Source organism: Pipra filicauda, unplaced genomic scaffold (assembly GCF_003945595.2).
Source record: "Pipra filicauda isolate LSUMZ 115617 unplaced genomic scaffold, ASM394559v2 scaffold762_size105520_pilon, whole genome shotgun sequence".
NCBI lineage: Eukaryota > Metazoa > Chordata > Aves > Passeriformes > Pipridae > Pipra > Pipra filicauda.
The window spans coordinates 29690-100432 of record NW_024104934.1 but is presented as its reverse complement, the minus strand read 5'-3'; the positions used below and the strand labels follow the sequence as shown (position 1 = coordinate 100432).

General features: G+C 48.6%; 1 protein-coding gene across 1 annotated transcript; it reads left to right on the top strand.

The window, feature by feature from the left end:
- Positions 1-27854: 27854 nt before the first annotated feature.
- LOC113997864 (exocyst complex component 6B-like) lies at positions 27855-50648 on the top strand (the record flags this gene model as incomplete). Its single annotated transcript, XM_039389738.1, has 6 exons — positions 27855-28020; positions 35538-35585; positions 36110-36200; positions 36298-36343; positions 40835-41039; positions 50332-50648. Coding segments are annotated over 6 exons (616 nt in total), but the record flags the coding sequence as incomplete, so codon positions are not given.
- Between the last annotated feature and the right edge of the window lie 20095 nt (positions 50649-70743).

The window sequence follows — 70743 nt, the reverse complement described above, 5'->3', positions numbered from 1 at the left end:
CCCTCCTGGCCTGGAAACGCCTGGATCTTGTGATAAGGGGCAACTCCACAGCCCAGGGGCTGAGGGACAGCTTTAGGAGCTCAGCATTCCACGTGCTCCGTGTGGACGGATCCGGATCGGAGCCGGAGGGGAAAGCGAAACGCAAAAAACCTTGTGCAGAATTTCTTTGTTTTCTACGTGTCTGTTGCTTTTTTTTTTCTTTTTTCCTTCTCCTTCTCAATTTTCCCTCTGGGGACACCGAGGTCTTTTGAAGCAAATTGGCTCCGGGCCTGAGACATGACATGTTGCCTTTTTAAAATTCCTTTTGCACTATCAGTTGGACACAGAATCCTTGGCTTCCTGTCCTAAAGAACGGCCCAGAATCCCTTTGTTCTGCCTCAGTGGGGACTGTTTTGAGGAGCACACAAAGTCTGACAACTCTCTAGGAACCCCTGAGAGGTGTTTTCCATCATTTGGGGCCATTACTCTGCTAAATACACTTGGGTTTTTTTTTAAGTTATTCCATTAAATGCACTTAAAAATGACCTGTTTGCATTTTGGAATAGCTGGGGGGTTTTGGAATCTTGCAGGCTCAGAGCAGTGATGAGCAAACGGTGCTTCTACATCCGTGGATTTGTTGGGATGTTTTGTAAAGTCTGAGCAGGAGGTTCCAGGATCCCGTGTGGGGAGTGCTGAGGAAAGGGAGCCGGAGCCTGGGAGCTGTTTGGGATTGGGAGAGAGGTAGAAGTGATGACTATGGAGATGGAGGTGGAAGGGTGAGACTCTGCTTGGACTGAGACACTTGAACGATCCCTTTATTTAAAGGTATCACAGGAGCAGCCCTGGGAGAAGGATTTGGGGGTGTTGGTGGGGGAGAGGCTGGAGATGCCCCAGCTCGGACCCCCTGTGCCCTGGGCTGATCCCCCAGTGTGGGCAGCAGGGCAGGGGGGGATTCTGCCCCTCTGGCCCTGTCTGAGGTGAGACCCCCCTGCAGAGCTGCTCCAGCCCTGGGAACAACAGCACAAGGACGTGGAGCTGCTGGAGAGAGTCCAGAGGAGGCCCCGGAGCTGCTGCCAGGGCTGGAGCCCCTCTGCTCTGGAGCCAGGCTGGGAGAGCTGGGGGGGTTCCCCCGGAGAAGAGAAGGCTCCAGGGAGAGCTGAGAGCCCCTGGCAGGGCCTGAAGGGGCTCCAGGAGAGCTGAGGAGGGACTGGGGACAAGGCATGGAGGGACAGCACACAGGGAATGGCTTCCCAGTGCCAGAGGGCAGGGATAGATGGGATATTGGGAAGGAATTCCTGGCTGTGAGGGTGGGGAGGCCCTGGAATGAATTTCCCAGAGAAGCTGTGGCTGCCCCTGGATCCCTGGAAGTGTCCAAGACCAGATTGGGTGGGGCTTGGAGCAACCTGGTCTAGTGGAAGGTGTCCCTGCCCATGGCAGAAGTTGGAACCAGATGGTCTTGAAAGTCCCTTCCAGCCCAAACCATTCCACGATTCCATGAAAACAGGTGCCTGTTTTTGGTCAGCTCTGCATATGTTCCCTGTCAGTCTGGTGCCACTCATTACTGTGGTTGTGCCCATAATTTTTGAGCTGGATTTTTCCCAATGGATACAGAAAACAAGCTCGGGCAGCTCCGGTTGCTGACGGATGCGCCGAAGTCGCTGTCTCGGTTCTTGGGTATCAAAGCACAGTTTTCAGGCCCATTATTCTTTGCAAGCTTCAGCTGAAAACTGCTTAATTATCCTACAGAACCATGGAAATGAAATCTTTTCCCTCTTTTGTCGCCAGCACTTGGTGGATGAGGGTGGATTTCCATCCTTTCCTTCGGAGCCGGAGTCGTTCCTCTTCGGTGCCGGCAGCAACGAGAGGTGGTTGCTCCATAAAGAGGCTTTTTCTGAGCTGTGCAGGCAGAGTTTTCCTCCTTTCTTGCCTTTTCTGGGGTAAATTTTTACAAGTTCAGTTTTTAAAAGCTTTTGCAGGTCTGGAAAAAATTCACCTGCCGAGTGTGTGTTGTCTTTGTGGTTCATTTAATGCTCGTTGGAGTTGCTGCTTTTCAAGCCCTCCTGTTTCACGATCTGTAGTAGATGCAGGAAATGAAGTATTTTCTCTTCTCTTTCCCCTCCATCTCTTGGATTTCTCATCAGGGTTTTTTTTATTAACCCATCAGAGCTGGATGCATTCTAAAAATATAAATATCCCTGTAGTAGACATTAAGGGATGTGAAGGGGGGATGTTTTTAACCAGCTCTTGAGTCAGTTCAAAATGCTTTTAATCCGTGGGTTTTGTTGTTGCTGAAGGTGCTTGATTTCCCTGAGGGTTGGTGATAGTCAGACAAACCTGAGGGTAAACATGGATTTTTAAACTGTGTTTTATTGTCCTGGATGGATATCCAATCCATCCCTGTTTGCCTCCATTCCCTGGAAAACTGTGCTGCAGCACTGAGAGGTGCCCGTGGTGTGGTGGTTGATTATAAATCCCCCTTTTTTCCTCCTCTCCTGGAAATGCCTTGGAGTTTTCTCCTTCCCTAAAATGCTGTTTCAGCTCAGAGGTGGATTTCCCTGCAGGTTGTTGTTTGTGGGAGCTCGTCCTGCTTCACATGGCTCCTAAATCCACGGAGAAGAGGGAAGCTTGTGGGGTTTTTTGGGAATGGTGCCGTGTTGTGGCTGTGTTGAGCCTCCCATCCGAGTGGCTTTGTGTTCACTGACAGTGTCATAAGCTTGTTTTATTGTTTATTTTTTTTAAAGGGCGAATTAATTTATCTCCTCTGCCCTTTGCACAATGGGGATCATAAATTCCTGAGTCAAGGCTGTGACCTTTGCTCGAGCTCTGAGATGGGATCAGAGCCTTTCACCAAGACACCCACGATGGAAAGTTTGTCTTTCTCCCTTCTTTATTGCCCAGGGATTACCCTCAGCGCTGCCAAACCCCTGCCTTGTTCCCTGTGGGAATTTGCCTGGCTTTGCTTCTTGGGTGGACCAAGTCCTGCTGCTGAGGGCTCTCCCATTAATTACTATTAGTGATTAAGTAGTAAATAATATTAACAGATCAAGTTACTCTGCACAGGGACCGCTTTATTTCTCTCTTTAAGGCAGAGAAATGGCACTTTGGTCCCTCAGAGGGTGGTTTGGCTGAGCCTTAAATCAGTATTTTGGAATCCGTATCAACTCCCCCTTTCTCTTCCAGTTTCTCAAATAAACGTTGCTTCCATGAGCATAACGGTGGGATTTTGGGGAAGAAATTCCTGGCTGGGAGGGTGGGGAGGCCCTGGAATGGATTTCCCAGAGAAGCTGTGGCTGCCCCTGGATCCCTGGAAGTGTCCAAGGCCAGGTTGGAGCAGCCTGGGCTGGTGGAAGGTGTCCCATGTCATGGACGTGGAATGAGATGATCTTTGAGGTCTCTTCCAACCCAACCCATTCCATGATTCCATGAGTCAAATCCAATGTTTCATTAATGACTTCATTAATTATAATATTAGCTGGAGCAGCACATAAGCACTTCAGTGTTTAAACTCAACCTTCCCTGCCTGTGCATGCAGCAAAATGTTTCCTACTTATAAAATGTCAGTGTTATTTTTAAATAATTTATTGTTAATAATATTTTAATTATTATTTTAGTGTTAGGTTTATTATTAGGTTTATTATTATTTTTGTATTATTATTATTTCTAGTGTTATTTTTAGCATTATTTTTGTATTATTTTTATTATTAGCTTTATTGTTAGTTTTATGATGTTTATATTATTTTTATTATTAGCTTCATTATTACTTTTATTATTATGTTTGTAGTATTTTTATTATTAGCTTTATTATTAGTTTAGTATTAATTTTATTATTAATTTTACTATTAGTTTAGTACTGTTTTATTATTACTTTTATTATTTTTATTATTATTTTATTATTTTTATTAATAGTTTTATTATTTTTGTAGTATTTGTATTATTTTTATTATTAGTTTTATTATTTTATTATTAGTCTTATTATTAATTATGTTTTTATTTTATTATAATTTTTGTATTATTTTTGTATTATTTTTGTATTATTTGTAGTATTATTTGTAGTATTATTAGTTTTATTATTATTGTATTATTATCTTTACATTATTTTATTATTATTTTAATGATTATTTCACTATGATTTATATCATAATCTTATTATTATTTTATTACAATTTTCTTAATTTATCATTATTATTTTAATTTTTGCTATTATTTTTAAATAAATTCATTATTCCCAAACCATTCCTGAGCCCTGACACCGACCCACATTCCCAATTCCTGGATGAGCAGAGGCTGTTAAAGCAAATCCTCATTGACCAACCCTGAGCTCAGTCTCTCTCGTGGGGCAATTCCTTTGTCCAAGGGGTTTTCTTTCCCCTTCCACAAGAGCTTTGGTTGCCCACTGATGTTTGGGCTCCCAGGATGGATTTCTGTGGGATTTCCACCCTGGGAACAAAAACTCCCTTTGTATTTTTGGTCTGAACTTTCAGCACAGGCTTTTAATTAAGATTTCCTGCAGCTCCAATTTAGAAGTGTAAGAACAACAGAGAGAAATTCCAGTTAAAATCCTCTTGAATCTGGTTGGGACTCATATTTCCTTGCAGGGCCTTTAAACCAACTGGGAAATTTCTTGGGTACTTGGCACGAGTGGAAACACATCCCAGGCATTTTCTGCCACAGGAAAAACCCCACTCAGACCTGCTTTTTAATTTTTTAATTTATTTTTTTCCCCTGTTTTGTGGCCAGCCCAGGCTATCAAATCTTCAGAATTAAGAACAGCTTTGGGGAAAGGAGTAATTAATAAACGTGGATGTGGCTCCCGTGGGTTCTCCTTATGGACAAATTTAGTGAGAATTGGGGGTGGAATTTCTGTCCACTGGCAGGGATGGCAACGAAAAGCAGGAATTCCTGCAGGATAGCAGGATATGGGAGGATAATCCAGGCTGGCTGTCACAGGGGGGGTTTCTTGGCTGTGTTTCAGGAGGAGAGCTCTGGGTTCTGGTTCCAGGTGAGGGCAGGACCTTCCCTCTCCATCCATGTGGGTTCATCTCCCAGGGGTGAACGTTGGCCTGGATTTGCTGTGACAGTGTGGCTTTTGTGGGAATGAGGAAGCCTTGGGTAATCCGGTGCCTTGGCATCGTGGTCGACTCTTGATTAACTGCGGCTCGTTTTAATTGGATTGGGGATTTACTTTGTCACCCCCTTGGCTTGGGGAAGGGCCAGCTGGGGCTGGAAGGGCTGGATGTGCTCAGGGTTGGCTTGGGCTTGGTTTTCCCAGCTTCCCTGCACGTGGTCTTTTGGCTAAAGAAGCGCTGGGATGCAGGGATTGTGCTGGAAGGCCAAGTGTCCCGTGTGGATGCTCCCGCTTTTCCGTCGGTGCCGATATCTCCTCACCAGTGGATGCTGCTGGATTCGGGTTTTGTCTCTGGAATTGAGTTGCTGGTTTGGGTCCTGTGTGGCCTCAGTGATAAAGGCCATGGAGGGCTGTGCTTGGAGCCTGGAAGTACAAGTGGTGTGATCCCTTTGGATGCACTGCTTGGATGAAGGGATATCAGAGTCTGGGGGACGCCTTTTGTCTTGTGTTCTTATCGTGGAATCATGGAATGCTTTGGGTTGGGAGGGACCTTAAAGACCATCCAGTGCCACCCTCTGCCATGGGCAGGGACACCTTCCACTAGACCAGGTTGCTCCAACCTGGCCTTGGACACTTCCAGGGATCCAGGGGCAACCACAGCTTCTCTGCCCAACCTGTGCCAGGGCCTCCCCACCCTCCCAGCCAGGAATTCCTTCCCAATATCCCATCTAACCCTGTGCTTTGTCCATGTGAAGCCATTCCCTGTGTGCTGTCCCTCCCTGCCTTGTCCCCAGTCCCTCTCCAGCTCTCCTGGAGCCCCTTCAGGCCCTGCCAGGGGCTCTCAGCTCTCCCTGGAGCCTTCTCTTCTCCAGGGGAACCCCCCCAGCTCTCCCAGCCTGGCTCCAGAGCAGAGGGGCTCCAGCCCTGGCAGCAGCTCCGGGGCCTCCTCTGGGACTTTTCCCAGCACCTCAACATCTTTCTGTAGGGTTTAGATCTTGCTTTCCCTGCCTTCGGAGTCTGGACTGGTCGTGTGAAAATATAGGATTTTCTCTGGTGCCATCAAGTGGCAAAATCCGGTATCGTTCCTTGGCTCAGCAGAGGCCGCGACTGGGAAATGAGTGACTTTGCCCAAGGGCACCGTGAGATTCCTTGGGATGTGCCTTGCGTGGGACGGGTGGGACTTGGGAATATCGGCAATAACGTTACTTTGTAAAAGGGAGAGGCTGCGGGCGGCCAGAGGTGTGCAAAGAACATCCCAGATGCTGTACCTCTTGCTCCTTCCACTCCATGGAATTTCCTGCTGGAAAAAAAATCCATTTATTGCCCTTTTTATTCCACTGCCAGAACCCGCATCGCTGTTGTCGTGCTGGGGGTGAGGGAGGGGTGAAAACAGAATTTTCACATTATAATTCTCACTAAGTAAATCTGGGTTTGCTGCTTCCGATGAAGAAAATGCTGTTTTGCAATCCCAGTTTTCTCATTTGAATTTCTGGACTTGTTGCAAAGCAGCTTTTGGTTGTTGGGAGGATTATCAGCCAAATATCCAGTTTCAGTGAGGCTTTTGAGTCGGTCTTCCCTGATTTCTTCTTGCTCTGAGGAGCTGAAAGGGATGCAGAGTTGTTCTGTGGCTGCAGGTTACGACTTAATAAGTGCAGGGGATGTTTCAGGTGTTGAAAAGTGCCTGATTTTTCCTGATCCTGGTGTGTGGATCAGATTTGGGTCAGGGACAGTCCCTGTGTACCTGCAGTGCAGCCTCCCAGAGCGTTCACTGGGCATTGCTTGTAAACAAGGAATTCCTAGTTACAAACACCAGACTTTGGATTCCAAATCCTGAGGGTGGTAGTTTTCCAGCAAAAAGGTCTTACTCTGAAAAAAAAATCCTCTTTTTTTTTTTTTTTTTTAAAGCCTAAACTGTGGAAGTGGCTGGGCTGGTTTAGGAGCTGTAAAATGAACAATTTCCAAAGGGAGAGGGAACCACCTGGAAGGGGATACTTGGATGTATGAGGCTTCAACCTCCCCAAATACTGTTTATATGTAGTATGTATATCTACTATTTATTTCTGCTATTACATGTAATATTGATATCTAATATTGATATCTAATATTACATGTAATATTTACATGTAATATTAATATCCATTATTGATATCTAATATTACGTGTAATATTTACATCTAATATTGATATCCATTATTTATATATATAATATATATCAATATATATATTATTGATATCCATTATATATCTCTCTCTATATATCTATATATATATTTATATCCATAATATTTATATCTAATATTTATATCTAATATTTACTTTTTATATCTAATACAAAACCAAGTAAGAGTATAAAGTTGGTCCAGGAGTCTCCCAGGGAGAACAGCAGCAGGTCCTTCAGGAGAGCCTGACCTTACACGTGCAGTGAGATTTTTGGGTGGCAGTTGGGACTCTCTGTAGGTTATTTTGAAACCACAGTCCCCAAAATGATGGTGGAAAAGCCAAGGGACCTTAAATCCCATCTGGTTGGACAAGTAGAGGCACCAACAGATACAACACCAACCCACAGAAAGAACCCAAATCCTGTATCCATCCCTGCACAGAGCTGTGGGATCTGGAACCTGGGACTGTCCTGTAGTCTGAGAGACCTTATTTGTAAGTGTTATCTGCAGTCCCAAAATCCCTCAAGCCACCCACAGCACTTATCTAGGGATGTAAGGCATTCCTGTGGGATCAGATCTGCTCCCTAAAGCCAAGGAGCAGTTTGGGATATGTGACTGCAAGTGTTCCAGATGTTTTTGTAAGGACCTGAAGGGGCTGACAGGAAAGATGGAGAGAAAGTATTTACAAGGGATGGAGGGACAGCACTCAGGGAATGGCTTCCTCATTTTCCAGCCTTTTTCTAGGCAGGAATAGATTTCCAATGATATGTTTTTAACAGCTAAATCTACAGTTTCAACCTTCTGGATGTAAAAACCTTTGCTCTGCCAGCCCTGTCCCTTGCCTCCAGTGAAGCTGGTGGAATATTACACCAGGATGAGCCATCAGCCAGCCAGGATTTGGGATAAACGATTGGTTTTATCAAGTGTGGACAAATTAATCACTTCCTTGACTCCAGAAGTCGTTGCTTGGGTTTAATTGCCCTGCCCAGCCTGGAAATGAGAAGTGTCAGCTCTCAAATCTCAGGGTTGGCTCCCTCCAGCCTCGTGTTCTGGGTGCCTTTCCCTGCAAATGGGTGAGAAGGGAGTGGGAATTCTCTTGGCAGTTCCAGGAGCAGATCTTGGTGCCTTCCCTTCATCCCATCCATCCCACCTTGAGCCGGGAATGTGTCCTGTTTGCCTTGGGAAGTGCCGCGTTTTCCTTGGCCTCTCCTCTGGTTTTCTGTTACTTTTGGATGTCTGTGAGGAGCTCAAACCTTTGCCCACACAAGGGAGGTCTGAAAGGTTTTTCCCCCTCTCCTGCTGCTGTTTTGGGACTGTCCTTGGTGGGTTTTCCCTCCCTGGTTGGATCCCTTTCTTTCTGTACTGTATTTGCTCCCCATTCTCCCTTCTCAGCGTTGCCAAACTCAGCCCTTTGGTTGCCTTCAGGTTCTTGCAGGACCCCCAGGAAGGCTCTGGTGCCCTGGAAAAGCCTTGGCACCATCCAGATCCTGATGGTTCCCATTTATTTATGGAACCTTCTTTCAGCTCTTGACTCTGGAGTGTGTAAAAGTATAATGTGCAATAAAAACTAGAAACCTCAACACTTTAAAATAATAAATTATTATTATTATTTCAAAAATACCTTACAGTTTGTTTTGTGGGTGCTTAGGACTTGTGTGCTGCATCCCAAGATGATTTATCCAGCTTGGATTTGCTTATTCCCATCAGCTCTTATTCCCTCTTCTCCTTAACTGAGGGCATGGCCTCACCATGTGATGTGACATCCTTTGAGTGACCCTTGATTTACCAGAGCCAGCTTAATCCTCCCAAATCCTCTAAAAAATAACCTCCCAAAGAAAATGGTAAGGCTTTCAAATAGCAAAAAAAAAAAAATAATGGTGAGTGGGGGAAAAAACCCCCAACCAGTTTAATGAGAGTAAAAACTGGGATAATTAATTTCTTTAAATAGATTAAGGGAACTGAGAGAGAAATGAGTGGAGCTGGATGAAGTACAGACCACAAATAATGCTTTAAAGGGACTAAATATGATGAATGGTGGTTGTTTTCTTCCTTAAAGACTCGTCCTGCTTGGGCCTGTGCAGGGCTAAGGGTTGGACTCAGTGATCCTTGTGGGTCCCTTCCAACGGGATATTTTGGGATTCTGTGACTTGGAGACCCTCCCTGGGTGTCTCTTTTATCCTGGTTTTTGTGGTGCAGAGCTGGGACAGCTGGAGAAATCCAACCTGAACAAACAAGGGTCACGTTCTCTTTGCTCATCTCCATTGGGGATGAAATCCTAGTGCCAAGAACCCCTTCTGGGGTTATTTCTATTTAAATGTTAAAAACGTGTGTTTGCCCAACGTGTGGCTTAAGGTTTGGGAGATTCCCACCAGCACTGTCAGTGGTGGGGGTTCTGGAACTCTCCTTCAAGGTTCTCTGAAGGAAAAGCTGGAAAATTCTTCTTGAAAATATTAATAAATATAGGAAAGAGTGGAGTTCTGGAACTCTCCTTCAAGGTTCTCTGAAGGAAAAGCTGGAAAATTCTTCTTGAAAATATTAATAAATATAGGAAAGATGGAGTGGAATTGTTCTGGGGGGGAGCCCTGGTGTTGTGCTCTCTGCTCCTTGGACACTGAGCATCCACAATGATCCATCAGATCCTGTTATCCCATCCAGAAGTAGGGAATTTAGGAGGGGAAAATCCTCCAGCCTCTTGAGAACGTGGGTCAGGTGCCACTCAAAGCTTGCTGTGCTTGGCAATGATTTAATTCTTATTGAGTGAAGGCATAGTTAAGCTGAAATCTGGGCTGAGCTCAATTTGAAGCCTAAACAAGCAGAGACTTCCCTTCTTACTGTGATTTCATAAAACAAGTCGAGAACAAATGTTATTCCTCTTCAAGCCAGCACAGAGAGCTTATTTTGATTATTTTAGTGCAAGACTGAGGGCTCCCTTCCCTGGCAGCTCTAAACTGCTGCTGTTGTAGCTGTTTTATCTTCTCACTTACTAATCCAATCATTTCTCATTTATTTGCAGTGATTGAACAAGTTGGGTCTGTGCTGGCAGATCTTTTAAAAACCACAGGATGGGCAGATACCTCACAATGTCTTGCTTAGATGTTTGCACCTAAATATTAATTAATTAGCCTCATTTTTCCTGTGCTGTCACACTGCTCTGGGTGGGTTGTTTTTTGTTTCTCCCCAAAATTCTCGGGTAAAAAGCTTTAAATTGTCTTGGTGCAGAGTTCTTTGCCTTAAATCAAGCAAAAAAAAAGCCCAAGTCACTGATAGGAATTGTAATGGATGGTTGGAAGTGGAGGAATGTTGGCTTGAGGGAAGCAGAGGAGGAGGAGGAAGAGGGTGGGAATGTGACAGTTGCCATCAGATGGTGATGAAGCTCCCGAGCAACAATTCCAGTTGGGAGCACAGGAGGGAATTTCTCTGTGGCCAAACCCAATTGTTGGCATCTCATTCCTGCAGATGGGGAAGAAGAAGGGATGAAACCTTTGGAATGGCTCGGACAAAGGGTTTTCTGGTGCTGTTGCTGTGGCCCCATTGCTGCTTTAGTGCAGGTTGGTCTCGCACGAGGGCACTTCCACCTTTCCCTGTGCAGGTGGCAGCTGAAAATGGTTGTGTTTTAATTAGTTTAATTAGTGCACAGGCAGTGTGTGCTCGCTAGAAAAGCACCGTTTCTAGAAAATGAGCATTAGGGCAACTTATCTCTGTTTTGGGATGGGCTTTCCCCTGTTCTGAATCTGCTTTCCCTGTAGTTTGGTTTTTTCCCCTATTCTGAATTCTGCTGAATTTCCCTGTTTAATTTGGGGGATGGAATTACAGGGTTAATGGGGTTATAGAATTGTTTAGGTTGAAAAAGCCCTCCAAGATCATCGAGTCCAACTGTTCCCCCAGCACTGCCAAGGCCACCACTGACCCCTTTCCCCAAGTGCCACATCCACAGGGATTTTAAATCCCCCCAGGGATGGGGATCCACCCCTGCCCTGGGCAGCTGTGCCAGGACTGGACAGCCCTTTCCAGGAAGGAATTTTCCCCAGTATTCATTGTAAACCTCTTCTGGTGCAATTTAAGGCTGTTCCCTCTCCTCTTCTCCCTTGTTCCCTGGGAGCAGAGCCCGACCCCCCCCCAGCCCCCCCCTCCTGTCAGGGGGTTGCAGAGCCAGAAGGTCCCCCCTGAGCCTCCTTTTCTCCAGGCTGAGCCCCCCCAGCTCCCTCAGCTGCTCCTGCTGCTCCAGCCCCTTCCCAGCTCCATTCCCTTCCCTGCACACGCTCCAGCCCCTCCATGTCCCTCCTGTCTGAGGGTCCCAGAGCTGCCCCCAGGGCTGGAGGTGCCCCAGCAGTGCCAGCACAGGGTGACAATCGCTGCCCTGGGACTGTGACACATCAGGGCTGGCACAGACCAGGTGCCCTTGGCCTTGTTGGCCCACCTGGCCACTGGGATAGTGGAGACGATGAGATTATGGGGGAGAAGGAGCTTTTTATGGAAGATTTTGGAGACTGAATGGCAGGATCAGCCTGGAATAAACTCCTGGTGTTTGCTCTCCTCTCCCGTCGAGGGCCTTGCCCAGCTTGGGCCGTATCCAATGGATGCAGCAGCTCCTGCTGCTCCAACATCACACTCCAGTTCTTCCTGCTCAACACTGGCACGTTTTCCATCTTTCTTTGGAGGCTGGAATAGCTGATGGCTGAACACCTGTCCTTCTGAGGTGGGTTAGAGGAGAACTGGCCTGGTTCTTCCAGGACAACAGGACTTTGGTGGCTTCCTGTGGTGGAGTTCAAGCTTCCTCGGCTTCCCTTGCTCCTGGGGAAAGGGCTGGTGGCTGGAAACGCTCTGCTGGCACAGCCAAGGCTTGTTGTGTGGCCATGGACATTTCACTTAATTCCTCTGTGCCTGTGTTTACCAGGATGTAAAATATCCCTGATATTCCCCTCAAAGGGGAACGGAAACAGGTTGGTGTAAGATTTTCTGGTAAGAGAAAACATTTAAAGGTTCTGCGGTTTTAAGTTCTTGTTTCAGTGTATGCACTTTTCAGAAAGAATTCCACCGATCCCAAAACAAACACAAATGTTTTGAGCTATCTTTGGTAATGTTCTACTTCCAGGAATATTCCAGAATGCTCTGGGTGCACCCTTACATCCAGAGCGGGAAGCGAAGCTTCCAGGCTGCCGTTCTCGTTTTCTGCGCGGCGAGGTCTCGTGGAGGGGTGAGCTGAGCTCACCAGGAGGTGATAAAGGGCTTCCAAATTGCTTTTGGGAACTCTGCTGTCCAGCTTTCAGTCGTCTGAGCAAACTTTCCTCCTGTGGATTCCGTGTCTGGCTTCAACTCTTAGGAAAGGCGCTGCTGTCGGAGCCTGGATCACGGAGCAGCGTGAAATACTTGGCTTGGGCTTCTCTGCGTGCAGAGTTCAAGTTGAGGCCTTCCAGATCCTGGAGCTGGTCCTGCTTTAGCCCTGCTTTGTGGCTGCCTGTGTGTTCCAAAGTGTGTCACACGCTCCCTGGCCTGCTTTGGTGCAGTTCAGCCGTGGTGACACGGGGTGGTGGTGACACTGAAGGTCTGGTGGCCCAAAGGCTGCGGCAGTCCCGGTTTTAGTTTGCTGTGGCTCTGGATTATCTTATTCTGGATTACTTTATTCCCTCTGGATTACCTTTTGTGTGCCTGCTTCTTCCAAGCCCCTTCCACGGTGCTCCATGAGCCATGAATCGCCGGGGTGGCGTTTTTGGAAGAGCTGGTGAGAAAACTTGAACATCCACAGTCGTCTTGTGGGTTCAGGTGCTCCCAGAACTTCTGGCAGTGGTTAAATCACCCCCATATCTGGCACATGTGACTTCACCTTTTCAGTGCTTTAATCCTTGGTTTTGATCCCCCTTGGATCTGCCCTCTGGATCCTGCTGGTTTGGTGAGGACTCCACTGACCACTGACGGTGCTGCCCCTGGGCGAGGTGGGCTGGTGTGTGTGTGTGTGGAGCTTGTTTGAGCCAAGCTCTGCCCCCAGAGCAATCTTCCTTCTCAAATTTCCCCCAGTGTCCCAGAATCCCATTGTTTTGAGCTTGTCCCTGTCACACAGAGCTGTTGTGACTCCAAAAATGCTTTACCCTAAAGCCCTTTTTGGGATCACACAGGTTTGGGGGTAGAGCCTTCCTTGGTGTCTGCTGTTCAAAATCTGTATTCCTCTTTGGCTGGGAAGAACTTCTGGGCATCTTTTCTGCTTGCTCAGCTTTCCTGAGGTCAGTTTGGTGTTGGAAAGGTCCTTTCCTTCCAGCTCTTGGCCCTGTGCTGCTGTTCTGTTTAGTGTCTGGAGCACTGAGAACTTGTCAGCACATCTTGGAGGGAATTTGAGAGGTTTTTTTATGCTGTTTTTTGATAAATAGTAGCCTGGAAGAGAACTTGGAGTGTGTTCTAGTTGGTGTTTCAGCCCTTCCTACACTGCTGACCTTGTGACCTTCTCAGAGGGTCCCCTGCAGGTTGGGTGCCAGTTGACTTGCAGGTGAAAATAAGCATCCATATTCTATGGGAAACATCCCATATCCTCAGCTCTCTCCTGAAGGAAAGTGTGGCAGGAGAACAGCTCTTCCAGGCTCAGAGAACTGGCCTGACTTGCTGGGTCGAGTCATTTATCAGTGTGTGAGCAGACAAGCAGGAGAGGAGGAGGAGAAGGAGCTGGAGAAGGGCCCACACCATCACTTTTGGGAAAGGCTGAGCCGACCACGGGCAAACCAGGCTCTGAAAATCAACCCTGCTGACAAAACCACCTCCCACTGCTTCTTTTTGTCTGCTCCTGGTGGCCACAGGAAGTAATCCTTGGGGAAGCCTTTGTGTGGGGTAGGGGGGGGAGTCTGGATAATTGATGTCCCTCTGTAAAGCTGGATGGCAAATCCACAGGGTGGCTGCTTCCCGGAAAAAATACATTATGGGACGGGGTCTGTGCAGAATTTAGGAAGCTTTTTTTTCTTTTTGTTATAATTTTTGTGTTGTTTAACTGAATTATAACGTGCTTGTAGGCAAGTTCCTTGTGATTCTGTCCTCCAGCTCCACGGAGCTCTTCCTTGTGCTGGAATTGTGAGGCCTTTGTGTAATTAAGATCAAATAACGAAATACTGAAGGTGAAGACAAGCTCTCGATCTTAAAGCTCTGTGTTGGTGAAATCCTTGATGGAAAATCCCTTCCTAGTGTCCAAATGCCTCCTGATGTTTTGTTGTGCTCATCTGTTCCAGCTCAGGCAAGGATTTAGGGAATGATGTGCCAGGATAAGCAAAACCACATCCCATCGCTCCTTGTTGCTGTTCCTTCCAAAGGCAGGAATATTGGCTCCTTCTTCCCAAGCTGGAGGAGGGGTGACCTGCCCAGACCCAGGGATTGTCCTTGTGTGTGTGTGAAGGAATGAAGGAAACCTGATGTTTGTCATAGCCCCAAAACCTGTCCCACCTTTGGGATTATCTCCCCGTTATTCCAGGGGGTGGGAGATGCCAGCACTGGATCTGCTGCCATCCCGTTGTCCCCACTGAGGTGGTGCCTCTTTTATTGTCCTTGTTGCAAGATGTTGTAGCAGTGGAAATAAAGTCCTTCAGCCAGTGTTCCCAAAGTGTTCCCTAAGCTAAAACGGGTCATGGTGCCTCTGGATTCGTCCTCTGAAGGTTTGGATTTGTCTGGATTTGGCTGCCTTTGTAATCATAGGATCATTAAGGTTGGAAAAGACCTTTAAGAGGATAAAGTCCAACCATCAGCCCAACACCACCACCCTGGTCACCACTGAACCATGGCCTTAAGTGCCACCTCCACATGTTTTTTGAACACTTCCAGGGATGGTGACTCCACCACCCCCCCGACAGTCTCTTCCAAGGGTTTACAACCCTTTCCAGGCCAAATATTTTCCTAATATTTAATTTAAACCTCCCCTGGTGGAGGAGGGGACAGAGGCAGGATGTGTTGGATGGGGATGTGGGAATCTCAAAGGTGACAACATCCTACAACTTCCATGAGGGCAGAGGGCCTGGTAGGTCAGGAGAGACTGGAGATGGACAGAAGGATGAACTCTGTGCCTCAGTTGTCACTGGAGAGTCCCCAGGGACAGCACAAATGTCCCATGCAGAGGACGAGGTTGGTGCCCGATGTCCATCAACCACGGGAGGAGGTGGAACAAGACTTGGTTGGCTCAAGTGTGAATGCAATGACCTGAGTTTTGCTCTAAGCAGAGGTGAGAACAGTTGTGTTCATCTCCTGGAGTCCTGGGATCTGCTGGAATTTGAGGTGTTTGGGAAGAAGAGGAAGATGAGGCTTAAGAGGGACTGTTCAGCCTGGAGAAGAGAAGGCTCCAGGGAGAGCTGAGAGCCCCTGGCAGGGCCTGAAGGGGCTCCAGGAGAGCTGGAGAGGGACTGGGGACAAGGCATGGAGGGACAGGACATAGGGAATGGCTTCCCAGTGCCAGAGGACAGGGTTAGATGGGATATTGGGAAGGAATTCCTGGCTATGAGGGTGTTAAGGCCCTGTCCCAGGTTGGGCAGAGAAGCTGTGGCTGCCCCTGGATCCCTGGAAGTGTCCAAGGCCAGGTTGGACAGGGCTTGGAGCAACCTGGGCTGGTGGAAGGTGTCCCTGGTGGACACCAGGCGTGGAACAAGGTGAGCTTTAAGGTCCCTTCCAACCCAGACCATTCCATGATTTTATAAGAGCAGGACCTTTAGAGGCAGCTCTCTCTTCATGTCACATTAAACTGTGTTACATAATTTATAAAGACAGAGCCATTAAAATGCCAGACTGATTAGGAACACTTTCCATTTCAGTATAAATCGGAAGGAATATTTTACTTTAACAACTTTATTTCTCTTTGGCAATATTTCTGCTCAGGTAAGAACATCTGAAAGAATCTCTCTTGACCTGTGACCTGTTTCATCGCCAGCTCCACAATTTCCTGGGCCCCTTTGAAAGCTGAAATGTTTTTCTTTGGGGGTTTTTTTTGGAGCTGGAGAAGGAAAGGAAAAGTGACTGATGTGTGTTGGTGAAAATATTCAAAGAATCACAGAAAACCTGGGACCTCTGGAGATCATCTGGTCCTGTCCCTCGGGTGGGATTGTCAACAAGAGGTCATTCAGGACTGTGTCCATGCTGGGTTTGGATATTTCCAGGGAAGGATATTCCAGAGCCTCTTTGGCCACCTGGAAAAGGTTCTTCCCCCAGAGGGTGGTTGGGCACTGCCCAGGCTCCCCAGGGCAGTGGGCACAGCCCCAAGGCTGCCAGAGCTCCAGGAGGGTTTGGGCTCTGAGGGACAGGGCGGGATTGCTGGGATGTCTCAGCAGGGCCAGGGGTTGGACTGGATGGTTCTTGTGGGTCCCTTCCAGCTCAGGATATTCTGAGATTCTTTGATCCCAGTGTTTCACCACCCTCACAGTGAAGAATGTTTCCCTTTTTTAATTTTTATTGTTTTCTTGCATTTAATGGATTTTTCCATCTGTTCCTTCTTGTCCTGTCGCTGGGCACCAAGGAGAACAATCTGTCTCCATCTTCTTTACCTCTCAACCACTACCAGATGATTTTATAAACTGATCAAGAACTGATCCTCCCCAGTCTGAGCAATCCCAACTCTCTCAGCCTCTCCTTGTAGGAGAGATGCTCCAATCCCTTTATCATGCCCTCGGCCTTTCCTGGAGTCTCTCCTCTACTGTCCATCATCTTCATCATGTTGTAAAATACTTGGACAGCCATGTCTGCTCTTTCCTAGTTTGGCTGAGCTGTGCTGTCTTTCAGGGCAAGGAGAAGACTCCCCATGCCCCATTACATGGGAAAATATGGATATTTATGGATATTTATGGATATCTGTCTGCTGGAGCCTAAATTTTCACTCCTGTATCGAGCAAGACACGTCTGGTTCGTGCATGTTGGATGATCCTCTCAGGCACGTGGTGTGACTTGGGATGGTCCTGGGCAGGGCCAGGAGTTGGACTTGGAGGATCCTTGTGGGTCCTTTCCAACTCAGCACATTCTGGGATGAACTTGGAAGATCCTGGATGGAGAGGTTGACTCTTCCCCTTCTTTCGGTGGTGTCTCCCAAAGGCTCTGGAAGCATGGAGATGACAATTATGATTCCTCCTTTCTCTTTGGAATTTGTCTGGCTTAAGATTGTGGGGATTTTATCCTATTATGATTTTTTCCCCAGAGTTAAACAGCTGCTTGGGACCTTTTTTTTTTTTTTTAAAAGGCAATTACTCAAGTTGGATATCAGGAAAAATTTCCTCACTGGAAGAGTAGTTAAGCATTGGAACAGGCTCCCCAGGCAAGTGGTGGAATCACCATCCCTGGAAGTGTTCAAAAAACAACTGGATGTGGCACTTGGTGATGTGTTTTAGGACATGGGGGTATTTGGTCAGAGGTTGGACTTGATGATCTTGGAGGTCTTTTCCAACCTTAATGATTCCATGTTACATTCAGTGATTAAATTACCTCTCAGTCTCCCTCTGAATAGTCTGTATAGGGAGATCTTTCCATGTCCAGACATATCCAAGGTGTTTTGTCCACCTTGGGATTTTCTGTAGTAATTCTTTTGCCTGGGACTTGCCTTCCCGGAGCTCTGGTGTTGGTATTTCCTTCACATCTGAGTTACCAAATCCCAGAATTTGCTGAGTGGGAAGGGACCCCCAGGGATCACGGAGTCCAGCTCCTGGCCCTGCACAGGACCATCCCCAAGATGAAGGTGACGCTGTCGTGGTTTCGCATCCTTTGCTTTCCCCCTTTAAAAACCAGCGTCTCGCTCGAGGCCGGAGTGAGAACCGACCAGAGACGGAGCAGATGATTCCACTGAGCTTTGCCTCGTGCTCCAAATCCCACATCTGATGCACATCCACCCCGTTACTCCGAGCGCGTCCTCTCCCCCGGCCCGCCACGGACGTGCTGGAAAACCACCGAGGGCTCGGCAGAAGGGAGATTAGAACATTTGTGGCGGCTTTACATCCACATCCTCCCATTCTTGTGGCTTTGTGTCTGCCCCCTCGTGTCGACACTTCTCCCAGCGACGCTCCATATGGTCCCAACGTTCCGAAGCTTCGAGCGGAGTGTGACCGCGGTGTATCATTAGATTTCCTCCTGTTTTTTTTTTTTTTTTTTTATTTAACCGCTCTTGTTTACAGGCACTGTGGAGATGATTCATCCCTGTCCTAATGTCAACCAGCTTTGGATGGGTTGAAATTTATCTCGCTCGGTTCCCATCCTACACATGGCTCAAATCAACTGTCCTTCCAAACTTGAAAGAGCTGGAGAGAGTCGGGGCCCGCTGACGCATCGCGTTTGTTCTTGGGGGAATTGTTTCCATTGTCCTCCCAAAAAGAGGAGGGGAGTTGAAAGCTCTGCTCGTGGCCAGTTCTCCCCATCCTGGCCTCGGCTGGGGGCATTCGTGTTTCTCGTAGCTGTTCTGCCTTCCCTGGCTTTGGGGTTGCTCCATGAGTTTCCTGGCTCTTCTGGAGTCCGGACTCTTAATTTGTTCAAGCTCTCCCTCCTAATGTCTCTTAACATCTGAAATTCCTCCTCTAATAGGGGCATTCTAACCAAGTCCTTCCATTATATTTTCCATTAGGGGTAATTATCCTTTGTTTCCTTCAGCGTCTTGCCTGGCAAGGAATAGCTGGATTCCAACCCGGAGGTGGCTGTGGCTTTATGGTGGCTCTGTTTTTCCACCAGTGTATAGTCTGAAAGTGCTTTATTGTCATAAGTGAGCTCTTAAGGAGGCTTTGGAATATTTATGGAACACAGGTTTCCAGACAAACTATGGCTGCCTCATCCCTGGAAGTATCCAGGAGCAACCTGAGATAGTGAAAGGTGTCCCTGCCCATTGCAGGGGGTGGAACAAGATGGTCTTTGAGGCCCCTCCCAACCCAAACCATTCCATGATTCTGTGGTTTAAAGACCTGATCTTGTGCAAATGAAAGAAATGGGAATTTATCTGTTGCCATCAGTGAAAGTTGAGTTGGGTTCTTTGAAATCCATGTAAAAACCCAGGAGGATTTGATGCCTGGGGTCAGAGACACCGTTTCTTTCAGCTTCTGGGCTTAGTGGAGCGTTGGTTAAGAACAGGAGCTTTTCCAGGAGCTTCAACTCTTCTGTGGGGTGAATTTGTAGGAAACAGGGCTTTGGGGACCTCAAGAAGCCACTTACTCAACCCTCTCCCATCTGAGGAGATATTTGGTCTCCAGCAGCAAACACATTTAATTCACTCTTCCTTGATGTCTTTTTAACTTATTCTTAGACGTGATCAACTTAAAGAGATTCCATAACATCCCTTGATGATCCCTCTTGGATTTCAGCCATTCTTACAGTCAGAACACTTTGTCCCATGTTTAACCTAATTTTCCTGGGCAATTTAAACCCAGTTGCTGTTTTTCCTCTCTTGATTAGACACAAATATTTGCATGGGAATGTGATTCCAGGCCTCTTCTGGTCATCATCCATCCCAGACCCATTGCCTGTTAATCCAGCTTTCCTCCCTGAGGATGGGGCTGTTAAAATACCCTTCTGATGAAGTTTTTGTGAAGCTTAATTGAAAATCCATCATCACTTGGTGCTGTGCATCACTGTTGTGTGGAGTTTTGACTGCACAGGCCCTGGGGGTGTGGTGGGGCATCGACCTGGAGAAACGAAAACGATGGAGAACCACAAGGGTGGAGTAAAACACACTAAATGTCTTCTGCCATTCCCAGTTTTCTCTCTGGGAAGGCCTTTCATGTGGATTCATCAAGTCAAATGGATTCTTGAGCGTGTCTCCTACAGAACTTCTCTGCTTTTGGGTTCATGACCTGAGTCTTCTCCAAATGAACAAAAAGGCTTTTAATTATTAAACCCACGCAGGCCACAGAACCAAATGTTCCTGGTGCTGCTGGTGATGCCGTGATGTGTCTTGTCTGGTCTCCAGCTGCCTCTCCAAAAAGCACTGGTCCCTTGTAGATCCTGTGCCCTGTTGAACTATCTCAGGCAGATGCCCCAGAGGGTACCAGGGATCTGTATTCCAGCAACTGGAGCCTCCGTGTCTTCCAGTCTGGGACTTGCATGTGAATTTTCAAAGTCAATTATTAGGCTGTAGATGAGAATGAGTCTCCTCTGACTCAGCCTGTGCTAGTGGGAGAATCTGGGTCAGATGATTCTTGTCCCTGCCAGGAGTCCCCGTTGCGTCGTTTCCTTCGGGAGCCTCTTGAGTGGTTTCTCCGGATCTGGTTTGATTAAGTGGATCAAGGTTATAAAGATGTTTAAAAGTAGCCTCACAACCTGTTATCTACTGAGAGATGTCCCTTCCCACAGGGAATGAGCTGGTCCTTAGAGTCCCTTCCAACCCAAAGCATTCCATGATTTTGGGAGAGGGTGAAGGGCTGGGCGGGGGCACAGGCGTCGTTACTGGGGCCGGAGCAGGAGCTGGCAGGGAGCTGTTTTCCGCTGGCACTGCGTGCAGAGCACAAATCCATCTGCTGCTGGAAGTCAGGAACTTCCCAACACAATGAACTGGCAGCGAGGGGCTGAGCTGTGCCACTCGTTCAACTTTTGCCTCCGAGTGAGACCTCGAGTTGACCTTGACGCTCAACCACGCGCTTCCACCAGAGGAAGGAGCTGGAAGTTTGTGCTGTTGAGAGCAGGGACACGATGCCAGGGAGTGTGAGGCTGCTGCTTCCCTCTTAAAAAAAACCATGGACGAGCAACGTCCTCGGTCCTGGAAGTTATCAATCCTTCTCCTGGCAGTTGGGATGGGTTTCGGGGGGGGGTTTTTACGACGCCGCGCGTTTAATATCGCGCACGTCCTGAGGATTTGTTGTGCCTCTGTTGGACGCTGTGACAACATTTCTTCACAGCAGAAAGGAGGGGACGGGACTTAAAGCCAAGAATGCACCAAAAAAAAGAAAAAAAAAAGTCAACTTGGTTTAAACAATTCATAAGACAACAAAACAAGCTTTTGTTCGTAGGGAAGAAGCTTTTATTGGGCAATAACACAGCAAGTAGAGACATTAAAATTGTGCTGTGGTAATTGGATGTGCTTTTATAGATGTGAGGGCTGAAGTAGGGATTCTGTAAAGTTTATCAAAATGATGCTTCGCTCAGCTCCGGGGCCCCCAGCACAAGGAGGATGTGGAGCTGCTGGAGTGGGTCCAGAGGAGGCCTCGGAGATGCTGCCAGGGCTGGAGCCCCTCAACTCTGGAGCCAGGCTGGGAGAGCTGGGGGGGTTCCCTGAAGGGATGGTCAGGCTTTGGAACAGGCTGCCATCCCTGGAAGTGTTCAGAAGATGTGTGGATGTGGCACCTGGGACGTGGTTTGGTGGTGAACACGCTGGTGCTGAGTTGATGATTGGACTCGATGATCTTAGAGGTCTTTTCCAACCTAAATGGTTCCGTGTTTCTATAGCAGAGGATTCTTCCATGGCTTTGTGCCCCTGTGTCCTCACAGCCCTTTCCCTTCAAATCTAAACCCAATTCCTTTGGCTCTTCTTGGCCAATAAATCAGGAGTCGTGGCTGATGTGCAGTTTTTGGTCTCTTCTGCCTTCCCCTTGATCCCGTTGAACTTGTGCTCCCGATTCCGACCTTTCCTTGGAGCACCACCGTGCCCTCGCCTCTGCTGACCTTCATCCTTCTTGACTTCTGGAAACACTTTCAGCTTCCCGAGGTCTTTGGCTGCCGCTTTCCCCACGCCTTGTGGCTCCCGTGGCTTTGGTGGCACCGACGTCTTTCCAAAGTGCAGCTCTCGGCGTTCCCATTTTCCAATTTGCTCCTCAAACCGCTGAGGAAAACCAGGCCCAGAGCAAATCCATGTGGAAGCCCTGTTGAAAAGCTCCTTCTGGTTGAGGCCATTGACAAGTAACGGGGGTTCTCGGGTGGTTTTTGAGGAGCGTATGCATGTGGTTTTTGGGAATTCTCTCTGCAGTGTTCCTCATGGAACACTTGTGGGAACACCCACCGGGGCCGTGCCAGGACCTGGCTTGAGATCAAGGTGTTCCCAGTTAGGAAACCAGGGTTATCCTGCCAAAAAATAAAGTAGAGTGGTGCTCTTCAGCACCTGCTTTGTTTTCTACCCCGTAACCTTGGGATATTGCTGGTATTTCGTGGAATTTTATGGTGATTGGAATGATTTCTGTTGTAAACAGAAAATAGGATGGTGAGGGAAACTTGTGTGCAAGAGATGCAGGTCTAAGTAGGACCAATCCACATGGGAATGCTTTTAAACGGGAATAACGAACATATTTATGATTATAGATCTTACACTCTTCCAAAAAGGGGGGAAAAAGTGGCTTTCTCTGTATTTTTGATGTGAATTAAACCTGTGTGGGTGATAGGACAAAGCAGAGAGGCTTCAGTTCTGGACTTCAATTCTGGACTTCAATTCTGTTTAATTAGAAGAATAAAAACAAAAAGTAAATTTTCCACCAAGGTAACTTGAGGTGTAACCTAAGTGGGATGTGTTTGGAGCACAAGGTGCTGCTGCTGTGTCCTAAGTGGATAAACTTGGGAATCATGAGGTTTAAACTCTCGACAGTTCGATATTAATCTTAAAAACTTTCTTTGACCTTTTTTCCGTGGAGCTGTTGGCCCACTCTCGAAATTGTGATTGTTTTGTTGCAATGCTCAGTAGTGAATTTGTTTATTACAAAAGTCAGGCTGAGATTAAACAAACTGCTAATGCTTTTATGTAGCTTAATGAGAAGAAAATGTTTCGGAGGGATTCAAACCACTACAGAAGTTTTAAAGGGGGGGGGGAGAAAAAAATTAAACTGAAGTCCACAACAGGCTCAGGAATTTGTTCCACTTATTAATTGAAAACAAAAGCAAGTCACTTGTGTTCCACTGTCCCCGGATTGTCCTCCTTGCATTGTTCCAGATCTCTTTCATTCCGCCCCCGGAGATTTCCCTCCTCTGTATTTTCAGCTGAATTTATTTAGGTTCCTTCTGAGTCTCATCCCGGAGGCAGCTCTTGTTGGGAATCAAGTTGCAGGGTCAGCCCTGTGGCTTGGCCTTCTGCAGGCCTGCCTGAGGCCCTGTGCTTAACCAGGTCATGGAATGGTTTGGTTTGGAAGGGACCTTAAAGCCCATCCAGTGCCACCTTCCACTAGCCCAGGTTGCTCCAACCTGGCCTTGGACACTTCCAGGGATCCAGGGGCAGCCACAGCTTCTCTGTGCAACCTTTACCAGGGCCTCCCCACCCTCCCAGCCAGGAATTCCTTCCCAATATCCCATCTAACCCTGCCCTCTTTCAGCTTAAATCCAGTCCCCCTTGTTGAGCACAAGATGTAGGCAGGACCTGCAAAGCAAATTCCCAAACATTTTCTAGCATTAATTTCTGCCTCTGCAATAACTCAAAGCTCCTCTGGCAGTTTTCCTGCATGGAAGTGGTGTCTGGGTAGGACCTGCCAGCCTGGAAACAGTCCCAAGAAGTGTCTAAAGCAGGGCTGGAGAGTGTAGGTTGTGTTGGTGCTTGGTGACAACACCTAAGATGTTGCCCAGAGAAGCTGTGGCTGCCCTTGGATCCCTGGAAGTGTCCAAGGCCAGGTTGGACAGGGCTTGGAGCAACCTGGGCTAGTGGAAGGTGTCCCTGCCCATGCAGGGGGTGGAACAAGGTGGTATTTCAGGTTCTTCCCAACCCAAACCATTCTGGGATTGTGTCCTCCTGCCTCTGACCATGTTTTAAGGAGGTTGTTGCCCCTTTCATTTTTCCCTTGGCTGTATCCCACCAAACCTCTGCTCTTTGCCCATTTTTGCTCTTGTGGATGAAGAAGTGGCTGGGAAGGCAGTGGAGTATCCGTGTCCAGGTGGGGGTTGAGCCCAGGGAGCCCAGCGAGGCTCTGGGGTGCCGGGGGAGGGCGGAGGTGTGGAACATTCCCCACGGACACATTTGTGCTTCTGCCTGAGCCACCACTCCCTTTGTGCCACTTGGGAACTGGCAAAGGCACCTGTGGATCCACCTGAGGGGCACTGAGGGCACTTGGGTTGTTCAGCTGGAGAAGAGGAGGCTCAAGGGAGGCTTCATCAGGGTCTGCAGCTTCCTCTGAGGGGCAGCTCCATCTCTGCTCCGTGTGAGCAGGGACAGGACCCAGGGAAGGGCTGGAGCTGTGCCAGGGCAGGATTAGGGTGGATTTTAGGAGGTTCTTCCCCCAGAGGCTGGTTGGGCACTGCCCAGGCTCCCCAGGGCAGTGGGCACAGCCCCAAGGCTGCCAGAGCTCCAGGAGGGTTTGGCTGATCCTCTGGGGCACAGGGGGGGACTCTTGGGAATGGGCCTGTGCAGGGCCAGGAGCTGGACTGGATGATCCTTGTGGGTCCCTTCCAACTCAGGATATCCTGTGATTTTATGACCCGTGGCACAGCTGGATATTTGTCTGTGGCATCCCTATTTTTAGTGGTTTGGCTTCTTGGTGTGCACCAGCTTTGGTTGCCCCTATTTTGGGGGATAAACTTTGCAGTAACTCCAGGCTGCAGATGGCAAAGTCTTGATGCATTTGTGGCTTTCCTGGAAAGATTTTTCCAGTTGACCTTTTTTTTTTTAAAAAAAAAAAAAAAGAAAAGAAAAAAAAGAAAGAAGTGGATTTTTAATGAATGCAGAAATTGTGAAACTTAACAATACAATCCAAGAAATTTGAAAGTCATCTTCAGTGGTTTAGTGAGTGCACTTAAAAAATATAAACCAGACAGATCTGTCACTGAGCAGAGCCTTGAGTGGGGAGAATTACAGCCTGCCCTGAAAGGATCAGATAAGTGCATGTGGGACAGACCACTCTTTCTCAGCCTTTTTTAATCAAAAGCCTTTTTGTGGAGGAGCTTTTCGACCAGCAATTTTTTATGGCAAAATAAAAAAAAAAAAAAAGAAGGCAACCCGAAGGATCATTTTCTATAGTTTCTGTCCCAGTTCTGTGTTGTTACAACCAGGAGAAGGAACAGCCCAAAGCAGTTCTGAGTTGTGTTTTCTTTCCCCTCGCTGTATTTTTTTATTGTGCTGTCGTGATTATTAATGGTATAAACACGCAGGGAAGATGATTTTCCTTTTAGAGTGTTTTTTTGTGCGTCACCCTTAATGCCTTTTGAATTATCAGTTGTTTCAGGATTGTTCCCTGAAGATCCAGGCGGGCTGTGGGAACAGAGTGGATGTGCAGGAGAAATGGGATTGAGGGGGAGCAGCTGGAGGGACCTGGAGATGCAGAGGAAGGCAGTGGGTATCCCAAAGATTTGTCAGGAAAGAAGGAGGGAGAAGAATGCCCCAGATGTGTTGATTCTGGAAGGGAAATGATCTGTATTGAAGGTGCTCAGGGAGTGGGCCAGGTAAGAACCAGAGTTGGCCTTGAGGACACTGGGAATTGCTGGGTAGGTCACACTGGACACACCTCGAGGATTTGGGATCACGAGGATGAATTTTCCAGGCTGCTGTGGTCTCTTGGCAGCTGAAGGAACACCAGAGGAAGTTGGATCTCTGCCAGAACCAGGGGACTGAGGATGGTGACGGTGGAGTTCGGGGTTTGAGGGGTGTTTTGACACGACTGGGAGGGAGAGTTTTGTTCTTTGTGCCGGGAACCAGAGTTGGAACCGGTGTGGAAGGTGATGATGGTGGAGTTTGGGCCTTGGGAGGTGTTTTGACACGACTGGGAGGGAAACATTTGTTCTTTGTGCCACCAAACTGAGTCCTGACGTTGTTTGAGTGGAGAATCACCACTAATCTCTGAGTGTTCTTGATGTGATGATGTTCAATCCAGAGGCCACAACGTGACATCCCATAATGTCAGAGTGGACATCCTGGAACTTTGGAATGTGTTGCCCTTGGGTCTGGCTTGGCTGTTCCCTGCTCACTCGTGTTTTGGAGGGAGGGTGGAAATCAAGGATGTTGGTTCTTGGAGGGCGGATTGGGAGAATTCAGAAGGGAAAATACAAAATCTGCTTAAATCTGACCTTAAATCTGAGTTTAAAGCTGACCAGGTATCTGCTGGGGTTTGTTGCTGCCTGAACACAAACTACTTCTTTTTTTTTTTTTTAACTAAAGAAGAATAATAAAAAGATTTTAATCATCAACCTTAATGTCTTAGATTTGCCATTTCCAAAGAGGGTTTTGCCTGGAGTTTGTAAGTAATTTTGAGGTTTTCTTTTTCCCCCCATTGACAGGTGCATACACACATTTGAGTGCAAACCGATTAATTTGCACCCAAAATTACTATTTTTTTTTAAAATTATCTATACCTGAGTACAAAAACAACTCACCTGTTTTTATTTTCTCGTTATGTGGAATTATCAACCTTGAATTAAGAGCGAGTTTGTGTCTTTGGGTTTGGTGAGACCCTGCAGAGAGGCCTTTCAGCACTAGATGGCACTCGGGCTCCAAATTTCAGCTTTTCCCGGCCACAACTCCTTGAAACTTTAAGGAAAAACCACCAGCACCGCGTTAGTGGTGCCTTTCATGGAATTTGAGGAAGTTCCATCTCTTTCTTTCCACCTTTAGCACCAACCAGTGAGTGAGGAAGGCAACGTGGTCACCTTTGAAGGCTTCTGCTCCTGGGGTCTGGGTTATTTTACACTGAGTTTTAAACAGGGTTATTGGTATTTATTTGGCATTTTTTCTTTTGCATTTTCTTTACATTTATTTGGCATTTTTGTTTTGCATTTTACTGACATTTTTGGGGCTTTTTATTTTTTCTTCATTTTATTTGCATTTATTTGCCATTTTTGTTTTGACCCTTGGGAATCTTCAACTGAAACTGTCGAATTGAAATTGCCTGGGCAGGTTTTAAAGAATAATAATTAAGTAAATTATTGAGTAAAATTCTGCAGCTTTTAGTCCTGTCTTGGTATTTTTTTCTGTTTCTCTGTGGATTGGAGATGTGGGATTCTCCAGAGCTCCTTGTGAGCACAGATCACACCAAAGGGGATCTCATGACTTGCTGCAGGAGCGTGTCCAGTTGGGTTCATGGAATTCTGATTCTTTCTGAGGTGCTGTTTGGCATTGTGATTAATAATTCTTTAAAAATTTCATTCTTGTTACAACTCTGCCATTCCCACCCTTTTATCTCTAATTCCTTCCTGGAATCCAGTGTATAATTAATTTGGCCTTAATTGCTGACACAAGCTCAGATTCCATAAAACTCACCACGAAAATCCTTTTGGACTGGGAGAAAATTCAGGTTTGGGAGCCAACAGTGACTTCAATCCATAAAAAATACCTGTATTTACTGTAAAAAACCCAGGAAAACAACCCCCTGAAACCCCACATCCTTTCAGGGTGTGACCGGTTGGTCCCTCTGCTTTCTAGAGAAACATTTGATTTGAAGGAGAGAAATTTGGTTTGAGTTTCCACCTCTGCATTTGCCCTGAAGCTGAATGAGGGAAGGGTCAGGTGGGATATTGGGAAGGAATTCCTGGCTGGGAGGGTGGGGAGGCCCTGGCACAGATTGGGCAGAGAAGCTGTGGCTGCCCCTGGATCCCTGGAAGTGTCCAAGGTTTCAGATCCACCAGTGCTGGGTTGATTCTCATCCCTCAGGGAACATCAGGCTGGTGGAGAGAGAGAGGTCAGAAAAGAAACATTTTCAGGAGAAACATTTTCAAACCTTGAGTTCAATACTTGGTTTATTGAAAGAAAAAATCAGATCTGCTCCCTTTTAAAGTTCATATTTTGGGTAGTTCTCACGAGCTGTGACAGTGACAGACCTTGGGACCTTGACCAAGTGTTGGCATCTTCTCCCCAGGTCTGTCTACGATGGAGAAGAACACGGGCGGTTCATGGAGAAACTGGAAGCTCGGATCCGGAACCACGACCGGGAGATCGAGAAGATGTGCAACTTCCACTACCAGGGATTCGTGGATTCCATCACGGAGCTGCTCAAGGTCAGAGGAGAAGCTCAAAAACTGAAGGTGAGAGAAAAATCACGGCCTTGGGCAACTCGGTTTTGGTTGGTCCTCCTTGAGCAGGAGGCTGGGGCCGAGTGGCCCAACCTCAACTACTCTGGGATTTTCTGAAACCACCTGAATGTCTGTTCTCCTCTTTGTCCAGAACATCTCTGCTCTGTTTAAAGCAAATTTAAAATATATGTATATATATATTTATATATCTCCTCATTCTTCCTGTAGAAAGAGGTTGGTCATTCAAAATTCAATAATTATTCGGGCAAACTGGACCAGGGTGGTGCATTAAAAATGTGATAAAACTTGAAACTAAGCCCGTTATTTGTCAGGAAATGTGCTTTTCCTGGGGTGCCTGACCCCAATTTCTCAACCAAAAATAGATTTGTGGCCTTTAAATCTGTGCAGGAATGTGGGAGAAGGGAGGAATTGACTTTCTCCTTGTAGAACTCTATTAGTATTTGTAAATATAATATGTGTATATGTTCCACGTATATAATATATGTGAGACATGTGGAAAAAGCCCTTTGTAGGATGAGAATGTGGATAAGTGGTGGGAAGGAAACTGGACAGGAAGGAAACTGGAAGGAAAACTTTTCTCCTGGGAAGAAAAGGAGCAGGAGGTTGGAGCTGTTCTACACCTTGGGCCAGGTGGGCTTGGAGTTTAAGCTTGGCTTTGTGCCTTAAAATACAAGTATTCCACAGTTTGGGGAGTATAAAACAGCACATCAGTGATTTAATTGGGGTCACAGGATCTACCAAATTTTCCTACTCGAGGCAGAACAGGGCAGGGAGAGGCTCCTGTGCCCGTCCCCTTTTGTGGCATCAAGGTGTGACCTCGAGTGGGAAACCAAACCCAACCTCCCAGAAGAGTCACTTAGTGCATGGAATTGAGTCTTGTGACACCCAAAAATTTGTGGGTTGTCTCCAGGGACCAGCACAGCAAGACTTTCTGGCTGAGTGGAGCTTGTCCTGTGGCGTTCCAGGAGGATGGGAGGCTCTTCAATGGGTATTTGAGAAGCTGAAGTTACAAATAACGAGGGGAAAAAATACCTCAGAAAAGCAAGTTTTCTGGAAAAGAAAGAAGAATCCTAATTTCAGTGTGCTGACTGTGCTTTAAATACGTTTATTAATTAATTTAAAACTGCCTCTGGCATTTCCTAACAGGCTTCTAATTCCAAATACACAGTATCTCCATCCCAGAAATGGCCACATGATCACAGGAACACCTTCCTGAGGGATGTCCTGAGGAGGATTCATCCAGCAGGATGAGGCCGTTGGAAACACCATGAAATAAGTCCTTTTTTTCCCCTCCTCCTCTTTTTTTAAGCCATTGTTTGGAGCCAAGAATTCCACATTGTTTGTTTGCAAAGGCTTGGTGCTGGTTCCCATTCTGCAAACAGCTCCTTTGTTGGTGGCTCACTGGGAAGTCCATCCCTGTCCCCTCAGGATCTCTCTTGATTTCCACGACTTTTGTGATCTATAAAACGGCACATGGGAAAAATATCCACAGAAAGTTTCTCTCTGAAAGGCTGAGCCCTCTTTTGTGAGGGTTTCCCCGGGGAATCATCTGTGGATCGAGTGGTGAGAGTGGGTTTTGTTCCAGCCATTCATCCTCCATTTGATCTTGGGCTCTTTCTCAGTGGTGCTGGGCTTTGAACAGACATTGCAACCAGCCATGAAATGAAAGCCCTCCCTGTCACACTCCCCCCAGGACGTTTCTTCACTCGTGTGCTTTTGGCTCTGGGGTGTTTTGGGGGATATTGTGTTTGCAGAAACGCCGCTGGTGTTGTTTTAGGAGGGCACAGGCTGAACATGGGCTGGTTGCCTTGCCCTGCTCGTGTGTCACACAACCCTCAGGGTTCTGAGATTGTGTTTCAGGTGGCCCCAAATGAACTAGAACCTAATCAGGACCCAATCACTACATTTCCTGTCCTATTTTTTTTTTTCTTTCCCTGAGAGGACTTGGCACTGAATTGAGAAGTTTTATCTCCTCAAACATAAGCTCAGGTGGCCAAGAAGGCCAGGGGTACCCTAGGTGATATCAAAAATGTGGCCACAGCCCCAGGGCAGTGACTGTCACCCTGTGCTGGCACTGCTGAGGCACCTCCAGCCCTGGGGGCAGCTCTGGGACCCTCAGACAGGAGAGACATGGAGGGGCTGGAGCGTGTGCAGGGAAGGGAAGGGAGCTGGGAAGGGGCTGGAGCAGCAGGAGCAGCTGAGGGAGCTGGGGGGGCTCAGCCTGGAGAAAAGGAGGCTCAGGGGGGACCTTCTGGCTCTGCAACCCCCTGACAGGAGGGGGGAGCCGGGCTCTACTCCCCAAAAAAAGGTGACAGGACGAGGGGAAACAGCCTCAAGTTGCACCAGAGGATGTTTAGGTTGGATATAAGGGAAAATGTCTGCATGGAAAGGGTTGTCCAGCCCTGGCACAGCTGCCCAGGGCAGTGGTGGATCCCCATCCCGGGGGGGATTTAAAATCCCTGTGGATGTGGCACTTGGGGACATGGTCAGTGGTGGCCTTGGCAGTGCTGGGGGCTGGTTGGACTGGATGATCTTTTCCAACCATAATGAATTTATGATTCCATGATGAGCAGAGGAGCCCCCCCTGCCATGGATTTCTGCAGGAGGCAACACTGTGTTGTTTTCAAGAGGCTCTGGGTCACCATTAATCATCTCTTTATGTATATATTTATAAAATAACTTAATTTAAAATACTTGGGATGTGTCTTTTAAAAGGCATCTCCTTAATTTATATGATATTTAAACCATAACATTTTTAAACCAAACTTTTTTTTTTTTTTTTGCATTTTCTTACTCTTTTTTAAAAACTATGTAGCCTCACTCTGGCAATTCTCTTTCCTTTTAATTTCTTACCTGGCTTTCCTTTTACTTGCAAGGGAAATCTCGATGCTTTAGGATTTTTTTTTGTTATACATCTTTAATGTTTTCACATCTCGTACTGCACATTTTCCCTCACTGGGGAGTGAGCAGGGTGGTGGTGACCTGATCTCAATCCTTTAAATACGTGGGACTGCTGGGTCTCGGAAACCACGGACCAGTTTGGCTGTTCCATCCCATAAAGGATCCAGTGGGAATTAAAAGGGCAGAGATGGGTTTTACATTAGGATGGTTTGACTTGGAAAACACGGCTCAAGGTGCAAAGGATCCCAAAGTCTCAGGGCTGGTGGCAACCTCGAAAAATCACCTAATCCACCCAATCCAATCCAAGTTGTTCTTGTTTCCCAGAGAAGCTGTGGCTGCCCCTGGATCCCTGGAAGTGTCCCAGGCCAGGTTGGAGCAACCTGGGCCAGTGGAAGGTGTCTGTGCCCATGGCAGGGGGTGGAATGAGATGGGCTTTAAGGTCTCTCCCAACCTAAACCATTCTGGGATTCAGCTGTGTCATTCTTGATGGATTTTTATCCCACCTCTCCAATGTTGGCCTTCCCCCAGGTACTGCTCTCCATCCTTCTCTGGGAAACTCTGATCACGTGGATGAAAAGTCTTTTTTTTGGTCTACTGCTTTTTGACTTGTCAGGCATAAAAAAGGGATTATTCCTTCTTGGTTTCGTAGAATCACAGGATTGTTTAGGGTGGAAAAGCCCTCTGAGATCGAGTCCAACCATCCTCCAGCACTGCCAAGGCCACCACTGACCCCTGTCCCCAAGAGCCACATCCACAGGGATTTTAAATCCCTGCAGGGATGGGGACTCCCCCCCTGCCCTGGGCAGCTGTACCAGGGCTGGACAGCCCTTTCCAGGAAGAAATTTTCCCCAATATCCAACTTAAACCTCTTCTGGTGCAACTTGAGGCTGTTTCCCCTTGTCTTGTCGCATTTTTTTGGGAGCAGAACCCGACCCCCCCCCAGCTCTCCCCTCCTGTCAGGGAGTTGCAGAGTCACAGGTTCCCCCACAGCCTTCTCCAGGTTGTGGGAATGTTCTTCTCTAGCCTTGTCCTCTGAAAGCCAGGCAGCCCCAAATCCATCCCAGGGGGTTGTGCTTTCCAGCCATCTCATTTTCACTTTCCTTCTTTGAATTCCTTGCTGTTGATGGGGATTGGGGATTTTTTTTGGTCAGCAGGGAAATGGTTCAGGAATGTTTTTAGTGGAGGGGGACAAAGATGATGAAGGGATGGAGCATCTCTGGGAGCAGGAAAGGCTGAGGGAGCTGGGGCTTTTCAGCCTCCAGAGGAGACACTGAAGGGACCTCATCCATGTCTGGCAATGCCTGCAGGGAGGGGGCAGAGGATAGACCAGGCTCTGCTCATGGTGCCCAGCAATGGCACAGGAGGAATGGGCAGGAACTGATGCCCAGGAAGTTCCACCTGGACGTGAGGAAGAACTTTAACTGGTAGAGCACTGAACAGAGACCAGAGAGGGTGTGGAGTCTCCTCACTGGAGATATTCCAGACCCATCTGGGCACAATCCTGTGCCATGTGCTCTGGGATGGCCCTGCTGGGCCAGCTGACCTGCCATGGTCCCTCTCAGCCTGACCCATTCTGGAATTCTTTGAAGTTCTGAGTTGTGGGAGGGAGAAAATGAGAAGGGAGCAATTTTTATTGGTTGGTGCATCCAGATGAAGGCAGATCTGATTAAAATGAGGAGCTGGCTTGGAGCTCAGGGAATCTCACCTTCACCTGTGCAAAACCAAGCAGGGATCTCACTGCCCCAGGGTGTGGAGATGCCTTCAGAGCCCAGCACTGGATTCCCATAGGGATTGGGTGGGGGGAGAACGGCTGAGGTGGTGGATAACAAACCCAGACTGGGAAGTTCATGGGTTGCCAATTGGAAGGATCACTCTGTAGTTGCTCCCTCTTCCTTTGGGAGGTGGAAGTCAGTGGGATGTGGGTGTAGGACAGGGATGGAGTTGGCACATCCCTGTGGGGTCACGCCGGTGCTCTTGGGTCCATTCCCAGGATTCCTCTCCAGCGCCCTTTACTCCTCTTGCTCCTCACTTTGACACCCTCTAAATGATCTCAGAATGTTGTTAAACCCCCCAACCCCTTCTCTGTGCCACGTGTTCCATGAGTAGATTGATGAAGTAACAACTGGAGCATCCCATAAGCCCCTCACATGATCCCGGCGTCTCGTCCTTCCCGGGTTCCCACCTGTTGTCTGTCCCCCCTCGCTGGGAGTCTGCCTTGGATTATCAAATCTCCTCGTCTGAAAAGCCTCCACTTGGCTACAGAGAGTCTGTATAAATAATCATATCTTTCTTTTTCTTTTTTTTTTTCATTGAGACTTTAAGAACAAACCAAAACACGACTCGCTGCCCCCTGAAAAAACTCAGAGTGTGCAAGGACAGACGGTCTCCTGACTTTTTTTTTTTCCTGGAGCTGGGATTGATATGTAATTTTAATAGAACACTAGTACAGCCTTGGCATTATTTTAGGAGCAGTTTTAAATTACCCTACATGGATTCCTTTTTCCTGGTGGGATTTTTCAGGATATAAGCAAATAAAGTAATCTTTGGAAGAGATGCTGCGCTCCCGCTCGTAAAAAATCTCGGTACATCATGAAGGAAATGAGCAGTTTTGGCAGAGGGCAAAGAGCCAGGAGAGCAGAAGCTACTGCAGGAGGGGGAGAGATGTGAGGCAGATGCTGTGTGTGGGGAAATCATGGGATGATTCCTCTTTCTTGCATCATGGGAGGCTTAAAAACCGGCGTGGCCGGTGTTAAAATAAGAGGAAACTTGTGAGGTTCGATGGCTCTGCTCGTTGAGGCAACACAGTGGGAGATGACCTGGTGGAGGCTGGATCAGTGTGGGAGATCCAGCAGGGAAGAAAATGGATCCTGGATAAAATTTATGAATGTTAATAGAAAGCTCCCCTCCTGTCTGAACTGTGTTTGCCTTGTGGTGCACTCGAAAAGGAAGGAGATCGTGGAATCACCAAGGTTGGAAAGACCTTTGAGGTCATCAAGTCCAACCATCAACCCGACACCACCACCGTGTCCACCACTGAGTCATGTCCCCAAGGGCCACATCCATGTGTTTTTTGGACATTTCCAGGGATGGGGACTCCACCCCTGCCCTAGGCAGCTGCGCCAGGGCTGGACAACCCTTTCCAGGAAGGAATTTTCCACACTATTCCTGATAATATTCCTTTGCTCTGCCGTTGCTGCTGCTCCTGCACCATCCACGTTCTGGTGGATCATTGGAGATCACTGCATGACATTCCTTCACTGGGGTTAAATTCCTTAAAAAGTCAGCTTGTTTCCATCATTGTTGAAAAGGAAACAAAGGTCTCAGGTTGGTTTTTGTGATCTCACGCTCCCGAATATCCTCAGGGAGCTCCATGTCCCAGTTGGTGCTCTTGTCCAAACTCTGACGAAGGTTCTGCTTCTGGAATGAGCAGAACTCCTGAAAACACGCAGGAATGAGCTCTGACAGAAATCCAGGAGCAACTCCCACCCTATGGTGAGCCTGTGGAAAACCAGGAACCTCCGAGAGACAGAGGCGAGCCTGGAAACGAATATTTACAACTTCAGTGACTGTGAGAGGAATAATCTATGGGAAAAAAAAGTAGTTTTATGGCTTGATAGTCTTAGACTGATGTGAGGCACCTGAATCCTGAGCAGTCCTGCTGGATTTACCTTGGGAATTGGCTGCTTTTACTGGAGACCTGGAGCTGGGCATGTTTGCTTGGAAGCTGGTGTAGTTTTTTTAGCAGATGGTGTCTCTGTTTACAAACCTGCTCTTGTCTGGACTTGGATGAGTGTTCAGGAGAATTCCCAAAGTAGTTTTCCTACTTGTTGGCCAAATAATGGGTGAACTGCTAATTTTCCATCCTGATGAGTCCAAAAATCCACTTTGTTCTCTCGTGGGTCTTCACTGAGTCACCTCATGCCCGGGGCTGGGAAGGGCTGGACTGGTGGACTCTTCCTAGTCCAGGGAACTACAGGTTTGCCAAGTGGGAATTTTTTCAACTATGAGTCCCAGCTTGACGGGATAATACAGAAAGAGGGTTTAGAGAAGGAAATACAGCCCTTTTTTATCCCAGGTATATAAAAATACCTTTTTCTACCAGGCAGGAGAAGGGAACCAGTGGAAGATGCATCTGAAGATCTAAAAGGAAGTTTTCTAGGTGTTTACATAAATATAAACAATTATTTATAGGTAAAGCCCATGTTGAAAAGTTCTTTCTCACTGTGATACCAAGGAATTAAAACCTAACTGTAATTTATTTGGTGTTGGGAAGGGCATTTAATTCCTCCACTGGCTTTTAAGATGAGAATCCATGTGAGCATCTGGTAGAAAGTTGGATCCATGAAAACTGCAGGATTTTGTGGCTTCCATGCCACAGTTTTAACTCCTGTTGCTTTTTACTCCTCTCCAGTGGCAGGGAGGGAAATCCTTGTATTTACTGCGTGGCTCTTGGCATCCCGTGTGAAATGAGCCACTAAACAGCTTTTTTCCATGGAATGGGAGGTTGGGTGAGGAGCGATGGTGTTTATGTGCAGTTTGGTTTTATGGGAAAACCGTTGACCTGATTTATTGCTGGGCTTTGTCTTTTCTCCCCAATATTCCTGCAGAACCAAGTGACGGACACCAACCGGAAGCTGCAGAACGAAGGGAAAGAAGTAAGTGATCCATTCATGGAATCATGGAATGGTTGGGGTTGGAAGGGACCACAAAGACCATCTCCACTATCCCAGGTTGCTCCAAGCCCACTCCAACCTGGCCTTGAATCCTTGTTTCACCCAGGTTTTTCTGTTGGAGGCTGAGCCTTTAAAAATCCCTGTTAGTTCGGGAAGGATCCCCTTGGGAACGAGCAGCCACATCTTGGCTTTGAGAACCCAAAAAGAGCCACTTGGAGAAGGGAGTAGGGAAGAGATGACTAAAATGGCAAGGGGGAAACAATTTTATTGGAATTCCCAGGACGTGCTCCCAGGCTGGTGTGCCGATGGCTTTGCTTTTGCTGCTTCCTGAGTTGAAATTCAGGGAACGTTTCTGCTGGAAGAACCCGGAGCTGCCTGTGCTCCCTCTTCCAGCAGCTCCCTGGGCTCCCTGGTTATCAGAGCAGGCTTTGTGGTCACCCCACAGTTTGGGTGGTCATGACAAGTGTTTATGGTGTTCAATGGGATTTTTTTCCCCCTTCCCAAAGCTGATAATTGCCATGGAAGAGCTGAAGCAGTGCCGGTTGCAGCAGAGGAACATTTCGGCGACGGTCGATAAACTCACGCTGTGTCTTCCCGGTGAGGAATCTCCAGTTGCTCCTGCCTTGTGTTTGTTTGAATTCCCAAGCTCTTTGCTTTGTGCTCAAGGCTTCTGTTGTCTTCCTTCTCTTTCCAGTGCTGGAGATGTACAGCAAACTGCGGGAGCAGATGAAATCCAAGAGGTAAATTTTGTGTCGGTTTCTGGGTGTTTTATTATTATCCAAACAGTTGTTTTGGGGCTGAGTAAATTCAAGAGGTTCCCAGAGCTTCCAAAATCAGCCTTTCCAGGTTGACTCCTCTGATTTTTTGGCTGGTTCTCCTCACAGTCTTGCTCACCCTCCGGGAATTGGGATGGCAGCAGGCTCGGATTTTGTTTCGTGTTAGGTTTTGGAATGAAGTGGATATTCCTTGTTTTTTTGTGGAAGCTCCCTGGCGTTGTGCATGCAATCAATGCATGTTATCAACTAAATTTTATTCTGTGAATGCCATGATGCATAATCTAATATATGACAATTCTAATAATAACCTGAGAGATTCCAATGAACGTGGGTGGAAGCCAAACACCTGGAAGCATCAGGACGGTGGAAGTTGGGGAGATATCTTATTTTGCAGTAGAAATAACTCTTCAGGAGAGTGAACTGAGCTCCAGGGGCTTGGTGTCTCTGAAACCATGAGCTGTAAATCCAGGATTTTCCCCACCCTGCATCTGTTGCATGAAGGATTAAACCACGGCCTGGGATATTTGCTGGAATCCTGGGGGATGGTTTGTTTAAGCGGCACGGAGCGACTCGGGAGCCCTGGGGGTGGCAAATTGGGCAAAGAGCAGCTGCTGGAAGGAGGGAGGCTGGAAACGTGGCTCCAGCTGGATGCCAGGCAGGGAGAGCAGTGGGATCCCTGGCTGGTGCCTGCCATCCATCATGGGAACAGCACAGAAGGAGCCAGATGTTTGGAAGAAGGCGATAACTAATGGGATGAGGGGGTTGTTTTTACACCTCCCCTCCCGCCTCTGCTCCCCCCCGGGGTCCTTGGGCAAACAGATCAGCGGAACTCATGGAAGTTGGGCTGGTTGGAGGAGCTTTAGGAGCTCCCAGAGCTGTTCCCCAAGCTCCTCTCTGTGCCCCAGGATGGCTCAGGGCAGAGCAGGGCAGGGGGGAGTTTGGCCAAGTGTTTTTAGTGTGTTTATAGGAACAGAGAGGGGCTTCTCCGCTGACAGACGTGGGGTGGGAGCTGGAGCTGAGCACAGCCCTGGGAACTCCTGCAGGGAATCCACATGCTGCCCCATTCCCTGCTCTGGAGAGCGTTTCCAAGATCTGCTTCTAAGAATTCTTTCTTTTTTTTTTTTTTTTTTTTTTTGGTGTTGGTTCATTTTGAAACAAATAGAAGCTGAAAACCACATTTAAGGAATATCTGAACCCTGGGCTGGTTTTTTCTTCCCCCTTCCTTCTTTGTCTGGATTTGGTGGCTTCATCCACCAAATGCAGCACGGCATGTGAAGTATTTTTATTTCTGCACCCAGTGTCACTTATAAATCACTTCAGGATGGGCACCAAGGGGTTGGGTTTTGGGTGCACAGTCTTGGAGGACTCATAGGGTTTGTATTTGGGGTTAATAAACCCTCCCAAGTTTCATTCTCCCAGGGCAAACAGAATGAGTTGGGTGATGTTTTTAACCCAAAACCTGTGGCCACGAGCTGGAGGTGGAGAATGAAGAATGATCTGGTCCCAGAGGAGTGACAGGAACCAGCAGAAGAAATGGAGGGAAAGGTTTTCTTCCCCCATTGTCCAGAATTTAAGGAAGGGACAGAAAGAGCTTTTCTCCCACGGCTGAGACACGTGTGGAAAAGGATGGGAAAACCCAAAATCTCTGTCTGCAGAGATTTCCCTCCTGGCTCTGCAGGGCTTTGGAGGGATCAAGTCTGTTTTATTTCCTCCTGGGTCACTTCTCGTGTTCATGTGGTCTCCAACAGTAAGAAATAGAATCATAAAATCCCAGAATGGTTTGGGTTGGAAAAAAGATAATATAATTAATGATAATCCAACCCCCTGCCATGGGCAGGGACATGTTCCATTATCCCAGGTTGCTCCAAGCTCCATCCAACCTGGCCTTGGACACTTCCAGGGATGCAGGGGAAGCCACAGCTTCTCTGCCCAACCCTTGGCCTCTCAACCAAGGATTTCTACCCAGTATCCTGTTTAAATCTCCATTTTTCTGTTGGGAAACCATTCCCCCTTCTCCTGTCTCTACAGTTCCTGGTGCAGATTCCCTCTCTGGCTTCCTTGTGGGCTTGAGATGCTTCATGAGAACGTTCATGGATTCCATGGGAGCTCTTCATCCTGCTTGGAGCTGAGAAGCCCCTGTAGAGCTGTTCCCTCCATCAGAGCCTGGGTCTTTCCAGGAAAAAAAAACAAACCAGGATTTTGATAAATCAAAATCCTGCTCCTCCCACTCAGGGAGTGCTCCTGGGATTCAGAGCTGGGAAAGAAATGTCCCCCTCTGGGAGGCTGCTCAGAGGTGTCAGGGGATGTGACCCGGGCCCAAACAACACCATAAAATATATAAAACCCACCTCAACGTGTGTTTATTCCTCTGCATGAATTCCTGGCTTTCCCTGCACTCCCAAATTTCTCTCCAGAGAGTTTTGATTTTTAGTTCAAGTGGTTTTTCACTCCTTTCCCAGTGTAAACACCAGTTGGGTTATGGGGTTAATCTGTTTGACTTCTGCTTTTGGGAGCAGGACGGGCCACTCTGGTTGGAATAACTCCCCTGTGGAGCTGCCTGGGGTTCAGGCAGGAATTATTTTGGGTGGGAATTTGAGTGGCAGGTTGTTTTCACTGGTGCCAGTCTGTTTCTTCTGGCTGAACACTGTTTCTCCCCCCAAAATTCAAGGAGTGAGTGGTGGGTTCTGGTGAACAGGGTTCACTCTGGGTGTAATCAGCTAAAATTGCCTTAATTCACCCTTGAGGTGGCTGACCTGGGGTTGGTCTTAAATATATTTTATGTATTTTATTTATTTATTTTCCACTGTTGATGCTTCCTAAATGGTTCTCTGGTCGTTCTGTGTTGCCTTTGATCAGATTTTTGGTCAGAACAGGAGGAAGATCTTGAATCTTATATCTCCGTTCAGGGCGGTTCCATATCCCAGTAAAAAGGAAAATCCTGTGGATTCCCACTTTCCAAAGTGGAAAAGATGGGTGGGAATTTGAGAAAAATTAACTTCTCAGGCAAATTTTCCATTTAGCATCACATGTCAGGCTCTGAAATTTGCTTTTCTACAGAAAGGGAGGGTAAAATTTAAGGCCGTTGGGCACGACCGAAATACAAAGGAATTCAGGGAAAGAAACGTTGGGAATCTCACATTCTTTAAATTTATGAGTTACACTCATTTTAAAGAAGGGAAATGAGTTATTTTGAACATTGTGAAGGTCACACACCCAGTGGTACAACAGCAATTCCTGGAGAGGCAGGAGCTTGGTGGAAAATATACCTGTTGAACACCTGATGTGGGATTTGGATCCATATTTGCCCCCCCTTCTCTATCTAAATAAAAAATACCTCGGGTGGAAATACTTTTAATGGTGTTTAGGAGGATTAGAATGGTTGGGAGGAAGGTGGGATCAGACTCCTGGTATCCAGAGGGAAAGAGCTGAGCTCTCATGTCCAGGGTCTTCCCAGCCCCACGACAAGTGTCTGTGTTGGTCCAGATCTGTTGGATATGGATGTGTTGGACACTGGGTTATCGGTCTATAGGATTTTATGGGATATTCCCATCTCCATGATTTTGTCACCTCGCTGTCAGGGGTTGCCAATCTGGGCTAGTGGGAGATGTCTCTGCCCATGGCAGAGGTTGGAGCTGGATCATCTTTAAGGTCCCTTCCAACCCAAACCATGCCCTGATTCTGTGGTTCCAAAAATTCTGAGTTATATTGACTTATTTAAGTTAATGCACCTTTTCTGGGGGGAAAATAGGATGGAAGTGGCTCCCCATGCCCCTTCCTTGTTCTCCTCAGGCACTACCCTGCCCTGAAGACCCTGGAGCACCTGGAATGTGTCCCAGCCCATGGCAGGGGTTGGAACTGGATCATCTTTAAGATCCATTCCAACCCAAACCATGCCACGATTCTGTGGTTCCAGAGCTGGAATTCTTAGTTTTATTGATAATTTCCAGTTAATTCACCCTTTTTTGGAGGAAAATAGGATGGAAGTGGCTCCACACATCCCTTCCTTGCTCACTCCAGGCACTGCCCTGCCCTGAAAACCCTGGAGCACCTGGAAGATATCCCTGCAGGGGGTGGAACTGGGTGGTCTTTAAGATCCATTCCAACCCAAACCATGCCACGATTCTGTGGTTCCAGAGCTGGAATTCTTAGTTTTATTGACTGATTTAAGTTAATGCACCTTTTTTGAGGGAAAGTGGGATGGAAGTGGCTCCACACATCCCTTCCTTGCTCTCCCCAGGCACTATCCTACCCTGGAGCACCTGGAAGATGTCCCTGCCCAGGGCAGGAGATGGAACTGGGTGGTCTTTAAGATCCATTCCAACCCAAACCATGCCACGATTCTGTGGTTCCAGAGCTGGAATTCTTAGTTTTATTGATAATTTCCAGTTAATGCACCTTCTTTGGGGGAAAGTGGGGTGGAAGTGGCCCCACACATCCCTTCCTTGCTCTCCCCAGGCACTACCCTGCCCTGAAGACCCTGGAACACCTGGAGCACACGTACCTGCCCCAGGTGAGCCACTACCGCTTCTGCAAGATCATGGTGGATAACATCCCAAAGCTGCGGGAGGAGATCAAGGAGGTGTCCATGTCGGACCTCAAGGATTTCCTGGAGAGCATCCGGAAGCATTCGGACAAGATTGGAGAGACGGCCATGAAACAGGTAGGGCTGGTTTGTGTGCACACACTCCGTGGGGCTTTTTGGGAGGGGGATGGTGGTTCAGTCATCTCAGAGTTCTGCTTTTCCACTCCCAAGGCAGTAAATTGAATTTTGGAGTCATTTTGCCGTGGTTCTTCCTTCTGTGGTTGCTCCTGGATTTTTTTATCCTGATTTTTTTGTGCTGTTGCAAAGTGATGATCCGGTTTTCTCGTTGTCTTCTCCCACCTGGATTTTGCTGTAGGTTCTTAGTAACCTGGAATCTGGGAGGGGCAGTTGGTGTTTGAAACTCATATTTTCCACTTAGCATTTGTTCTGCTGTGCCTGGTTGGAACTGGAAGAGCTGGAGACACCAGTGCTGATTTCCCAGTTTGGGTTAAAGCAGTAGGAATTCAAGCACTGAATTTAATTTATTTTGCATCTTAAACTGATTTTTAAACGCTGGGTAAACTTGGATTGGGGCTGGATTGCCTTTGCCCAGCACTTGGTGCCCGTAAAAGATGAACCTGATGAATTGAACATCCCCGTGTGGGTGTTAAATCAGAATTGCCTCTTCCCACTCCTATTTAATATTCTAGTTTTGAGTTTCAGCACAGTTTATCTTGTCACAGCGAGGGAGCAAAGCTCCCAGTGGCTCTTAAAAAGAACTTTGCTACTTTGATGAAATTCAAATCCGCTGGCAGTGAAATGTTACCTCGTATGAGCAGTAAAACACTTCCTCTGATAGTGATGGATGGCTGGGATGTGTTGATTTATGGGAAGGACTCTTGCCATAATTTTTCACGAGATGATAAGGTGGTGCTGTTTATGGTTAGAGGTTCAATTTTCTGTCTTATAAACCCCATCCTGGAGGATTTCTATTAATTGATTTAATTTCCCGTTTTCCCCATGCCTTGTTGTCTTCTCGGCTGCTTTCTGGTATTTTGGGAAAGCAAACCAAGCCTTATATTGTGTCATAGAGGTGTGGGGAGATGCCACCTGGCATCTGAGACTTTCAGCAAACCTTTTTATTCAAACCAAACCCGTCTTTCTGAACGTGGAGAAAAACACACCATGACCTGGACGTGGTTTGGTGGAGCCACAAGTGTTCCACAAGTGGCTGGGGGGCTCCAGGTGTTGGATTTACCCAGAACTGTTTATAAAACTGCTCTGTTTTTGTTCATTTTGTGGCAGGCAGAGCGTTTTTGGAAGGTTCTTGGTTCGGTGATCTCGGTTGGGTTTGATGATCTCGGTTGGGTTTGATGATCTTGGTTGGGTTTGATGATCTTGGTTGGGCTTGATGATCTTGGAGGTCTTTCCCAACATAAATGATTCTGTGATTGCTGGCTGGGAAGGAATAGGAGATTCATTTGTTTGGTGATCAGTCAACACAGCAAATATACTCTTTAAATAAATAAATACATTTAAGTTCTCTTAAGGATATTTAGCAATTTTAGACACATGTAAGGGTGCAGATGTTGTGTTGTCTTCTAGTTTCCCATTTCATGCTCGTGGTTCTGGGAGAGACATTTCAACCTCCTGGCCCCTGGTGGCTTTGATGGGTGAGATCTTCAAGTCCACCCACGTTTCTGTGGCTGTTCAGGTGACCAATTTAAAAAAAAAAATTCCATAATTCCCAATTCCTTTTTTTTTGGTTTCTTCTGCCCAGAGTTGCTTCTGTAGCTTTGTGTTTCCATCTCTTCCGCATCCATGATCCGCTTCTTCTCGTTCTTCCCGCCCCTCCTGCTCCAGGGGAGAGCTCACACTCTGCCTGGAGCTCTGTTAATTCTCCTTTTGGGCTGTCCTGGTGTTTTCCTCACCAGTTCTGACCCTTCCTCCTCCTCCTCACAACATTTGCCTCCTGCAAACCAGGAGAGGCACTGGGGGGTTGGTGGGAAGTGGCTGCTCCTGCTCTGCCCAGATACAGGAACTGGGAGCCGGGAGTGAAACCAGCTGGAAATAAAGGGGAGGGAAAGTTGGTTCTTCATCTTGTGGGTGATAGACCCGTGGGACAACTTGTGCACGGTTTTCAAGGAATCATGGAATGGTTTGGGTTGGAAGGGAACTTAAAGCCCATCCAGTGCCACCCCCTGCCACTGGCAGGGACATCTTCCACTATCCCAGGTTGCTCCAACCTGGCCTTGGACACTTCCAGGGATCCAGGGGCAGCCACAACTTCTCTGGGCAACCTTTGCCAGGGCCTCCCCACCCTCCCAACCAGGAATTCCTTCCCAATATCCCATCTAACCCTGCCCTCTGTCTGAAGCCATTCCCCCTTGTCCTGTCCCTCCATCCCTTGTCCCAAGTCCCTCTCCAGCCCTTTGTCTTTAATTTGCCTACAGACGACACAGGGAATTTTACATCTTCAGTCTCCCCCAAATCCCTCTTTTCTGTTCGTTTATGAGAGGGATTTGCAGCCTTGACAAGGGGTTTCCTTCACCCCTTGTGGGAGCAGAGTTGTCTCCCAACTTGGACTCCGTGGCTGGATTGTGGATGAAACTCAACTGACCACTTCCACTTCCACAAGCCGACTTGGAGCGATACTGGAATTTGAGCAGGTTTATTCCTGGACAGAAACCCCCCTGAGCTGCCCCACGGATGGAGAAGTGAGAGCTGAAGGTTTTGGAGCCTCTGGTTGCATGGGGTCACTTCCCGTGGCCGTGCCGACAGCCAGGGGCAGGGTCTCCCCTCCCAGGATCGCCGGGATCGCGTCTTGCGTCGCCGGGTCCTTTTCCTCGGTCTGCTGGTTGTGATGGATAACGGCCCTGGAACGGGAGCCGAGCTGGCAGGAGGCCTGGAGAGTCAGGGGAACTGCGATTGGCAGCTCCATCCATTCGGTTTAAATTAGCATCATATAAATTCTTTTAAAATTGTTTGATTTCACCAGCGGGAATGGAAGAGGCCTTGATACAATGGGGAGAGGAAATGGTGTTTTTGTAACATTACAAATCTGAGGCCGACGATGACAAGAGCTGAAAATTTCATTTTGTGATAATCAGAAGGATCTGTCTTGGAGCGCTCGGAGCCGTCGCTGTTTCTGGCCGGGAGTCAAGGACTGGGGGGAACTGGATGGGGGAGAGGTGGATGGGGGAGCTGGATGGGAGGGAGTGGGATGAGGGAGAGTGGGATGGGGGGGGCTGGATGGAGGGAATGGGATGAGGGGGAGTGGGATGGGGGGGGCTGGATGGAGGGAATGGGATGAGGGGGAGTGGGATGGGGGGGAACTGGATGAGGGGGAGTGGGATGGAGGGAGTTGGATAGAGGGAATAGGATGAGGGGGAACGGGATGGAGGGGAACTGGATGGAGGGAGTGGGATAGAGGGGGTGTGGGATGGGGGGAGCTGAATGGAGGGAATGGGATGAGGGGGAGTGGGATGGGGGGAGCTGAATGGAGGGAATGAGATGAGGGGGAGCGGGATGGGGGGAGTGGGATAGAGGGAATGGGATGAGGGGGGGAGCAGGATGGGAGAGAGCTAGATGGAGGGAGTGGGATAGAGGGAATGGGATGGGGGGAGCTGGATGGGGGGAGTGGGATAGAGGGAATGGGATGGGGGAGCTGGATATGGGGAGTTGGATGGGAGGTAGGTGGATTGGGGAGAGCTGGATGAGGGGGAGCTGGAGGGGGGGCAGCTGGATGTGGGGAGCTGGATGAGGGGGAGCTGGATAGGGAAAGCTGGATGGAGAGAGCTGGGTAGGGGGAGCTGGATGGGGAGAGCAGGATGAGGGGGAGCAGGATAGGAAGAGCTGGATGGAGGGAGCTGGATGGGGGGCTGCAGGAGGAAGCATGAGATGGGGACAGCTGGATGAGGGGGAGTTGAAGGGGGAAAGCTGGATGAGAGGGAGCTGAATAGGAAGAGCTGGATGGGGGGAGCTGGATGAGGGGAGCTCTCCTTGGAGAGGAAGCCCGTGGCGGGCTGAAGTCAAGTGAGACATTCCCGGGGTCAGCCGGACTGGAGGGATCTCGCAGCACGTGGAGAAACCCTAGAGCCTCACTGTACAAACGATGAGCTCCTTCCCTCCTGTTTTGTTTTTTTTTTTTTATAAATCTGAGTTTTATTACCTTTGGTTCCGGGGGAATTCGCCGCGTTCCAGATCTTGTTCTTAATTACGCGGATGAAAGTGGCCCCGCGCACTTGAACTCCTGCTGGACTTTGGCCCCGTGAACCTGTGTGTGTGTTTTGGTTTTGTTGGTTCAGTTTCAGTTGTTTTTTTTTTTTTTTTTTTTAAGGATCTGAGTCCTGGGCTTGCCAGGAACGAATTACATCTTATTAACACTTGCTGATATCCGGTCTGGGGGGTTTATTATCTCGTTTAATGACTGAAATATGCCGGGCATGTGCAGGGAGGTCACTTGGGATGGGGCTTCCAGGGCGAGCACAGTGAGTGGGCCAAGAATAACCCATCCAAAAGCCATTAGTGGATCAAGTTGTTGGGGCAGCCAAAATATCCTCTCGCAGAGATGGAGGCGAAGCAGGAGTTTCATTTTATTGGCGTCGCTCGGATGCGGCGTCGAACTCGATATTTAATAGGTGGGAATCTGGTGTGAGCTCCAAGGGGTCGATGCAGAGTTTGAACAGGTCGGAGTTTCAGCTGTGCTGGTTTGAGGGTGATATTTGCTCTTCCTGCCAACAGCTGTTGGTGTCTGTGTCGCCTCTGAGCAGTGTCACAGTGAGGTTGATGTGTCTTTTCCCTCACTGGCAGCAAATATCAACCTGGGGGGGGTGTGAGTGTGGCGCTTAAAAAGTCATGGAATGGTTTAGCTTGGAAGGGATTTTAAACATCATCTTGTTCCACCCCCCTGCCACGGGTAGGGACACCTTCCACTTGCCCAGGTTGCTCCAAGCCCCGTCCAACCTGGCCTTGGGCACTTCCAGGGATGGTGAATCCGCAATCTCTCTCCGGGCAACAAAAAATGAGGCAAAACATTGCCCAGTGCTGTTCACAACCGAAGTGCTGCTTGGATTTTGGGAGGAATCCAGTTCTGACTGTCAACTGGAGAAGATGAAGCACTTCAGAGCGTGGATTAACAGCAGCTCCATAGAAAGGCAACCATGTCTGTGAAATCAGGGATTCAGATCCGGGGTTTGGATGCCTTCCCGCGCTTTGCTCCGTCCCTGCAGGTCAGAGCTCATTGAGAGCCACTCAAGTAGATCCCAAGTGCCTCCTCCAAGTGTTTAATGTGACCTCTCGTGCCTGCAAAGAACTTGGACAAAGATTCCTAAATCCCATGTGGGTCCATGAGCTCCACTGTCCCAGTATAGAAATTTTCCCCAGTATAGAAATTTTCCCAGGATCAAAATGCAGCTGGACTTAGAAAAATCTTATGGATGAGCAAGGAAGGGAGGAGATTTATTTGTTTTTCCCCCAATTACTGGGCCTGGAGGTGACAGCTGCTAATAGGCATTCCCTGGGAATGCTGGGATGCTGGATCCAGAGCCACACTAAGGCTGTTGAGCACCCAGCTGTGTCCTGCAATATTTTAGGTATATCTTGGATTTAAATTTAATTCGGACCTTGAGTTCCCCGGATTTGTGATGATTGGTTTGAGGATGCAAGTTTATTCTGTGCTACTGGTTGTACTTCCAACTGGATCTGAATTTAATTCAATTTACTGGGAGTACAGGGAATAGCTCTGTGTCGGTGCCGAGTCCTGAGTATCTGCTGGTTTTTCTTTTTTTAAATTTTAAAGTAATTTTTAATGCGTTGGTATTGTAATAAAAACGATATGATGCCATTTTTTAAAGATTAAATGAAAATTTGCAGTTTTAAAAAAATCTGGCTCGTGTTCGAGCCGCCCTTCCTGCTTTTTTGCATGGAAAAAAACTGGGTGAACTCGGCTTTCCGGCACGTGGAGCTGTTCCTTGGCTCATTCCAAGTGTGGTTTCAAGCCCTTCCCACGGTTGGATCCCAGGATGGAGTTTTGCAACAGCAACTCTCATCCTGCCCAGCTGCTTCTCTCCCATCAAGTCCATCCTGGTGACCTCTTTTGGGATCTCTCCAAAGGGATGATGGTGGTGATGGGATTGGGTGATGGAGAGCTGGAGGTCCACGATTCCTGGCTGTGGAGAACAGGGAGTGGATGCAACGCAGCTTCAGGGTGCTGGTGTGTCCCAGGAGCACGTGAGAGATGCAGGGATGTGTTAGGGAGAATCCAGGTGGAAGGAATGAGGGATGTGGAGGAGAGCTCGGCGTGTGAAGGTTGGACATCACAACAAACACCTTGGCCATTTACTGATGGTCCCATCCAGAAACTCCAGGTGAGGCTCATTCCTGTGCCCTGCAGTGGGAACATCTCCTTCCATGGGAAGCCCCCGGGAAGGGACCACATCCCTCAGAACCTCTGCACATCCCGGGCTGTCCTGTTGGAGGTGGATTTAACGGAGCTGCGGGAACACGACGGGCTTTGAGCAGTTTGTTTGGAATGAGGGCGATAAGTAGGACGTGGCATGTGATGACTCCGGAATTATTGGGAAATCCTGCCCCCTCCATGGGCTTCATTTTAAACACAACCACATGGCCACCCCCTGCAAAGCCACATGAGCCAGTGGACACCAGGACATTTTCCAGCTTCCATCCAGATCCTGCCCGGTGGCCTTTTGATGGCCCGGAGAAGCGTCCCAAAAATGCACTTTGTGTAATGTTCTTAATTATCCTCATCCCTGGCATTTTTTGAGCTTTTCCGTAACCTCGTGCGGCGCATATGGAAATTGTTTTGGCTCTGTCGGCGTATTTGGGAGCAAATTAGATTTTACTGCCTTTCCCGGGATGCGCCGGGCAAGGAATGTCCCTGTGCCGGGTGTCGGCGCTCCGGTGGCTCTCCCTGCTCTCCCGAGGTCACGGGGAGCCCCTGGGTGAGGCTTTGTCTGCCCTGCCACGTGGGCTGGACGTCCCTGTGCCAAGTGTGGGCTTACAGGGAGCGTTGGGAAGATCCCTGCATCCGCCGGCTCCGCGGGGGCCGCGTTTTTATCGGCCTTCCCGGAGCATCCCCGGAGCCGAACTTCCCGCTGCTTTGAGCGGCGTCTCGTGTGCCGGGGGTTTTCTTTAACAAGCACAGCGAGTCAAAATAACGCTGTTTATTAAAAGCGAGGGAGTTTTATAGGCCTGGGGTGCAGGCAGGAGAGGCTTTGGAAAGGTCAGTCTGGTGGCTGGGTATGCAGGGAGTATTTACACAGCGGGGTTGGGATAATGGGATGGTGTTTTCTGCTCCTGGGCAGGTTTGGGAAGCAGAAACTTGTTTTCCAGTCGAATTCAGTAACGAGACCTTGTTAATCTTTGCTCCTGCTGTTTGTCTACTTGGGATATTAAAGGATTAGGAGAGGAAATGCATCTTCTGGGGCCGTTTGGATTAGAAGTCTCATGGCCAACGACGGGTCTGGGCTTGCAGGTTTTTGGGAAGAGGCTCCCAAACCCGCTTGGATGAAGTGGGATGTCGTGTCCCAGTGGAGAAATGATTATTATCCAGGGGTTATTGAATAGTGGGGTTGCTGTGAGACCTCTGTGAGCTCTGAGGTGCCTTGGTATAAGTACTGTCAGAAGCTTTGCAAGTGTTTACACCCATCCTCTTCCTCGCTACCGAGGAAGATGGATAAACAGAGGGAATTCTCTTGGGCGCTTACCCTCGGCATCCTTTGCTTCACCTCTTTGAGAATCTCCTTGAGAAAACCGGTGAAAAGATTTTTATTTCACACTGGATTCGAATCACAGACGGATCTGTAAGAAATCACTATTTTTTCATTAAGCATTGGCCCCAAACCCTGTTTTTTTAATGGTGTGCTGAGCAGCAGCTCGATGGAAACCGGACTAATCGCTTGACACTTGCTGTTTAATTTGGAAGCTTTTTGAGACAAAGCCTCGTGAAGTGTCTGCCTTTGTTAACTCGACCCACCCGCTCTTCCCGTTCAGTCACAGAACCAGGAAGGTTGGAAAAGGCCTCCAAGATCATCAAGGCCAAGCTTTGAAGTTCGGAAGCGTTGAGTTCTCTTGACTCGGCGGATCCTGGTGGGTTCTGGAGATGAGGTGTGAGATACCCCAACACCAGTCTGGCCAGAGACACGGAGGTGGAGCTGGGGGTCTGTCACCCAACGGTGTCTCCTGTAGGATGTTCTTCCTGCAAAGACATGAAAACTGAAGGGGGAAAAAAGGAGGAGGAGGAGGAAGAGATGTGAGTGATTTTGAGAACTGGAAACACTTTTTGAAGTGGCTCCTGAAAGGAAATGTCAGGCCAGGAGCTTGAGGTTAAATGTGATCCCTCGGCTTCCCGGCGCCGTGGGAACGGCGAGGCCGTGGCAGCCGGACAATTTGGGGTTTAGCAGCTCAGGCTGGGGGAGAAGGGGCAGCTGCCTGATGGGAAAAGCAGCTGGAGGCACCGGGATCACCGAGGACGTGTGTAGGGGTGGCTGGGAGGCCAGGACACATCTGGGGAGGTGCTGAGGGCTGTGTGCAGATCCAAGCGTGTTTCTGTTCCCCGGCGCGCCGGGGTCGAGCTCCTTGTGCTTCCTGGTGCTTTCACTGCCCTCCTTCCCACATCACATAATTGGAGTGCAGAAGTGCTTATTGTCAGAACAGAACTCTTTATTCCCAGCGTTTCCTGGCTTGCTGGGGAAGGTTTCACTGTTTATTTAAGAGGAATTCTGTGCCTTTAAAATTTATACGCCGTAGGAACTTTTATTAATAATTGGGTATTCCTCTGGATTCTTTTTATGACCTCAAAAATGAAACTGCTAAATCATGGCCCTTTTTTTATTTCAGCATATGGATGAGTAACGGCCATGGGGACTGTGGGATCCCCAGTAGCATATCCAGAGTGTTCTGTGGACATAAAATCTAAAGTTTAACTGCAGGGCACTCATGTGCTGGACCAGCTCTTTGTGTGGTTGCCTTTCAGACCTTTCTAAAGACTTGAAATCCGGAGATGTTGCTTGAAATAAATCCCTTATCTTAAAATCATGGAATGATTCGGGTTGGAAGGGACCTTAAAGGTCATCTCATTCCCACCCCCTGCCATGGGCAGGGACACCTTCCACTATCCCACGTTGCTCCAAGCCCCGTCCAACCTGGCCTTGGACACTTCCACCTGGTCTTGAACATCTTCCCAGTGTCATGACAGATGATATAATTCCCAAGGCAAAGGGAAAGCACAGTTCCAAGCTGAGGCATGAGCATTCCTCGCTCCTTTAGAGCCATCAGGAATTCCCGTTGTGCTGGTTGCATTGGAGCTGGGAAAAGAGGGGCTGTTAAACTTCTTTTATTCGCCCTGGACTGCAGAGATTCAACGCTCCGATTTTCACTGGTCTTGCTTCTGCTGGTTTTAATTCCATAGGCTGGGAAGCTGTTGAAGGGAAGGTGCTGCCTGGTGCTCCTGTGCCAGCCTTGGAAGTGAGACAGCACGGATAGACCTCAGACTAATAAACTGAATTCTGGGCCTGCTTTGGCCTGTCACGTGTGGGAAAGGATGTGGAGGAACACGGGGGTCTGGGCAGCACGGGAGAGGTGATGGAAATCAGGCTGAGCTCAAAAATCACTGGGAATTGCTCCCATTGGGATGCTGCTGCCCAGGATGATAAATTCCTCAGTTTTCATTTGGTTGTCTCAGGCTCGTTGTAATGTAGCTGCTAATAAACCTTTTAAGTGGACTGATTTTCCCCGTATTTTTCCTTTTAAAAATTCCTCGGGTGGTTTCTGTAACGGATTCTTGCACTGCACATGGTTGGATCTCTCTGTACTTCTCCAGCTGGTGAATTCTGCTCCCCTGTGACTGGTGGTGTGGATGTGGAGGAGAAGCTGAGGAGGTTTTGGGAATGTGGGAGTGTCACAGTCATGGAGTCATGGAATAGTTTGGGTTGGAAGGGACCTTAAAGCCCATCTCATTCCATGGGCAGGGACACCTCCCACTGGACCAGGTTGCTCAGGGCCATGTAAGAGTCTTCAGGTGCCTTCACCTGGAGATGCCAAACAGTTGGTGGATGTGGCAAATCCTTAGGGATGCCATGGAAAAGGTGCTGGTGCTCTGTCCAAAGTCACACTTTGGGACCCAAACTTCAACCCTTGCGTGAGCTGCACCGACCCAAACGGCCACTGCCCCTTGGGCTGGGATTTTGGCTTTCTGTCCAGGCGAGCAAGACTTTATCCTTAAAAAGAATGGCTGTGAAACCTCTTGAAGCCAGTTGCAAGAAACACCCCTTTAGGGGGACATCCTTGCCGTGGAATTCCCCGGGGGGCTTTAGGATTCCAGCCCTCCTTTTTGGCTGTGAGCGACTGGGAGGCGACGCGGAAGGGAACGGCTCCTCTCGGGGAACGGCTCGTGTCACCGGGGCAGTTCAGTCCTGGGGTTGCTAATGAGATGAAAATGGGTTAATATCAGTAGGCCTGGGGTTGGTTTTTTTTTTTTACAGTAGAGGTACAATGGTTCAGTTTTCCGGGAGGGGATGGAGCGGAGCCGGGCTGCCTGCCCTTTCCGTGACACTCCGGAACAAATTGCAACCGGGTGTCTGCAGAAATCACCGAGCGAAATCCTTCAGCAACCCAAGACTTCCCTTCCTCCTGATTTTTTTTTTTTTTTTGAAGAAACCCCAAGCTCTGCTGACAGGCTCAGGTCATTTAAGCCTCTCGACATATTCTTCTAATTCGCATCTACGGCAAATTTAGACCAGCTTTCGTTTCGGGGGAAAAAGGCACTTCAGCCACTCCAGGACAGCTCAGCTTTGTTTCCCTTCCCTGAATCTTGGTGGACTTGGGCAGGTTCCTGTGGGGACAGGGAAGGGATGTTGGATATCCCAATTTGTTTGATTTAGGAGTCTGCATCCTCTGTGAGCTGAGCGTGGTACACCCCTGAACCAGAGGGTCTGATAAAGGCGCCGGTTAAATGTTTGAAGGCTTGATTTTAGGGAGAAATCTGAATTTTTTTCTCAGGTGAGAGAGAAAAATCTGGAACACATAACTTAGAGGGTGTTTTAGCCCTGCAGGATGGATGGATTCGTTGTTTGTGCTGGCTCATGTTGAAGCAGGAAGGTGGAAATATCACCTGGAGTTGTTCTGGTCACCAGAGGTTGGATCCCCCAGACTATGGGGACAAACTGCAGAGAAGAAATAGCACCTTAAAAATAAATAAGGGGGATTCTTGGCTGTTACACTGTCACTTGTAATTGCTATTTTTTATTGTTGGGGGCTTATTTTAGAGTGGAAAACATAGTGGTTAAATAGTCTCCTTGTGTTGTAGGGAATGATGAAAAAGGCACAACAGCATCTCTGAGCTATATGGAATCATGGAATGGTTTGGATTGGAAGGGAATGTAAAGATCATTTAGTGCCAAAATGCCCCTGCTGTGGGCAGGGAGACCTTCCACTAGCCCAGGTTGCTCCAACCTGGCCTTGGACACTTCCAGGGATCCAGAGGCAGCCACAGCTTCTCTGGGCAATCTGGGGACAGGGCCTCCCCACCCTCCCAGCCAGGAATTCCTTCCCAATATCCCATCTATCCCTGCCCTCTGGCAATGTGAAGCCATTCCCTGTGTGCTGTCCCTCCCTCCCTTGTCCCCAGTCCCTCTCCAGCTCTCCTGAAGCCCCTTCAGACCCTGCAAAGGGCTCTCAGCTCTCCCTGGAGCCTTCTCTTCTCCAGGGGAACCCCCCCAGCTCTCCCAGCCTGGCTCCAGAGCAGAGGGGCTCCAGTCCCTGGGAAGTGTTTAGTGAGTCTTTACCATGTGGTGTTAGTTTGGGTCTATTTTTTATTGTAAAATTAAGAATATTTTACAAGTGGATGGCAGGTACTGAAGCAGGAGCTTGGCTGAGCACCCAGACACTGTATAGAGAGTGTGTGTGTGTGAGACTGGGAATAGTCCAAATCCCAAATTTATCCTTTTTGTGGGCTTTGAAGCCTGAAATATCAGAGGAAAGTGGCTGTTAGCTATAACTGAGCACCTGTATTTTGGGAGGCACAGCTCTGTGTGTGTCTCCTGTCATTGCACTTCCAGCTCCCTCCTGGTCACTTCCTGTCTCGAGGAAGGTGGGAAATGAGCTAAAAACTTGTGGAAGTGCCTGAGGGATGTGGATGCTTGGTGGTACCTGCTGTTCCACCTGTTCCCTTCAGCCATCAAACAGCTGGTCCTTGTCCCATGGACCTTCCTGGGGCCCTCAGCTGGAGCTGGGAGCTTGTTTTAGGGTGGAAAACATTGGAACAGGGAGAATGTTCCATGTTCCAGTGTGGCTGTTTTGCCTTGCGGGTCACTTTGGTTTCCAGCAGCCCTGATTTTTAGTAGAATCTCAGATTATAGCTCTGAATTAATTCACCTTTAAGAACCTCAGCTGCAGTTTCTCTAAATAAAGATTTATATTTTCATAACTGTGGCACAGAGGGATTCCCAGCGCTCCCCGTTCCATCTGATGGTTCCCTATGGATTTTGGCTTTGAACCTTCTCCCCCTGACTTGTAACTTCACCAGTGAGAACTTGTAGTAGAAAATTCCCAGCAACAGCAGTTCACTTTGGAAGACTGATGGATGAATTCCTTGGCTTAGCAATTACTTTTATATGGAGAAAGCCACGGAGAAGCTGTGGCTGCCCTTGGATCCCTGAAGTGTCCAAGGCCAGGTTGGATGGGGCTTGGAGCAACCTGGGATAGGGGAAGGTGTCCCTGCCCATGGCAGGGGGTGGGACTGGATGGGCTTTAGGGTTCCTTCCAACCCAAACTAGTCTGGGATTCTGTGATTCCCTGAAAAAGCTGGAGAAGAGCTGGTGTTTGAGGTCAGCTGCTGCTTCAGGCAGAGGGGACTGTGATCTCACTTCTGAGCAGGGACTTACTGATCAACCGATGGATGGTGTTGGGAAGAGACCATGGAAGGGGAGCAACCCTTTCCATGGAAAGGGAGCAGTACAGACTCCAGCTGTAATGGGGTTTTCCCCATAATCCCTGTCTGAGGGCAGGATTTGGCTTGGTTGGGTTGACCCCGACAGGAGCTGGTTGGGAACTGCTGCGTCCTTCTGTCCTTCCCTTGCTTCCAGTTCTGTTGAAATCCTCATCTTTGCTCACAACCCTTGTGTTCCCTAATCCCTTCCCACTTTTCTGGGTGAGATGAGTGGGAGTCTGGGATTCCAGATAAGGAGCTCCTGCCTCTGACAGGGCTGGGAGACGCCGCTGCCGCTTACAAGGTGCAAACAACCTCATCCCTCCCCACCTCCCAGGGGGGCCTGACGGATGCTGATGCTCCGTTTCAATCCCTGACCTCCTTTTTTTTTTCCTTCCCCAGCCCCTCTTAGCGCTGTTTGTAGTTGTGCTAAGCCGTAAAACAAGCGCCCTGGGAGTTCTCCTGGTGAGCAGACAGCAGTATAAACAAACACCCCATCCCGTTCTCCTGGCGCTCCAGCCTCGAGGAGTCTTGTTTCCAGCTCTGACCCCACAACCTTTCCTCTGGTTGGCAGCCTGCTGGCGTTGACAGTTGGGATGGTTCAGCCAGAGTTGAGGGATAATTGCTGGAGGAGCTGGGATGTGTTATTCAGCGGGACCCCCTTGAGGCAAAGCTTTGAATCTGGTGCACATTTCAAAGCCCGTGTTAAACTCGATGTGATCCTGATTAAAAGCGAGGGCTCCGGGGGGAGTTTGGCAGAGCCCCCACGATTTCATCCGCCAAGTGACAGGCAAAGAAACGTCTCTCGCTGCAGCTCAGGGCTCCGGGACTTGTCTCGGCACAACTGGGCTTGGAAAAGGGGGGAAGCCTTGCTGGGATGTTCTTCCTATATGGCGCACGCACCCCCCAGCACTTACGGGCCCTGTGTGAGCCCCTGCTCGTGTGGTATTTTTGTTGAAAGCCTTTTTATTTTCCAACCCATATGGAAATAATCCTGCCTTCCCCCCACCCCCGCGCCCCGCCGTGTCCTTCAACTTCGGGTTTCCACGGAGCAGATGGAAAAAAGCGAGGGGATAAATGGAGGCAGGTACTGTCAGAGCCTGGCTGGGGCCTGGGGAAGTGGGATGGAGGTGCCAGCCCAGGGATCTAGAGGGGTGGAAGGAGCTCTGGCACCTCTGGAAGGATTGGTTTGGTGTCTCACTGACGGCGGTTTTATTTAAAATCTGTGCATTTTGGTGGTGGGTGTTGACTCACCAGAGCTCACCTGTGCCTTGGAATCCCAGAATCCTTTAGGTCGGAAAAGCCCTCTAAGATCATCAACTCCAACCATTCCCCCAGCAGTGCCAGGGCCACCACTAACCCATGTCCCCAAGTGCCACATTCACACTTTAAAATCCCTCCAGGAATGGTGATTCCAACACTTCCTTTAGTTGCAGACTTGAGGGAAAATGTGAGTCCTGGTGTGTTCCCGCTGCCGCTGTCACACAAATCCTCTGTATCCACAGCACCTCCAGGGCAACTCTTGCTGTCCCAAGTCTTTCAAAACTCAGCAGTTAGGGAAAAAAAGCCTCTCCAGAATGGATCAGGATGGATGGGAGCAGCCTGGTACCTGTTGGAGATGGGCCTGGTGGGCTGCAGGAATTTTCTCCAAGTGTGCAGCTGGAGGGGTAGCAGAGGGCGAGGAGCCTTCCCGTGCCTTGGTTAAATTTGGGAAGGGTTTAAGAAGCAGTTATAGGGAAAAAATAAAACAGGATGCTGGGAAAATGAAGAGGAAAAGCTGGGAAATGTAACGTGTGAGAACATGTTCCCTGTGTTTGTGCGACGCTCTGGATTGGTGATACAAATGCATGGAAAAGCAGGAGAAAAGCAGGAAAGTGCCTGTAGTTTTTGAGGCAACACCTACTCCTGTGTGTAAAGAAGTAGGAGAAGGATGTGCCTGTGGATGTGGTTGCTTAAAACATCTCCCTAAATCCAGGAGACCACGGGAGTTGTTCTTTTGTGTGCAGGTGAAACTTGTTTTCCAGCTGCTTTCCCGCTCGGCCGCTGATTTCCATACACCCCATGCCAGCTTTCGCCTTTGTTTGCCCATTAAAAACAAACAGATCCTTCCTTCTTGGAGTATCTTATGCTCCAGGTTTTTTCTGTTAATGTTTTTAGCTTCCAACAGCAGTTTTGAAGCTGTTGGGAAGCCGTTCCCCCCTTGGCATTGGGTGACAGTGTTTCCAGTCAGTGATAGAAACACTTTCCAGTAAGAGCAACGCTGAGTGTTTGGGGTTTCCTGGGGCTTGTCAGCATTTCCAGCGCCTTGTCCTTGGATACTGCTGGTGGCTGCAGCTTTGGATGTCTTAATTGTTGTGACTTTGAGCAACCGTGTCCTTCTCCTTCGGAAGAACAGCACCAAGAAGCTGTAGAAAGGCCTGGATTTAAAGGAAAAACGACTCAGGAGAAGAACAGTTTTCACCCAGGAGCTGGTTTGGAATTGTCTGAGTTGGGCTGGGTGAACACCGGAGGATGTGGCATGGGAAGTGGAATGTTAGGTGGGATATTATGAAGGAATTGTTGTCTGTGAGGGTGGGGAGGCCCTGTCCCAGGTTGGGCAGAGAAGCTGTGGCTGCCCCTGGATCCCTGGAAGTGTCCAAGACGAGGTTGGAGCAACCTGGGCTGGTGGAAGGTGTCCCTGCCCATGGCAGAGGTGTTGGAACTACATCATCTTTAAATTCTCTTCCAATCCAAACCATTCCATGATTCTCTGATATTTATTGTTCACATAACTTGTCCCTCCTGTGAACTTGCCCACTCCTGACCTATGGAGTCTTCTCCACTGGGAGATGTCTCCGTGAAGGTTCACATCTTCTGCTTCCTCCCTGTTTTCACTTCTGTTTTTCCCTCTTTCCACCATAATTCTGATCAGCTTTTATTCTCTCCTCTTTTTTTTCCCTGCTTTGCCTCTTTCCAGCCTCTGTTGATTCTTTCTGCCCATGTTTTATTAAGACTTGCAGAATTCATCTCTGTCTTGTCGTGAGAACGTGATGGAACCGGTGATGGGGGAATGTGACAGCATGGAAAAAAGTGTGTGGATTTTCCATCTCTCCGGTCTAGTTACCTTGATTCTGTGGTGTCAGTGATTGGAGAGGGCTGAGTCCTGTCCCTGAAGTGCCTGAGATCTGCCCAACCTCACGGGTGTGTTTTCTGGCAGCGAGGGCTGTTCTGTCTCCAGGTTTTTTGTGATCGACTCCAATGGAGAAGGTGGTCGGATCAACTCCTTGTACACCCAGTGGTAACTTAATTTATTGTTACTTTTCCCTTCCATCTTAGAGTGTAGAGAAAGAAAATAACAACACCAACATAATTAATGAGCTTTGGTCCAGTCTAGATTGTGATCAGCAGGACACAAGGATGCTCCTCATTCTGCACTCCGGGCATTGCCCATGGTGTCTCCTCCTGCCCTCCCTGGGTTCAGCTTTATTCCCTGTGGTCCCACAGGAATTCTGTGGGTTGGCTCTGGGTGGCTGCTCAGCGTGTTTAGGTTTGCAGGAGTCACCCACCACCTATTGGCTGGGTGTGGACACGTTATTGCAGGAAAACTCCTGACCTTGCATTAATGTGCCCGAGCCTCGTGATCCGAAGGCCTGATCCCAATCTCTATGATCCGAAGGCCAGATCCCAATCTGCGTGATCTGAAGGCCAGATCTCTGTCTCCATGATCCGAAGGCCAGATCCCAATTTCCACGATCAGAAGTCCAGATGCCAATCTCCATGATCCGAAGGCCAGATGCCAATCTCCATGATCTGAAGATCAGATCCCAATCTCCAGGATCCGAAGGCCAGACCCCAGTCTACATGATCCAAAGGCCAGATCCCAACCTCCATGATCCGAAGGCCAGATCCCAATCTCTGTGATCCAAAGGCCAGATCCCAATCTCCGTGATCTGAAGGCCAGATCTCTGTCTCCATGAACCGAAGGGCAGATCCCAGTCTCCATGATCAGAAGGCCAGATCCCAATCTCTGTGATCCGAAGGCCAGATCCCAATCTCCAATGTGCTCCAGGGGAACTGTGTGGGCATTTTCTTTCATCTCTCTCTTTCTGAATCGTTGGGCATCTGGGATACTGAGACATAGTATCCAGGAGCACTTTAGCCAAGAGCACTGTGTGGGAGCTCTGAGGAATCCTGGAATGATTTGGGTTGGGAGGGACCTTGAACACCATCCAATTCCACCCCCTGCCATGGACAGGGACACCTTCCACTATCCCAGGTTGCTCCAAACCCTGTCTTGGACACTTCCAGGGATCCAGAGGCGGCCACAGCTTCTCTGCCCAACCTGTGCCAGGGCCTCCCCACCCTCCCAGCCAGGAATTCCTTCGGTGTCCTCCTCCTGCTGCTGCTCCCCATCTCTCCTGAACTTCCCAGAAGTCCGTTGGCACCATAAAATCCGGAGACGCTTTCTTGTTACTCGGAGCGTTTTCCCTGTAAAACCCCGGCGGGCGCGGTGACGCGAAGCGGAGCGTTGGGATATTAACAAACAGATTTGCAGGGAAAAGGGAGCCCGCGGCCTCCGGATCAAAGAAATTTGTTGTGTATTATTGGACGTATTTACAAGTCCAAATGCCTCCTAAACGTCGTCTTCTTCTCGGGCCGTTTCTGTTACCAGCGACCGGGAATGTTTTTAATAACCTTTTTTATTTGGAACAAAGCTGGCAGGAATGTTTGCTGCTTTCCTTCAGAGTTGGTGGCATTGCCTCGGAGCAGTCTCTGGCCTGGGAGGTTGAGTTTTAACCCCTTCCTACCCACGGGGTGCACGGGATATCTGGAAGCACTTGGCACAGGCTCCGAGAAATCTGGTTCAGTTCTTGGGAGCCCAATATTTGACATGCAGTTAAAAGGCTGTGAGCTTTGCTAACTCTTATAAATTTCTTTTGCAAGTGTGGCTGTTAAAAGTCCACTTTTATCGACCACCTGTGCCCGTTTGGGGTTTTTAAAGGGGGACATTGGCCCCGTAAATCCGACTTTTTTCAAATTTTAACGTTTCAGATGTTATTGAAGTGTCTTTACAGCACTGGGCTGTTGTTGCAGCTGCAGCTTTGATAGTTTGTGTTTGCAGCTACTGCGGATCTAATTTTGGATGTGAGCTTGCGTGGGGGGCCGTGGGTGGACACGTGGAGAGATCCGGGTTGGGATATTCCCGGTGAAAGCATCCACAGGCGGAGTTGGACAGGGCTCAGTGCTCAGGGAAAGAAGCTGTTCCATGAGCTGCAGAAACTGGACACAAATGCAGAGGGTTGGAGAAGCTTTTAACCCTCCATCTGATCTGTTTGTGGGCATCTCGTAGCCTGGAATTAAACAAAATGTGGAGCTGCTGGAGAGAGTCCAGAGGAGGCTCTGGAGATGCTGCCAAGGCTGGAGCCCCTCTGCTCTAGAGCCAGACTGGGAGAACTGGGGGGGTTCCCCTGGAGAAGAGAAGGCTCCAGGGAGAGCTGAGAGCCCCTGGCAGGGCCTGAAGGGGCTCCAGGAGAGCTGGAGAGGGACTGGGGACAAGGCATGGAGGGACAGGACAAGGGAAATGGCTTCCCAGTGCCAGAGGGCAGGGATAGATGGGATATTGGGAAGGAATTGCTGTCTGTGAGGGTGTTGAGGCCCTGTTGGGGTTGGGCAGAGAAGCTGTGGCTGCCCCTGGATCCCTGGAAGTGTCCAAGGCCAGGTTGGATGGGGCTTGGAGCAACCTGGGCTAGTGGAAGGTGTCCCTGCCCATGGCGTCATCTTGGTGCTGGAATCCCACTTGTCCATCCCACGAGCTTTGTGTGCTGGGCCTGAGATGGGGAGATCCTTTCATGATATCACTGTCCTGGAATGCAAATGTATCCGATCCAGCGAGACTTGGATCAGCTCTTCCACGAGCACAGACAGTCAAATCCCGTCTCCCACAGAGGGATGATGGGATTTGCTGGGGGTGCACATGGCCCAGCTCTGGCTCTTGCTCTTGGTTGCCTGTTTTATAGAAACCTCTAAAATGTTCAACCGCCTCCAGGTGTCCTGAGGCCTTTTAGTCTTAATTCTGCAGCTTCCTGTGGGAATGTGGCCAAGGGCTGGACACCACGCTGGAGGCAGCGTCGGAAGCGTCGTGTTTATTCCATGAATCCCATCTCACCGTGTTCTTCCGCCTCTTCAGCTGCTCCCCGTGTATCACACGCTGGTCCCCAGAGCTTTGCCCACCTTAGAGTACCTTCAAGGTGTAATTTTAGGCCGTGCTTTAATTTTATATATAAATAAGGCCATGACGAGTTTGCCGCCAACTCAGTTATTTATCATATTTCCTCATCCTTGTGCTTGTGGCTAATTGTGCTTATGGGCTTTAATATCTGAGCTTCAACCCCCCCCATGCAGTTTGCTTCCTATTTTCCAAGCAGCTTTTCCTTTTGGGGGTGTTTCCCCTCCAAAGTCCCCGCTCTGGACGCCACGTCCTCGTCTCTCCTCCCGCCCCGCCAACAAAACCCAGCTCTGTGTGATGTGGGTTTTTTTTCAATACTAATAATTTCCTCTCAGTCAGAGACCTCGTGTACTTACTGAGCAGCAACCAGGCTGGGGAAAAGGAGCTTTTGTGCCTCTCTGAGCCCTGTGAGCTGATAAAATGTTGACAGACCCCCTCGGTCGACGCTCCACGCGGTGCCACCAGAATGAAATGTCACTGAGCTGAGCATGGGTGGGACAGCTGAGCCTTTATCACCCACAAACAAGCCTCTTGGAAACCTTCAGCTGTTTTGTCCGAGTATTTATTTGCCTTTCTCCCTTTTAAGCCAAATTCTTGTCGTTTACTGTTTCCTGGACCCGCCGGTTTCTGATTGACTTGCAAAATAATAATAATAATAATAATAATAAAAATAAAAAAAAAGGACCCTGTGTAGATTAAGCTGCTGAAATGCCTTCAGGGCGTTGTTTATAGGTCTATGTTCTTTCTGTGCTGGGAGAAAGTGAGTGCTTTAATGCCTTCCATATTTCCCAAATCTCCCCGGCTCGGATACAAAGTGCTGTGGCATTTGAAGATGCTTTTAGGGAGAGGCTGTCGGAAATGTTGGCAGACACGGCTGAGATTCTGCCTCTTAAGGTGAGTGTGATGTGTCTGGAAGGTTCCAGAGCGGCCCTGGTGGAAGCTGAAGGGCCTCAGAGCTGCAGGACGTGCTGTTGGATGAGTGATGCTCTGCAGGGAATGTTTTTTTTGGGGGGAATGAGGGGCGAGAAAGGACAGGAATTGCAGCCTGGGCAGGCTCCAAGGAGAGCAGCGATTTCTGAAGCCTTGGAAAACATCCTTTGGTCCCACTTTGCCTTATAAAGCTCTGCTGGAACGTGGAGGTCACCAGTGGGACCTCGGGCAAGTGGGAAACACGTGTTGTGATGGAGCTTCTCCCTGTGGGTGGAGGCTCCTCAATCTCCTCATCCTTGTGTCCCTGTTGCTGAAGTTTGGGGTGTAATCCATGTTCCTGTTGCATTTCCAGGGGAGTGGGGCTTGCAGGTGGGTTGTTGACCTTTCATTTCACCAGTGGCTTATCAACCTCTTACAAGCCCAGCACTCCTGTTGTTTGTTTAATTATCCTCCTGCAGCCAACTGGAGTGAGTTTGGGGAACACAGAACTCCTTGTCCTTTCTCCTTCCCCATCCCCCTTGGGAGAAGTCCCCATGTGAGGCCAATCCCTGAGGGTTGGTGGTGCCAACACTGCATCGACCTGCCAGGATTCTCGGATCCCCTTTGTTACTTTTCCTAACCCTCTGGAATATTTAGGCCTTGATCGTAGCCTTGTGTAGGGGAGCAAATGAGACACAGCAAATGACCTTCCAGCAGCTTCTTTCCTTGTTTTTCCCTTCACTGGATGCAGTGTTGGTGTAGTGTAGTGACTCCAGGCTGTTCCTGGGGGTGACAAAGTGGATCCAGTGTTGGCAGGTGTTTAGGACACGGATTTGGTGTGAACTGGAAGTAGCTGCTTGTGCCACGTTGGCTCTGGAATAGTTTTAATGTCTGATTTTTAACGTTGAAAATTGGCTTTTTTTGCTTCCTGTCTGACCCAATGGTTCTTTGTGCAGCAGGAGACAGAGGAACAGTGGGAGGAGAAGTGGGGGGTGATAAATTCAAGTTAGGTTTTAGTCCTAACTTGGGTATAGACACACTGGCTTTGCTGTCCCAGGTTTCTTTGCTTTAGGAAACATGAAGGAGGATTTTTTAGAGTGCATAAAGGACTTTTTTAGGCTGAGTGTGTCTTTAGTAGGCTGGACTTTGCAGGGGGTTCTCCTTCACAAGGGAAATCCAGGCTCTGCTACTGGTGGGCACTGGTTTCCCTCCATCCCTTCCTGTGTCATCAGAAGATGATTCCACGGGCAGAAACAAGTGTAATTTGGGTTGAGTTCCTTCATGAGCAGTAAATAAGCAGCAGTTTCTTCAGTTTAATCACAGAATCATGGAATGGTTTGGGTTGGAAGTGACCTTAAAGTGATCCAGTGACTGGAAGTGATCCGGTTCCACCCAGGGACACCTCCCGCTATCCCAGGTTGCTCCAAGCCCCGTCCAACCTGGCCTGGAATTCAGTCCTTTTGAGTTCCCCAGATGGAGAAATGACGAGAGAAAAGGTCCAGAAATGAAGCTCTCCATGAGAGAGGTTCTCCCCCACCCCCTGTGCTGCCCTGCCACGGACAGGGAGGTGCCATCCCGAAGATCAGAAGGATGTCACAGTGCGAGGTGCAGCTGAGGAGCTGAGCTCCAAGTTCATAACATCCCCGGGGCCAGCACTGGCACTCCAGTGATGGAGACTATATAAGGATTTAACCAGGAGTCTCTTGACAGCTCTTATCTCCCCGAATTATGTCGTCGTCGTGTCGCTCCAGCGCGGTGAAGACAGTCCATAAATTTACATTATCTGTCACTTATCTGTGTGTGAGAACATCAGCTCCTGGTGAAATGTAGTTATTACACAAGATGATCCAAGGATTCTTGCATGGGTTTGAGTTCCTTCTCCATAGTGTGTTTCTTTGCATGGCACAGATTATATATATATATGTACATATATATATATATATATATATATATATATATATATATACACATACAAGGGCATGAAGTGGCAGGACAAGGGGGAATGGTTTAAACTGAGAGATAGTAGGATTAGATTTGATTTTAGGAAGGAATTCCTGTCTGGGAGGGTGGTGAGGCCCTGGCACAGGGTGCCCAGAGAAGCTGTGGCTGCCCCTGCATCCCTGGAAGTGTCCAAGGGCAGATTGGATGGGGCTTGGAGCAACCTGGGATAGTGGAAGGTGTCGCTGCCCATGGCAGGGGGTGGGACTGGATGGTCTGGAAGGTCCCTTCCAACTCAAACCATTTTGGAATTCTCTGATATTATCTGCAACACGTGTTACCACTAAAAGTATAGAAATCTAAGTGAGAATTATTAAATTTTATATCAGTATTTAGACTGGAGTCAGGTTTTTCAGGTTTCAAGGACCTTCCATTCCACTAAAAAAAAAATACTGAAAAAGAAATGTTAACTGGGAGCCACTTTATGGTGCAAGAGAGCAAAAACCCGGGGAAGGGGAAGGTGTGTGTGGAATTGAGGCCAAGCTGTAGGAAATGTAGGAGCAGCTTTGGAGAGGGGTGTGTGATAATCCCCTCTTTAGAGTTTCAGGTTTCTGGGTCATTTTGTGTGAATTTGTCCGTTTTATGTACAAGTTCAGCCTTGTAACATCCACTATCTGGGCAGGGGCTGGGGGAGGAGGAACAGGAGAGGTGAGGAGCTCCACAGCTGATTTTCCATCTTGGCGTGGGACTGGATCCTAAAGAAAATCCTCTTGAACTGAAAAAAATCCCTTTTTGACTCATGTGCCTTGAGCAGGAACGTGAGGGAGCTGCTCTGCCCTCCGAGGGGTCACCTGGGATTATCGACACTCCTGGTCAGGAAATTTGGGATTGTCTTTGCTCCTAATTACCTGATAACACCTCATTTGCATTCTAGAAATTACCAGCCTGAAATCCTTCCTTAAGAAATTCCAGTTGAACAAGTCAGATTTATATAGAGAAACAGAGGAATTCCCAAGATTTATATATAGAGAAACAGAGAAATCCCCAAGATTTATATATAAATAGAGGAAGTCCCAAGATTTATATATAGAGATACAGAGGAATTCTCAAGACTTATATATAGAGAAACAGAGGAATTCCTGAGATCTATATACAGAAATGGGAATTCCCAACATTTATATACAGAAGCAGAGGAATTCCTGAGATTTATATAGAGAAACAGAGGAATTCCCAAGTTTTATATATGCAGAAACAGAGGAATTCCCAAGATTTATGTCCAGAAACAGAAGAATTCCCAAGATCTATGTCCAGAAACAGAGGAATTCCCAAGGTTTATATATGGAGAAACAGAGGAATTCCCGAGATCTATAAACAGAAACAGAGGAATTCCTGAGATCTATATACAGAAATGGGAATTCCTAAGATTTACATACAGAAACAGAGGAATTCCCAAGATTTGTAAACAGAAACAGAGGAATTCCTAAGATCTATGTACAGGAACAGAGGAATTCCCAAGATTTATGTCCAGAAGCCAAGGAATTCCCAAGGCTGGAGCAGGGGGAGCCTGTCTGATCTCGTGGCCTTGCCGTCAGTGCTGGGCCTGGGTTTGTTTCCCAGGAGGGGCTTTTCCCTCATTCCTGTGCTGAAAAAGAGGGATTTGGCAGATGAGCTTTGCCCCAAAAACGTGTTTTTAGCCCAGCAAGGAACCAGCGTTCCCAGTGCAGAGGAGGACGAGCTGCTCTAGGACTTCTCCAGGGCACGAACCGGGATCCAGCTGGAGCTGCTGTCGGAGCGCACGGGGTGGGATTTGCTTTGGGATCTGCAAATCCGAGCCAGCCCTTGAGTTCCAGCAGGGATTTCGTGCAGGTAGCTGGATGCTGATTGCTCTTGACTCCTGATCCGTCAAACAGCTGGAAGCAATGGAAAGAAAGTCCATGTTCTTTTGTTTAAGGAGACAAAGGCCATTGTGAGCTGGAGTGGGGCACCAGGGATGCTTCCCACCGGACTGCACCGAGGGCCAGGGGGCTTCCCTTGAAAAATTACTTCTCCCAGACAAAAGAACAAACCATGGAAGCAAATGTGATGTGCAAGTTGAAACTGGGCTCTGGTAGGCAGCGGATCCGAGGTTTTCCTGGCATTTTGGGAGGGTGGGAATAGGTACGGGAAGAGCATTTCTCACTTTGGAATGTCGGGGCCATCCTTGGAAAGCACGAATTGGTCTCGGGGTGCCAGAGTGCTCAGGGTGGGCTGTGACGTGGTAAAAACGAGCAGCTCTTTCTGTGTCTGAGTCAGGGAGCAGAGCAGGGGCCAGTCAGGGAAGATTTCCATCTTTGGAACTCCTTAAAAAAAAGAATAAGAATACAACTTAAAACCCCCCCAGCTTTATAAAGCTTAAAAAAAAAGGCACTTCTGCATCTCTGCCCTTCACCTGTTCTCCATCTTCCTTCCTTGTAGGAGCATCCTGCTTGTCCCTTTTAGCTCCACACGTGCCTGCAGGATTCATAGAATCGTGGAATATCCTGAGTGGGAAGGGACCCACAGGATCATCAGTCCACATCCTGGCCCTGCCCAGGACATGCCAACAATCCCACCCTGTCCCTGAGGGTGTTGTCCAAACCCTCCTGGAGCTCTGGCAGCCTTGGGGCTGTGCCCACTGCCCTGGGGAGCCTGGGCAGTGCCAACCACCCTCTGGGGGAAGAACCTTTTCCTGGGATCCAACCTGACCCTACCCTGGCACAGCTCCAGCCGTTCCCTTGGATTCACCACATCCTGTGTGCTAAATTTTTTTATATTCCCATGTATCCCTCCCAGAGCTCTTGTTTTTACCATGATTCCTTCCCAAACTGGTCTGGTCGTTGTCAGAGTCCTTCCCTTGTCCTGCAGATCATCCAGACCCACATGGAGAGAGGGATCACGGAGATGTCTGTCCATCTTCTGGCTCACCCAGTGGGAGCCACTTTCCACCTGGAAGCTCCATGACCAGGGTACCATTTCCCAGTGGTGATTTCTGTTTTGGGAATGGGCCACAACACCGTCGGGTCATCACATCCCATGTTCTGGAGTGGGAGAGGAATTTGGGTGGCTGGAACCATCCGTGCTTTCTTCTGAGTTAGCCTGTGGCACCGAGGTGCCAATTTTTGGGCACGTAGGCCGAGCTTTCACATCTGACCTCCCCTGAGAAACACTTTTTGTTCCGTGCTCGGCCACGGGAATCCTGTTTTTCATGGTCTTGACGGTGTCACGACCACATGACTCTGATTCCAAGAGCATTTAGAGCATGAAAAGTACAATTTCACCCCAAATCTCCATTTCTCGTGAGATTTAAGCGCAGGAGGACGGGCTGGGATGAAACTTGGGCTGCTGGGACTTGGCTGGGGCAGGAAGGGGTTGCAGGAAAGCAGCGCCCGGGGTCACCCCGGGGTGTTGTTAGTCTGGGGTGTGCACGCTCTGGTTTGGGAAGGCCGGGCTTACCCTCCCAGCAGTTTTGCTCCTTTGCTCTGGCTTGAGCAGCCCCAGTGTTTGACAGGCTGATCTGAGGCTTTAGCTCTTGGAAACCACTTCAATGGGGCCTGTGAGCTGGAAAGATTATCGGAGTGGGGGCCCAAGGAACTCTCAAACTTGAGCAATCAATCCCTTATGTCCCGTTTTGCCGGAGCTTGAGGACTAAAGGCTTTCCTTGACTGACTCCTCAGACTGAATCAATCCTTGTTTTTTTTTTTTTTGTAAATCATTTTTAAAGTAATTCTTCCTTTTAAGTTGAGGGTGGAGCGAAGGGGGGCTGGGAATGGGGAGCCTGGAGACCTCAAGTTGGAGGCAAACATGGGCTTTGCATCAGAGCCACGAGTTATCTGATGACCTTACTCTGCCTTGCTGGTACTTCTGGTTTTTACACCCGTCTGATGGTCGTTTCTTATCGTGGTTTCTCTCTCCCTCCTTGTGCTTCTGAGGCTCCAGTTTCCTTCTCCCGTTGTTTTCCCAGGCTCGTCGAGGAGCTTTGCTCTTCCCTTGGCTCCCGTCGCTCTGGATCTTGCAAAACCAGGGAGCAGCCACAAGGATGGGGCCAGAGGTCTCCTAATTGCAGCTTCCACCAGTCATAAGCTTCCCATTAAGATAAGCTGCAGGAACGGGTGTGATCTGTGTGACAAAAACACAAATTAGCAGCCAGATTGTTAACGAGGGAGACAGCCCCGGGTGCCCAGAGGAGGGGAGGTTGTGTTTGCTGTTCAACACTTGCTGGGGACAAGGAAGGAGTGAAAGCCAGGAAGGGGTGAGAGCCAGGAGTGTATCCATTGGGGTGAAGAATCCTCTTCTGCTGAATGAAAATAGGGATTTTGCAATAAAAGGGCTTCTGTGCCTCCGGAGTCACTTCCATGGTGATTCGGACGCGTTTAGGTTCTTGGAAAGTTTAATTACAAGGGTTGGATATTAGGAAAAATTTCTTCACTGGAAGAGCAGTTAAGCATTGGAACAGGTTCCTCAGGGAAGTGGTGGAGTCCCCACCCCTGGAAGTGTTCAGACAACGAGTGGATGTGGCACTTGGCGATACAGTTTAGTGGCCCATGGGGGCATCACTCAGAGGTTGGACCTGATGATCTCAGAGGTCTTTTCCAACCTTTCTGGTTCTGTGGGTACCCAAGAGGAGCCTTTGGAAGTGCTGTAGCTTAGGGAAAAGGCTGTGGAATGAGTTTGTTACTGGATCCTGGAGAACCTTCAGGCCGGGGTCTCTGTGCCGACACTGCTGCGGCTCGTCCTGCTCAGACACCAAAATCCTCAAGCCACGAGACTTAAAATCCTTCAGGAACTCTCTCCCCAGCTCTGATAGTCACCAAATCCCTTGTTTATTTGGTTTTCATCTCCACTAATTTCATTAGGAACTGGTGCTTCATTTCTGAAGGAGGAATCCCTTCCAGGTTTCCCTCCCTTTGGCCCGTCTCGGGTCTCTCCTCTGTGATCTCCGTTGCTGTAACTCATCCTTTCCAGTTTTTTTGGGAAGAAAGGAGTCTGACCACTTTCTCATTTAGATGGTGAAGATGAAAAAGAGCTTTATAGGATTGTTTTTATACAATAAGTCTCAAATTGGGGTTAGTAATCAGTGAGGGGCAGCCTTTTGTAGTGCCTGGCTAAATCTGTTCCAGGACTGTGTGTTTACATTAGTGTGTTAATTTCTTATATTTGAGGAGCTCTGATCCATGGAAAAACAAAGTAATGAAAGGGGTTTTTTTATTCTTTCCCCCCCCCTCTTTCTCTCTCTCTCTCTCCATAAATTAAAAACATTCACTTTGGGGGGAAAAAAAAAAAAAAAAAAAGGAAAGAAATGAAAAAGAAAAAAAAATTTGCAAAGTTAAAGGCGAAATTATGGCATTTATTATCTTGAATTTCCATGACTAGCTAATTTTGACTGTGTGTGGGTGGCTAAATAATCCTTCTGTTTCCGAAATCTTCCCAAGGAATTCTTTGTTGCTGCAGCGAGACAGACGCCCACTGTGGAAAGTTGAAATGGTCAACCCAAATCCTAAATCCCGGCCTGCTCCTGGCGCCGGCCAGGGCGGTGGGGAACAGGCACTTCCTGAAAGGATCTTGCACTTCCAGCCTGTTAATCCTTATCTTCAGGACTCCTTCAGCTCCTCACACGTGGAAATCTCCGTGGAGGAAGGGCCAGGCGTGTGCTGGGAATGGTGTTTCTGTAGGATTGGGGTTTCAGCTTCATGAGAGCGTCTCAAAGTGTTGGTGAGGAACCACCTGTAGGAAAGCTACAGAGATGCCTCCTGACAACTCATGCAAAGGGATTCTGGATCACTCTTGGGTGTGTGGAACCAAAATTTTAATGAATCTGGTTTTCCAGATTCATCTCTACTTCGGTGCTTTGTTTTAGCTTTTTTGCTCTGGAGCCTTTTAGATCCCGAAGGAATTGCTTTGTTCCTTGCCAGCCTGTGGTCATGGAATCATAGAGTGGGTTGGGTTGGAAAGGACCTTAAAGATCACTTAGTCCAACCCCCTGCCATGGGCAGGGACACCTTCCACTAGCCCAGGTTGCTCCAACCTCGTCTTGGACACTTCCAGGGATCCAGGGGCAGCCACAGCTTCTCTGCCCAACCTGGGACAGGGCTTCCCCACCCTTCCAACCAGGAATTCCTTCCCAATATCCCATCTAGCCCTGCCCTCTGGCACTGGGAAGCCATTCCCTGTGTGCTGTCCCTCCAGGCCTTGTCCCCAGTCCCTCTTCAGCTCTCCTGGAGCCCCTTTAGGCCCTACCAGGGGCTCTCAGCTCTCCCTGGAGCCTTCTCTTCTCCAGGGGAACCCCCCCAGCTCTCCCAGCCTGGCTCCAGAGCAGAGGGGCTCCAGCCCTGGCAGCATCTGTGGGGCCTCCTCTGGACTCTCTCCAGCAGCTCCACGTCCTTGTGCTGTTGTTCCCAGGGCTGGAGCAGCTCTGCAGGGGGGTCTCACCTCAGACAGGGGCAGAGGGGCAGAATCCCCCCCTCCCCTACTGCCCACGCCGGGGAATCAGCCCAGGGCACGGGGGGGTTCTGGCTTGGGCACATGGAGCTTCTCATCCACCAGCACCCCCAATTCCTTCTCCCCAGGGTGCTGGTCCCTCTGGAGCAGAGCAGGAAGCCTCCAACACCCACCAGCCACCCAGGCAGTGCCCTGATAGCCCCATCCGGGGCTTGAAGCTCAGCAACCCCATTCAGAGGCACTTTTGAGCCATTTAATTTCTTTATCCTTAATTTACAGGAGCTTTGGGCGGGGAAGGGGGGGGACACACAGGAACGACGTCCTCAGTTTGGGATTTCGTCCTGGCTAAAACAATACCCCGGGAAGGGTTTGCTCCGCCGCTTTCCGAGCGGGTTCCTTTTGAAAGCCGAGGCTTTTCGGAGCCGAGCGCCGCGAATACCTTGGGCTCAGCGGCATATGCAGAACAAATGTGAATCAAACACAGAAATAATTCCTCCAAGAATTTTATTTATTGATGTGGTAGCGCAATACTACACTGTTTACAATAGAGAGTTAAGTGGGATTGCGGGGTTGCTGGGAAGTTGACAGCTTGCGGTCCCGAGCAGAAAAAAAAAAAAAAATCCTGCCTTTTTGTGGGATGAAAGAAGAAAAGCCGTGCTCTTGAAATGGTTATTTAGAAATGATTTGGAAGTTTGTTCCCTTTCCAGGCCGGGGAGAGCCTGCCAGGCTTGTGGTCGCTGCAATGGTGAAATGTTGGATGTGAAAAAAATCACAGAAGTCTGTTTGCATTAGAATAACAAGATAAAGAACCTCGTGGGGGACTCAAATGAGATGCAGTTGGGAGCGGAGTTCTCTCGCTCCCTTTCTCACGGGTAAGGCTTCAGGGAGCTCCGAGGCTTGGAGAAGGGGAATTGCTGGAAGGACAGAGGCCACTGGGGCCGTGGAGCTCGGCCATGGATTTGGGAAGGGGATAGAGGTGCCGGCAGACCTGTGGCACTGACCGGGATCTGTCTCTCGGTCTCTGTTGGCTTTTGGTGCCTTTTGCAGGCACTGGAGGCTCAGTCTGTGCCAGCCTGGGCAGTTCCCTCTCCCATCCCCTCCTTGGTCACCCCTCAGCGTTTCCATGCTGGCTTCCATGTTTGGAAGTGCTGGAACCTGCTAGGAGGCTGGGGATGAAATCTGGGCCCAAAAGGAGATAATAAACTACTGATGGCTCTCTTTTTTCCTTTCTTTGCTGGAGGCTTTTTCCATAATAGTGGAAATCTGATGGTGACCTGGCTGCTGGGCAGTGGTTGCTGCCTTCTCCGTGGAATTAGGTGCAGGGAATAACGTGCACTGTAGGAATTCAGGTGGTGCTTCTCATCCAGAACAGGTCCCTGGTGCTTGATGTG